This window comes from Papaver somniferum, chromosome 5, assembly GCF_003573695.1.
Source record: "Papaver somniferum cultivar HN1 chromosome 5, ASM357369v1, whole genome shotgun sequence".
Classification (NCBI taxonomy): domain Eukaryota; kingdom Viridiplantae; phylum Streptophyta; class Magnoliopsida; order Ranunculales; family Papaveraceae; genus Papaver; species Papaver somniferum.
In genome coordinates, this window is record NC_039362.1 from 200,380,638 (window position 1) to 200,452,726 (window position 72,089).

Genomic DNA, 72,089 nt, shown 5'->3' on the forward strand with positions numbered 1-72,089 from the left:
AAGAACTATACCTCTGTCTCATAACATGTTTAATTCATGAGTTTCAGAACATCATGTTCAACTGAACGACTACATGGACTCATCGTCCCATCAAACCACGAAGTCATCAATTGACTAACAAACCACGAGACGTCAATCGTGTCACTTGGGGATATCACTTAGGGTTTTGGTCTGGCGGTCTACGGCACGTGTGTTTAAACACACGATGAAATGTGAGCAAGTCGTGCAATCAGTTGAAGGAATCCACGAGGTAGTGGGTGGAAAATCGACCAAGTCTCCACACGTTGAGCAACTCGTTTCAAACACGATCTCCACTTCCCCACTCCTTGATTCCATCAACTGTCACACTTCATGGAGTCATGGCGTCTAAAATTCCAGCAATATAAATAAGTCTCTGAGTCATGATTGAATCATCGACATCATCAATATCATCAATCTCACGTCTCATCGACAACACGAGATCATCAACTCATCAATTGAGCAACTACTCTCAATTGAGCAATTTCAATCACTCAGAGCTTATCGTATTCGGAATTCACACACCCAAAATCTTTGATTACCATTGATTCCACACATTTATTAGCTTCCCTCCTACAGATCAACCCATCCTCTCTTGTGACCGAATTTACTCTGGAGCGGTCATTGTCTTGATTTAGGCCAGAGTACTACAGATTGATCTCTCGAATCTAAAGCACCCCCTTTGCAGTGGTGCATCTGTGTGAGGTTTAACATTTCGCTCGGTTCGAGGAGTCTCCTCCGTACGGTCGTCTTCTCAATTCCTTAAAAACTAGCAAATCGTTTTTCCCCATCTACAGATTGGCGACCAAAGTGGGTGATCATTCTCTCGGTTGCAATCTCACAATTTCACAAGATGGTTGATCTCAGGTCGGGTTCAGTTACGAATCCTAACACAAACCATGCTAGCACTAGCAACAATAATATTCAGAATATCCCGGAGACAATTCCGACCTCCAACACTGATGGTGGTGACATCACTCCTCCTCACGCCGAAGGTCATCCACTGTCCGGACGAAACCCTGAAGAAGTCAGAGGAGATCCACCACCTACCATTGCCGATCTTATCAAAGCGCAGGAGACTCATGCAAAGAATCAGACTGACATGGCTGCTACATAGAAGGAGCTGTATGATTATCTCAAAACTCATACTGACAAGATGTCAGAGAAAACTCAAGAGAAGGGAAAGGAGAAGGAGAAATCCTCAGACGGCGATACTGAAGTAATTCCAATCCATACAGTGGAAGACGACGAAGTCCGCAAAACTACTGCAGACAACTCATCAGCGAAGGGATCATCGAACTTCATCACTCGCGAGGATCTGGAGCACCTCTTAGAGAACCGTGGAAAAGACAAGACATCGCATGACCATCGAATCCCTAGGAGAACATGAACATAATCATGTGATTCGTCTCAAGGAATTCTCAAAATCTCTGAAAGACAGAGCATACACCTGGTATAACAACATCGCACCAGGGACTATCAACAATTGGGGAGAAATGGTTAACGCATTCTACATGAAATACTTCTTCGTTTCAGAGCAAGTCACCCTCTCCGACCTTGGAAGGATGTTTCAGAGGGTTAGTGAAAGTCCCAATGATTATGTGAAAAGGTTCAGAGTCCAAGCCATGGATTTTCATGACCCAAACGTCACGGGACAACAACTGGTGGACTTGTGCATAAATGGCATGCTCCTGGTCTACAGGGACTTGCTAGAAAACCTTCGATTCCAGACTTTCTCAGACCTTCACGAAACTGCGAAGAGGTCGGCAACCACTGCACCCGCTCTTTTGGAAAGAACAAATTCTACAAAGACTGAGGATTCAAAAAACACTCGAGGAAGCAGGTGTTTGATCAACAAGCAGTACAACCTGCAACCTTCAACAAATGCTATCACAGAAGGGAGTAAGCGAAAAGCAGAACCACAATACAAGCAGACTTCCTCCACCCCTTCAAAGGCACACAAGAAGGAGAATTCGAAAATCCCTCCTCAGCATACGGAAGATCCAGAAGCACCTGATTTTCCCTGTTCAATGGAAGAAGTTAATGAACTACTCGATGCCTGGATCCAATATGGTGCAATCAAATTACCTTATGTCAAGAAGGAGCCAACCGAAGAGGCCATGGAAAATCCTCGGTATTGCCTCTTTCATAGATACGTCAGCCATCCCACAAGTGATTGCAAAATCTTGAAGCGCATATTCAAAGAAATGGTCGAATCAGGAGAGCTCAACCTGGGAACTGAGATATTGCACAAAAACCCCCTCCCAGTCAGAACTTTTACCATCTCTGAACCTCCTGTCAAGGAAGCGGTCCAATCTCTGATCGAACATGCCTGCGAGTTGTTGTATCTTTCGAAAGCTCAAAGGAAAGACATGTTTGTTGCGTTGAACCACATCGTGTATGGAAAATGTATGCTGATCCAAGAAACCACCACCGAACCGTCAGCCACCGACAAAGAAATGTATGACTGGGGACTGCTCACCACAGTGCACATTAAAGGAAATGAGTTCAAGAGCGTTCGTCGATGTTGATACCGCTGTCAACATCATCCCTTTGAAAACTCTCAGAGCTGCCGGTATTAGTCGATAGGAAGCCACCCATGCTCCCATAGCAATTAGGGACCACGAAGGAATCTCTAGAGACGCGTACGACTTCATCACTCTCAAAGTTACAGAAATATTGATCTGCACTGAGGCCAAGTTTTTTATAATCCGGTAAGACCCTGGGTACGACATGGTCCTTGGAAGAACTTGGATTCATGTCGGAAGGATAACGATGCCTTCAACACATCCTGTCATCGACGAGGATTCCGAGTCGGAAGACGAAGCAGAGGACGCACCACCGTTTGAGCATCTGGAAGAAGTAACAGCTCTGATGGGACTTACGCAGGAACTTGGAGAAAATCCGCACACCTTTGTCAGAAGGTTTCGAGCTCAGGAAAGTCTTATTCCTCCTCATGCTCCAATATTACCAATGTTCAAATACGCTACTATGATCCAGGGACTTCTCCCCATGAACAATTTAGCAGTCATCAAAAGCTATGAGTGGGTAACTTCACCTCAGCAATATTACACTCAATGGTTGGGTTCAGAACTTACTCAAATCGGTCACTCCATCGAGAGGTTTATTGCTGAAGACATGGCTAAGCATGATCAACACTATGCTGGATACTTTCTTCCGCGCGAGTGTCCATATGTTCCACAATCGTGGAATTCCGTCGAACGGGGAATTCCGAATCAGCGGAAGATATTCAAGGCACGATCGACCAAACCTAACAAGTTTCATGAAGGTGACCAGGTTCTTAAAGCAGTTCAGCACGGTCTTCATTCTACAAGGAACTCCAATTGGGAAGGACCATTCATGGTCGCTAAGTCTGTGGCCGGAGGATACTACAAATTGACCAACACAGATGGCAGAACCCTACCAGTAATTCACGAAAATTGGCTCAAGACGTTTATCTGAAATTATTGGACATTTAAGCTATTGGGAGTTCGAAGCATTCATGGCGTTTGGATTTAACATTTAGGATTTTCTTTCATTTGTATTTCAATTCCTCCAAAACATTTGCAATACTTGTAATCAGTATTTGAATTCAGCAATTTATCAAACTTCAGTTCATATTTCATAAAAGAAAATCTTTATCAAATCTACAAGAAAATCCTTAACCATCAGTCAATCCAAGATCATATAAATATCAAAACCCAAGTATAAACCTCACATCTCTCAGAAGTTCATAAGTTCAAGAGATCAACAAGAAAAGGCTTTCGCTCATCAGCATCCTTCAAGATTTGCAAAGCCGCCCTCTCCTTGTTCAACTCCTCGGTCAGCTTGGAAATCTTGTCCTCCTTCTCCTTCACAGCATCATTGGGAAAGGGTATGTTCTTCTCACATGAATCCTTGATAACGTTTATTTGCTTACGAAGACATTTCACGTTGAGGCCAAGTCTTTCTGAATTCTCCAAGTTAAACTCCAAATCAAAGAATATATCTGGAGTCACGGTATTCCTGGGTCTCGTATGCATATCACTCATGACACTCAAGATAACGCCTACTTGCATGGTTAAAGCATAAGCACGCCCAGGGTTCCTGTCAACGATCATGTGGTCAAACTTCTTCCATATCGTCTCCTACAAGCATGCATATCTAATGGGAACGCTGAATCCGCCGACCAGTTCATGATACAGGAGTGAAGTGTTAAAGGGAGGATCGAAAGCGACCCCTTCAGTTGGATATTTATACACTATTATACGGTTCTGGGTCACTGGAGCGGCTCCCACGACCAAAGCAACAGTTCCTTCGGTATTCTCCGCTGCTGTCTCGGTTTTTTCTATCACTGAGGCAACAATCATCTGGGTTTCCATAACAGCATTAGCGACCTTCTCATGGACTTGAAATGCAGGAATGGTTGTCTCTTCATCAATAACTCCGGAATGGTTAGAGTTATCATCGTTGGCTCCAGTATCCTCAACTTCGGTATTTAGCACCTAATACGAAGATTACATGAGGTTAGAGTCACGAGTCCAAAGGAGATTATGAAACACAGTATACCATCAAGTAAATATCATCAAATTTCATCATACTATGTTCAAGACACGAGCAAATAACATGAAAGTCATGAAAACACGTTTTACGATGAGTCCGTCTGAAGAAACTGAACTCTGCCCTGTATTAATAGACGGACTGGGAGAAATGTAAAAGGAATCTGAGTATGGGTCATATTCCATTCTCTTCGTATGGATGTCCTCTATGATATGCCAAAATTTCATGACAATCCGATGAATGAGCGAGTAGATGTGGCCAAAATATCAAGTGATGCGCAATCTGAAAAAGTTCTGGAAGTCTCCTGAAAGTTTACTATTTCGCCTTTTTCAGGATCTGAACGTGCTCAAAACCTAAAATGCTTCAATGTTAAAGCTTGGAAATTTTCCGGGATTGAATTTGCACATGCATATCATCAAAATCCGACTCCGGACGAAGATTCTACAGCGTTTTTACTAAAAAGCTGGGTTCTGAATTTTCTGACAACGAAGTTCGACTAAATTTTCATATATTCACATGGGTTCTCATTAATTCATTCACAAGTCAGCACCTTTATACCTCTATGGAGAAGGTACAGGGTATATGCTTACTTGAGAGGTATCCAAAGCGTTCAAGGAGTTGGGATTGTCCGTGTCAACGATGGGAGGATCATTACTTTCATTCGGCTCCAAATCCTTGGCACTGCCTGTGTCTCTATTCTCAAGCGACGTTCGAGTAGCAACACTCTCCATTTCTATAACTACATCCTCCTGGACATATTCTCAAACAATTAGCTTTTCATCAATAAAGCATCATAATCGAACATGCAAAGAGATACTTACAACTTCTTCTTCATCACTCAAGTCAGGAATTGCTTGCTCAAAGGCGGAGAACCGAAGACCATCAATACTTGATGGAGCAAAACTCTGCAACGAAATAACAATATCTTTTTCAGGATCCTAATAATATGGGCGAGAAAGAGTCACAACAAAGAAAACACTGGAAACTCACCAAAGAACCAACTGGGGACTTTACGGTATTGGGTAATAGCTTATAACCTTTATGCCTGCCTTCTCTGCCATGAATAACCGCCTCAGTCTCTGAGAAATCTACACCGATTCGAGGTCGTATATTACGACCGTCCTGTGGTGAAATCCAGTAATATAATCAGAATACAGTTCTTATAATTTCGTGAAGATTATATGAAGAAACATACCTGAGAGCATCCTGGAGACGACTTTCGTTTATCACCAGAAAGATACTTCAATCTTGGTCGACTGGAAATCATCTCAGCTGAAGGAAGATCCTTGAATGGAGGTTTGGGAAATCTTACAAAGCCACGCAAACGCCCAAGTTGCTGATCCCAGAATTCTACATAACCTGGGGTTACATAGGCGAATCTATCAGAGCCAGGAAACCAATAACTACTCCCTTCCACGTGAGTATGATCCAAATGAGTCCTGAGTTGCTCAACTGATGGCTTCCTTCTCCGTATTGTTGGAACACACTGATCCATACCCATTTGTTGAGCTGCTCTATCAATATTATACTCCTCCACTGAAAGCTCTCCAAACGTGGATGATAGCAAATGACCAGGGGTGCAACTCAACATGAAAGATCTTTCGCCATCACTCAGATGCGCACCAGACGTCAAACTCGTGCTTTCTCCAGTATTGAAAGTCATCGACTGAGAAACATAATCAGGGACTGACACCCACGGGCAAAAATTGAACTCAAATTATTCATCTAACACATCAATAAAGCGTATTTTAGAACGAGGATGCATTGTGGACCAACGCATGATCCTAGCATTATCTTTCTCATGGAAAGTATGGCGCGCATCAGTATTCGGTCCTTGCAGAACATTATGTGGAGTAGGTGCATAATTATTAAAGTGCTCCCACATCAAAGCTTGAAGAAACATCGTGTTGGCATAACACTCAATCTTCATAGAGCCGTTCGACACACTGGAGTCTATAATCAAGGAGTCCAGGTTGTAATACAAGGAGCCTAAGAATAAACTACCTATCGGAAGTTGCTCACCTTGAGCCATCTTAATAGCAAAGGGAATCACAAAAGGCTTCAACAAGTTTCCACTGTCTTCAAAAACGTCTCTGGACAACCATAAACATAAGAAAGCAGCAATGGGTAACATACCATTGATGGGTTTATCAGAGACCTCGTCTTTGGGCCACCAGGAATCATATCATCCTTTACTACCATCCTTATTCGCTTTCTCCGTTGCAGCTGTCAAGACATGAGAAACGGCGGTCTCCCCATCTGAAAGATCCCCAGGAAGATTGCTCGTGATTGGGAGATGCATCAGAGCCGCCACGTCTTCCAAGGTAATGGTAAACTCTCCCCATCTACATATGAAAGTGTGAGTGGGAATGCACCAGCGAGCAAACAGAGCCTCAATACCACTTGCGTCATGATAAATGAACAACTCTCCAGAAGCTTGAATAGCTCTTGTCACCTGCGCCTGGTCAAGCATAGTCCTCACATGAGGAAAACCCAACATATGCCTCGCCCAGTCGGAAAATTTCTCCAAAGGTCGTCGAGAAAGCTTAAACTCTATGATTGATGAGGTGAAGATCCCTCGTTCAAGACAAAATCGAATCACTTTCTTAGGAGTCACCAATTTCTTCTGAGTAACAGTTCTGGGATTTATCAAAAGACGATACACTGGGGATTTCAAATGTTGCTCAGCTCCTGGAATATCTTTTTCAAAGAATGCATCATCTATGTTCGGGACATTCTTAATCCCAGGGATTTCGTCTTCGTCTCCCCCAACGTAAGTTTCATCCATGCATGTCTCATCTATGGAGATACCATCATTAACGCACATCTCTTCCCTCGAGGCGTCGTCAGCTTGGGAATTGATCATCTTTGCTGAGTAGCTGAAAAGGTTCACACTACATTCTACTTCAGTATGCCGTCCAGATATAAATCAAGGAAATACAAGAAAAAATGGTAACTCTTAACTCTTACCTTTTATACTTCCACTAACAATAGTGATATTAATGCTAGAGTTAACACCTCAAAATCGTTCGTCTCTTCGAAAACTGCAAAAACGAACGAAACTTTATTTAAATTCCGAAACTGATTTTTCATGAAATCACGGACACAATTTTCATAATGTGAACATTCACACAACTGATCTATGAAGTTTATAATAATAAAATATTTCATCATAAATATATTGTCTATCTTCGAAGGTTTCTCAAAACACACGTTTTGATTTTTCGAAAAAAGCAGCAATTATTGCAACATTGCTTACATAAATTCTCAAGAATTTTATCTAATTCATGCAAATAAAATATACCATCATATTTTACACAATATATGTCACGGCTGCATATATATAAAAAAAAAATCCTTTGTATCGTCGTTATTTGTCTTTAAAACGAAGGTTTATTTCAAAAATATTGTGAAAGCTCACATCTCATACATATGATAAAGTTTTGTATTTACATGAAAGCTCATAAGAAAATTTTTATCACTGGACACAAGTTCAGCATACATATTTTCTTTCGTGTCATCATTATTTGTCTTTAAAACGAAGGATTATTCCAATTTCATGAAAATTCACTTCTTTTATGATGAAACCTTGGTATACATGAAAGCTCATACACTAAGTTTTATCACTGGAACTAGGTTCATATTTAAAAAAAATCTCTCCTAAATCAGGGATTATAGTTAGTAGTTAGTTTTCAAAACTAACGATCGAACGAACGTACGTTTTAAAAAACGAGGGTTTTTTCATAAAACTCACATTAATATACACACATGTATATAACTTCATCATGATCAAAACATGAACAACTCATGAGGATCATAAACATCAACATCAAACAAAAAAAAAATACACGCACTTGGTCGGCCGGAATTTGGTCGGCGGCAACGGAGGCGACTGGCGGCGGCGACGCTGGATCCCGGCGGTCTTATCCTGCTGCTGGCGTGAAGGTGCTGAGATGGTGGAGAGCTGGTCGTGGAAAAAAAAAAGGATTAATCCCTTTTATATCAATTTTATTTCCAAAACCTAATTTTCTAAGGATTTCCTTATTGGGCCCGACCCGCGAATCCTAACCGACCACGGACTCGTCGTCCAAACCAGCAGTTCAACACCAATTTATGCTCATCAAACGATGCTCCAATCATGACATTGAAGCCTTCATCAAGTCGTGGTTTTCTCATGCTCTCTAAATCCGGTAACGTCTCAACTTACGACTAAGTTCAATTACTGGTATTATTATTTATGGCCGGAAAATCACCATTTAATGCTGACTGAGGAACACAACTTTTCTCAGTAAGCAGGGGACTTAATGTAGATGGTGGATTTTAGACAAAGGCTAAATTCGTAAACTCATAATTATACGAAGCTTTGATTCAGCAATCAGGCGTGAGTATCGAGACACGGGTCTCTCATCGAATTCTCAACTGAGAGTACCTTCTCTCAGAGTACATGTAGATATGTAGTCTCACGACTGGACAACGGCATATCTCATGAATACTGAATACTTTCAGTGATTATTTCTATATAGTATCACGAGATGGACGGCTCCTAGACAGCTTGCTCTGCTAGTATAGAGCGATAACGTCTTCAGGAACAAACAACGAATTTACCCTGACTATATAAAGGATATGACTTACCGACAAGATCATATCGGGATAATTAATGCTCCTAGACAGCTTGCTCTGCTAGTATAGATCCACAAAGTTAATTATTCCTAATTATAATTGCTCCTATTCCATGGTCGAATCCACGACTGGTCCAATGTAATGGCAATAAACAATTGTTCTGATTCTATGATCGAATCCACAACTTAATCTCATAGAATAGCAATAACTATATTATCTCATTACTCCGATTTCATGATCGAATCCACAACTGGTCTCATAAATGGTAATGGATAAATATTAATTACTCTGATTTTATGGTCGAATCTACGATCCCATGGAATGGTAATGCTCACTTTATTATTCTGAATTCGTAGTAGAATCCTCAGCTGATCTTACGAATTAATAATAAACATCTTATTGCTCAGTTTTGTGAATTATTCTCCACCGAATTCCACGATTAGTAATAAATAATCAACAACCGGGCGTCTGAGTTACCTCCAAGTAAGCCCCGATTCAAATGGTGAAGGTGTATTCAACGACGATACACTAACAGTCACCCCACGAACGAGTATTTCAAAAATACAATGAAACGATGAACCTATGCAAAATAGGGAAGAAAATAATAAATAATTAAAAATATTGACCAGGATGCCGGGAGCACGGACCGACCGTGTCGTGGTCAATCCCACGCCAATTTTATATTTTTAATGCATTTTTATTATTTTCCATGATTTGATGAAAATTCTCTCATTTTATCAAATCTCCTTCGTCTCGAGGAAACTCCTCGGTTTCATAGTACTTCCATAAATCCATAAAAAATAATATAAAATTAAGAAAAGGAGAGTGGGGCATGACCATTGGACAACCGGCCATGCCTTGGTCCCAACAGACCCCACACCCCACGGTTCCTTATTATTTTATTATTTCTCTAATTTCATGAAAAAACTCCTTGATTTCATGATATTTTGCACAAATCATCAAATAATAATAAAATAAAATAAATTATGAAAACTTGTGGGACCGGCCCTTGGCCGGCCTGCCATGCCCTATCCGTCCCACACGCCCCTTTGTTTTATTATTTTATTATTATTTTTCCTTGAATTCATAAAATTCCTTGATTTCATGGTATTTCTCTCAAATTAGGAAAAATTCCCTCAATTCATCAAAAATACATAAAAATTAGGGAAACTCGTAGGACCGGGCCCAAGCCGGCCGGCCATGCCTTCCACGTTCCCACACGCCCTTGTTTTTATTATTTTTTAATGTTTTTTGCTTCCTTGAACTCATGAAAACTCCTTCAATTCATGGAAACTCCCTAAATTCATCAAATTTCTCAAAATTCATGAATTTTTCATAAAATCATCAAAATATTATAAAATTAAGGAAAAAGGCACCACGGAACCGTGGTCACGACCAGCCGACCATGCCTTGACCACGGCGGTCCCACGCCTCCTCATCCCTTATTTTATAATTATTTTCATCATCTCATGGTGTTTTCCTTAGTTTCGTCGAAACCCTAATTTTGACATATTTTCTCGAATGGATGCTCAATTGCACGCCAGAAAATATCAAAATTCTCAAGACTGAGACGCGGACGCCTTGGGGACACAAGCATGCTATATTGACCGACCAAGATTGTCTCTCTAGCTCACGGAAGAGGGTCCCATCAATTTTCACAGTTTTGACCTAATTTGCACAATTGCTCGTATTAGGTCCAAAACTCTTCCAAACACTTTGGATTTTCATGAACTGATCGTCAGGTGGTCACGTGACAACCCAGGGACGGTTTCATGACTCCATGGTCGGTCCCTCGCCTCGTCATAATTAATTAGGTTTTCCCACCTAAGGCTCAGACAAGCATTTTCGAATAAATGATTAAACCAACATTTAATCATTCTTTCACCAACAAATCGTCAACTCTACAAGGAGTTCTTCGTATTTTCTCACGTGAGCATATGGACACTGCATGGTTGATCCGCGGTCCCAAGTAGTCGCTCCCTCCTTCGTCCCATGGATAAAATTCTGACGAACCATGAATTGATCATCAATTGATCAAATTAGGGTTTCTGAATCCAAGGATCATCATTCCAGATTCCAACCTTAATAATTTTACGACGACCTCATGGTCATTAATTTTATTAATTATGCTCGGTTCAACGACCAGTATTCTAATTAATATTTTTGGTACGCTGCCAATAATCCATCCGATGACCAACACATGCTCAGACGATCAAATATTCAACAATTCATCACATGAGCAGCACTTGCTCAGAGGAGGAATATTTGCTCAAACCAACGAATATTGGTTCAACAATCAATATTCAACGATCCATCGAATGAGCAATACTTGCTCACTTCATCGTAAGAACTATACCTCTGTCTCATGACATGTTCAATTCATGAGTTTCAGAACATCATGTTCAACTCAACGACTACATGGACTCATCGTCCCATAAAACCACGAAGTCATCAATTGACTAACAAACCACGAGACGTCAATCGTGTCACTTGGGGGATATCACTTAGGGTTTTGGTCTGGCGTTCTACGACACGTGTGTTCAAACACACGATGAAATGTGATCAAGTCGTGCAATCAGTTGAAGGAATCCACGAGGTAGTGGGTGGAAAATCGACCAAGTCTCCACACGTTGAGCAACTGGTTTCAAACACGATCTCCACTTCCCCACTCCTTGATTCCATCAACTGTCACACTTCATGGAATCATGGCGTCTAAAATTCCAGCAATATAAATAAGTCTCTGAGTCATGATTGAATCATCGACATCATCAGTATCATCAATCTCACGTCTCATCGACAACACGAGATCATCACCTCATAAATTGAGCAACTATTCTCAATTGAGCAATTTCAATCACTCAGAGCTTATCGTATTCGGAATTCACACACCCAAAATCTTTGATTACCATTGATTCCACACATTTATCAGCTTCCCTCCTACAGATCAACCCATCATCTCTTGTGACCGAATTTACTCTGGAACGGTCATTGTCTTGATTTAGGCCAGAGTACTACAGATTGATCTCTCGAATCTAAAGCACCCCCTTTGAAGCGGTGCATCTGTTTGAGGTTTAGCATTTCGTTCGGTTCGAGGAGTCTCCTGCGTACGGTCGTCTCCTCAATTCCTTAAAAACCAGCAAATCGTTTTTCCCCATCTACATAACCTATGATTGAGAATCTCGCGCTTGAATAAAAGCACGCATAACAATTTTCCACCATAAATAGTTCGTGCCATCGAAGACTGGAGGTACGTTTATAGTGATAGTACTTCTGTCCATAGAATCAGATTGCTACAAAAACAGACTTATGAGGTCTAGCGTGTTTGCCTACTCTGATACCAATCGAAAAAGCGGGGGTCTAACAACCACATCCAATAATTCGTTTGGAAATCTGTATGGATTAACTCCAATATACTTTCAAGAGAATCAACTAGACAGTCAGACTCAATCTTAAGAAAAGTATATCAAATAGTTATATCTCAATTTCTCAATTTAATCCGCAATCAAACAAATAGGAATTTGCGAGCCCGATTGAATATAAGAAATAACTTGGACGGTATCAAAAACCAATATCCAAGTGTCAATCAATTTAATCAACAACCCAAAGGTCGGATTCACAACTGATTGAACTTACGTACAACCTGGACGATATTTCAATTATATAAACAAATATAATGCAGAAAATAAATAACACAGACACCAAAAATTTTGTTAACGAGGAAACCGAAAATGCAGAAAAACCCCGAAACCTAATCCGGAATAAACAAACACTGATTAAAAGTTGTTACACCAATTTCCTACTACCTATTCGGACTATATGTAATACCTGCTTCAGATGTATTCAAGCACTTATAAAACTCCTAGCAGAACACCGATTCTCATTAGGAATTCTTCTCGTAAATCTTCTAGCAGAACCCAAGGCTCTCTTTAGAAGATACAACAACACGATTGATATTTTTCGATCTTTTTTTTTCACAAAATACCGAATCGATTTCCCCTTAGATGTAAATCAAGGTTTTGGAAATCTTGTGTTTGTTTTGAGAAAAACAATTACTAGGTAAAAGTAATATCAAAACAAACATGTAGATTAGGGTTTTAACTTACAATCAGTATGCGTACACACAAGGAGTCCATGAGCCTGATTTTCGTAAGTGAACTTGGGCGATTCCAAATATCAATTTTCAAGTTAAGAAAACCCTAATAATTCGACAACAAGAACAACTAGAATAAATCTAGAGATATCTTGTTTAAAACTTCATAAGAATTTTTATGAGATACCTTAATCAAAGTTTTCTTTCTAGCTTCCGATTTCGACTAACAAAAGTTGGTATACGATCGAAACTGAAATCTATCAAAACCTAGGGTTTATGGATCAACAACTCTTGAATGGTTTTATATCAGAAGAGAAAACCTTAGAATAGACAAGAGGTGAAAAACCTAGATTACAAGTTGTATAATCAATCACGAAGATTAATTCAACTCGAATTTGTGATCCCAATACAAAGACTTTTATCTCACTCTTGTTCACAAAGAACATAAGACATGGAAAACAATCTTATGAAGCTTATACCAATTTTCCAAATGGGATAAAAACGTGTAGCACTCATGAACCCTTTATTTATAGCGAACAATAACTTGGAAGCTACACAAAGCTATTTTTTTTTTCAAGACTCTCATAATTTTGGGAGTCTTTCCTAAGTTACAACTCTTGCCAAATAATTAAATAAATAATTAATTATCAAATATTGTATTTATGCGAATATATCACATTTTAACTTAGGCAGGAATTAAAAGTTATCACAAACACTTTAATATGGTAATCAAATATGTTTGGATTAATAGCCATCTTGCCTAGATAAGGAAAGATCACCAATTTGACTAAAAAAGACGTCTAGTCACGTAATTGGGCCCAAGTCCGTGAACCGTCACAAACAGTCCATGGATTATTTCCTACTAACGAACTGTAACAGTTACAACAACACTTATAACTGTTACTTTAATAAATCACTCATAACTTCATCGTTATAACTCGGAATTGAGTGATTCTTGGCTCGTTGAATTCGTAAGTTCATTCACTATAACATGAGAACCTTTACAGGGATAAAGGTTATTGTCACCAAGGCCATGAATCAAATAATCCTCAAGTATATGCACATAAATGTACATTTACCGTCATAGGAATTGTTCCATAGAGTGAGCATTTGTTTCGATAGATTTAGAAAGGTAGAATTGAACAAGAATCCAAATGAAATCAACTACAACATACCTTTGTTGATAAAGTCCTTGTTGATGTCTTCTTGTAGTCTTCAAACTTCATCCATCAAGGATAGCTTCGATTATACTTCTTAGGCTTAATCTAGTCCGAAACTATCTTTAGTATACCAAATAAAGAATGCATTTTGGCAACTAAAATTGACAACTAACTTGACATACCAACACTAGTGGGTTCAACCGAGCAATGCTCTTACAATAGCCATGGTTTGCAAAGATTGCATTCCTTATGATTTAAATGTTTAAGTCCATGAACTGACCGATTTGACAAAGTAACCATCTTAAGTATGCGTACCTAAGCAACATGTTTTTTGAGTTTGTAAAGTTTCCAAACTCAGCAGAAATTTTCGGTTCGAAAACTTCCGCCAGTATGTGTACGGGTACGCATACTTAAGGTGACTAGTTAAGAGTTTGTCAAAAACCAAACTCAGCAGAAATTCTTGGTTCGAGAACTTCCGCCAGTATGCGTACAGGTACGCATACTTAACCTATCTCCTTCACCAATTTCGCATACACACATATACATACTCTTGGCTTTCGGTTTATGGATTTATACATTAATGTGCGAACACACTATATATGCTTATATCCAAAGATGGTTACATCATCAACTCTTTATTTCAATCATTGAAACATTCTTCTATAATGACAATAGCCATTTTCACACAATCAAAGTAATTTTCAAGATATTGAAATAATAAATATCGAAACACCAAGCCTACATCAAATGATTGTATCACACAAACCATGTAAGATGTTACTCGGGAATTTTCTCATGATATAAGATGAACTTGGTCGAAGAAAAAGATTACCAACACATATTTCGAGAAATATGTAAGCGAGATATACTCAGCTCGAAATCTCAAATGTGTATAGAGAAAACTATATCGTAACACGATTTATGTCTCAATATAGGAGATAGTAGAAATAGACTTTCCAAGTGATAGATGAGTTCAAGTCTCCACATACCTTTTGTCGAAGAAGTTCCACAAACTCCCTTAGTAGTTCTTCGTCTTCAAGAGATGAACGTCGAGAGATCTAAGCTCAACTACACTATCTATGTCATAGTCCGAGACATCTATAAATAGGCTAGAAATCAAGACTTATAGTTTTGATCACTAACATTGACAAACATGCTTGAGATAGCAACGCATGCGAGTTCGACCGAGCAATGCTCCAACAATATTAGTTCATGAATAAATCGATTTTAAAACTTATCTTACTCAGGTATGCATACGGGTATGCATACCTAAGTATCCGGACTAAGTTTGGGTTCGCCAGTATGTGAACGGGTACGCATACCTCCAAACTCAGCAGAAATTCCCGGACCTGAACCTCACGCCAGTACGTGTACCGGTATGCGTACAAGGTTCCCAGACTTTCACTAAACCAACCAGTACGCATATAGGTGTGCATACTATGGTTCCCGGACTTGGATTATGATAGGTGTCTAAAACACCTTGATTTACTATCTATTATTTATGCTTTCTTTGCTACTTTTCTTGTAAATTTTGTATCTTATGTTTACTTTTGAGTGTTTAGGTACTTTGGAGTCATTTGGAGTAAAAGAAGGAGAAACCATCCATTTGGAGCGTAAATGGCAAAAAGTCAATTCACAGGTGGTTAGGTTATGCAAGAAGGAGGTGAAGAAGGAACTGTCAGTCCTATGTAAGTGATAGTTTAGATGAACAAATAAATTATGTTGTCCGTTTTGCGAAACTGGCAGACCAAATAGTTTAAGTTAGCCCTTATTTATTTTGCTGGTGCTGCTGTATCAAGTCCACTTCCTACACAACCCTGGAATTCAGAGAAGATTTATTTCTCTTATCATTCGTTCCTCCTGCTGTCTGATAAATGAGAGAAGTTGCAGCTGTTGCCATGAAATTGAGAGAAGGAAACCATGGGAATCAGAGGGAAGGAAAGATTCAGAGATGTTAATGGTGTAATCAAGAGATTCGAGGAGATGATGAGGAGAAATTCACAGTGAATAATTAGGGCTCGATGTTAATCAACAGAAGTATGGATTTGTGCTGTGAGTTTTCTGTTACAGATCGATTTCAGAATCTGGTGATGTTGATGATTGATTCAAGGATTGTTAAAGCTTGAGTTATCCTCAGATTTAGATATGCTTTTGGTTCCGTTGCTGGTGATAGAGAAATTGATGAATGAATGAACTTAGGGTTTGAAGTTGATTCTGCAATGAAGAAGAGGACCCTGGTGGGCTGTTGATGTCGGTCTGTGGACGAAGAATTGAGGTCTGAGCTTGGTGATGATGGGTTTTGACTGAAGTGATGGCTGGAAGAATGTACCAAGGAATGGAGTTAGTGTTGTGAAGATCAAGAACAATATGGTTAGGATTCTGATATGAAGAATTGTTGTTGCTGGTGTGTGAGCTGGTTGTGCTGGTTGATAAGGCAACATGCCATGGTGCAGAGATTGGATGAAGTCAGGGAAGTAAACACTTGTAGCTGAAAGATGAAGAAAAGGGATTGTGGCATGAGCTAATGCAGTGAAGATGTTTGAACTGAGCTAAAGGTGATCGTGGCAATGCAACTAGCGCAAGTGAAGTTGCAGGTGCTTAGCATTATGAAATGTATGAATTGCAGCTGCAAAATGGTTTGCAGTTTAGGTGGGATGCATTGCAGGTGATGGTATTGCAAGTTCAGTGTTGGTGAAGCTGCGAATAGTTTGCAAACGAGAACTGAGATGATGCTGTTAAGGAGAACATGGAAGTCAGGTGAAATGATTGGTGCATATGGAGCTAGCAAGAATGAATTGCAGTGGTTGCAGCTGAGATTAGGTGGTTATAGAGCTGAAATGGGTTGTGCCTGGTGTTGAATTAAAGCAATGGTGAATTAGAATTGCGGGGAAATGTCTTAAGCGGAGATAGATGATGGTGTTGCTGACATTGAAGTTACATGGAAGAACTGATGCTGGGATGTGGACTAACGGTTAGTGCAGGAAAAGAACACGAGGCAGATTGAATTGATCTGTGGAGTTGGTACTAACAAGAAAATAAGGTTGTTGTGGTGTTTAGATGAATGTTAGGTTTCACAGGTCAAGAAGCTGGGTTGGATGGCCTAAGCCGTAAAATATAAACTGTATGAGAATTCAAGAACTGCAGAAACAGTGCGAAAAGTGAGTTTCAGAGGATGGCGAGCCGATGGTACTAGTTCCGGTTGCCTGATTTTGGAACCGAAAGTGGGAATCGTAAAGTTTCATTGAATCATGAAGGGGGTACGAGTCAGATGCAAGAGTCGATGGCGGCATATATGAGTTTGGAGCCACGCTTTTGGGCATGTTTTCGCAGGAACAAGGAATTGGCTGAGTTAGCTAGTGGTAGCTGCAGGAAATGGAACCCGTGGAATGAAAATGCAACAATAACAGAGTTGGTGGTGGTGTTATGCTACTGCAATGGACTGGCAAGTATATGCAGTTACAGATGGTGTATGAGATTCGAATGCAGTTGAAGCAATGGGTTATGTGTTCAATGGCTGATAGAGAAGCTGCTCTGAGCCGAGCTTCAGATTAACGGTGGTGGTACAAGTTTTATGAGTAGTTGTTGCATCGAGTGTGAATGATGTTGCAGGCGAGGGTTTGTTGGTGCTAGAATAGCTTGTCAGTTTCACAAAACTGACATGCATTTCAAGTAATATGTTTTAAAGGGTAAGGCTGATGGGCTCTGAATTGTGGGATTTTTCTAGCCGAAAGCAAAACAAGCTCGTATAGCTTGGATACAGATCAGGAAGTGAAGAAAAGAGAGAAAAGCTATAGAAAGCTATCTCTTTTATTATTATATATCAGATTTTATCTTTACTTCTACTTTTATTCTAGGGTTTGAACATGATAGATTTCCTTTTTGTTCTTGTTATGACTCCTATGCTATGAATACTTAATTTTATTTTGGTTAAGGAATAAGTTGGAGTTCCAAGTATGATTTTTATGCAATGAATTAGTTTTGTCTCCATATTATCGATTATGATTTACTATTGATATTGTCTTATGATTTGAATGATTGTTAGATCGGGTCTAGAATCGTTTGAGTTTCATTTCATCTCTATTGCTAGATTAGGATTTATTATACGCAAAAGTGATAAATTCTTAATTACAAGTAGCATAATTGTGGATATTGCTTGTACTGATGCATCCTAATAGTCACAAGTAGATCCTAACCTTTGTTAAATCGGATTAGTGCTTTTACACGTTCGATTGCTTTAATTGGCCTGATTTCATAGAACTTAATGCATCTAGGGAATTAAACTTGATTAGTGCTTTTACACGTTAGGTTGTTCTCTTAGATAGAATTCATATTCGCATCTTTTAATGTGTTTGTTGATGACAAGAGGAGATTTGCGGGATATACTTGCGATCAAGGTATCCTAGGGCATTTGATAAAAGTTGAGATTAAAATATCAATTCTAGTTATTGTGTTGAAAAGCATGTTTGTTAATGAAAACGAATCCTTGACCAATATCTTTACATCTTGATTTGTGTGTTTGCTTTGCTTTATTTGTCTTTAGTATAACTTAGTTTATTGAAAATCAGAAATATCCCCCCATTGTTTTATATAGGAAACTGAAACATATTGACAACCTAAGTCCTCTCTGTGGGAATGATCCTTTGTTTCCCTTGCTTCATTATATATTTTGAGTAGTAAGAAAGTGTAATTATTTTTGACGCCTACGTATATGCAAGTACGCATACAATGCTTATATCCAATTATTCTAAACTCCATTTCAATCATTGAAACATTCTCGGAAGACGACAATAGCTATCTCACACAAACTATTAACTTCAAAGCAATTTTCAAGTGATCGAATGATCAATACAAAACATTCCGAGTCTACATCAAATGACTGTCTCACACAAATCATGTAAGATGTTACAAGGCGACTTTCACATGATCATCTTTTGACTTTCGTCAATAATATAAGATGAACTTGGTTAAAGCCAAAGCTTACCAACACATATTTCGAAAATATGTAAGCGAGTTAAACTCAGCTCGAAATATCAAATGTGCATAATTGAAGTCTATATAGCTATACGATTTTTGACTCAAATAGGAGATAGAGTAGATAGACTTTTGAGTGATAGATAAGTTCAAGTCTCCACATACCTTTTGTTGATGAAGTTCCACAAGCACCCCTTAGGAGTTATTCGTCTTCAATCGATGAACGCCGTGAAGTCTAATGCTCAACTACACTTTCTATCCTAATCCGAGACTTAGCTATAAGTATACTAGAAATCAAGACTTATAGTTTTGGCAACTAAACTTGACAAACAAGCTTGAGATAGAAAAGCTTGCGAGTTCGACCGAGCAGTGCTCTAACAAAAGTGACAAGAAAGAATATTTAATTACAAAGTATAGCGTTTATCTTTTGAACTTCGTAAATGCGACATCGACATAATCTATGTCGCTTGTTACTTGATTGTGTATTGGATATAAGTGTAATTTCATTATAGGAAACTATGTTTGATTATACACGTCTAAAGGAAGTACACATACGAAACTTGTTTCGTAATCGAAAAAAAATTAATAAGTGTTTTGGTCCGGTTTTTCTATGAGTATCTATTGGATGACCAATTCGAACCTAAGGTGATAATTTAGGTAGAACCTATTAACTTATGTTGACTGTCAAGGTAAAACGGAACCTTACCTACTTTGGGATACATGGTAGAACCGATCCTAACTTTTGTTGGGAATCTTGGTAGAATCGATCCTTACCTATATTGGGAGTCTTGATAGAACCGATCATAGATTTTGTTGCGAGTCATGGTAGAACCGACCCCTACCTATATTTGGAGACTTGGTAGAACCGATCTTAATCTATGCTAGGAGTCATGGTAGAACCGGTCGCAAGAGCAAAACCATTTTTTAACATTCACATATTACTTACAGTTTTGTGTGAGTTTGGAATTAGGTTTTTCTAAATAGGAAAGTTCTGGATGTCGATATAATTTGAACATGTGCATAATTCTTATTTCTAATTGTTCAAAGGTATTCTTTGATACCCAAGGTGATCGCAAACCGAAATATTGAGAATCTTTTAATTAAGATTTTCGAATAATATGTTTTTGATTTTGCATCAATCAAACATATCTCTTCAAAATCTATATTAGTTAAGTGCTAAATTAATATTAGATATTTCCTCAATAGAGATTTCGGAATTCCAGGTTGGATATTAGTTGGAAATATGAAAACCGAAATTAGGTACATATTGCATATCTTGAAAATTTTGTGGTTTTGGAGTTTCCTTGTTGTCTAAACAACCTTGGTCTATAAATAGTTAAGTTTCCATTTCATGCAAACTATCCAAAGATCCAGACAAACTTCATTCGTGTTATTTCTGGTGGAGCCGACTATCTGAAGAGGAAAGTACCCTAATTAGGCGAAATCTTTTACGTCCGCTCGTTTATAGACTCCGGTGGGATCAAGAAGCTCTACGAGTACCGTTGGTGGGAAACTAGATAATTGCGTTGTTATTTTAGTTTTCGATTATTGAATTGATTGACTAACGATTGTTGGAACTTTGATTATACCTAGTTTGATTATTCTTGAGAGCCATCTCTTCTGATATAAGGTCACTCAAACTATAATAGGATATTCAGAACTGTTTTTAGATCGGAAGACAACTTGTGATCATCCATTGTTAACAGAAATCCGCTCCGTGTGTGATCGATCATATAGCGGAATAAGTTTGTGGTGTGTAGGCACAATAAAAGGCAATTGAAGATTTAAAGAAAAAAAGACTTATCTGATTATTTTTCGTATCTCGTGATATTTTTGCATACATGTTGATCGTCTGGGATCCGACTCAGATCCGATTTCTTTTTGATATATTTGATCATATAGCCGTTTAGATCGGCAACTATCATTTGGTGATATTCTTTAATATCTGAATCTAGATCTGATTACTTCGGATTTGGATTGATCTTACCCACAAAGGAGTTTACTAGTTTAAACAGAAGATCCTTTGTCACAAACTCAACAAATCTTTTGTTAAAATATTATTTTAGTAGTTACCAAACAACTTTGTTCCTTTACTGTTTAAAAGACGATCAAAAAGAGTTGGGTGCTTAAGCCTTTACTGTCTTGGGATTCACGTGCGTTGACCAGACAGTTGTAGGCGCAAGGATACTGAGGGAACTAAGTAACTAGGGGCAGATTACTTGGTCTCAACTATTCTAAGTTGACTTTGTTCTTTACATAGATGCTTAATTCTGAGAGTATTTAATTAAAACCGGACTAGGTCCCGGGTTTTTTCTGCATTTGCGGTTTCCTAGTTAGTAAAATCTTGCCGTGTCATTTACTTTTACTTTTCTCAATTATAATTTTCTTTATTATAATTAAAATTTAATACACTTGTACGTTAATCCTAATCATTTGATATTTATCCTATAGTAAATCGGTTTGTACCATAATCAAGTGAATATCTTAAAGTTGTATTGTCTTGACTTTATCTATAGACGAAGACTCAAGGTATCAGACTTATAAGTTGAAACAAAAAGATTGTGGTGTACTTCGGTACCCTCGTCATTTCATTTGGGCTTTTCAGAACTTCATAATTGGAGCTTTGTCATGAAAGACTGTCCTTTTTGTAAGTTACAGAGTGGAGTTCCTCCTTACATTTAATACTATTCCGGTTAGTTTGCATTTTATTTAACGCATCTGGCATGTATTGCATAATGTAAGGGTCCTAATGAAAGCTTTACTAGTCTGACTTGAATAATTTAACCTCCCACTATAAAGATCATTTATAAATCGTTTTTGTACTACACACATAGTTATGCGCATCTTGATTCTTAATGTACATGTTGATAGTTAATGTATATGATTGTTGCTGTGTACATAGTTGCACACATGCTGATTGAAAATGTGTACAATACTGTATGACCTTATGCACCCTTGACATCATTTTATGTTTTGGTTTTATGTATTTAATTTAGAGACTCATAAGCTCAAAATGGTAGAGCGCCTGAGCCTATCACAAGGTTTTTGAAGGTTGATGGTTCAGATCCATTTGAAGTTACATTTATTAAATATGGATGTCATTGTTGGTTCTTAGGTAGACGATTCAAGTTGTATGTGTGTACAAACTGATTCCCCTTGTCTTGTCTTATGAATATATGGCATTTTTGTTGGTATCGGTACTGGATATTTCTGGATTTTGTAGATGTGTTCGTAGTTATACACAATTGTCATATCTTATTGATATATGACCTCTTTTATAGGTATGGTGTTGGATTTTCTAAATTTTTGTAGATGTGTACATAGGCGTACACCATTGTACCGTCTAGCTGATATATGACATGTTTTATGGATATGGATGTTGGATTTTCTAGGTCTTTGTAGATGTGTATATAGTTGTACACCATCATCTTGTTTCATTGATATATGACATGTTTTATGAGTATGGATGTTGGATTTTCTAGGTTTTTGTGGATGTGTACATAGTTGCACATGTCCCACTGATATATTGTCTGTTTTATTGAGTGTGGATGTTTGATTTTATGGTTTTTTTTGTACATGTGTACATGGTTGTACGCCATTGTCCCGTCTCATGGATATGTTGCCCGTTCAGTGAATATGGATGATGGATTTTCTAGACTTTTGCAGATGTGTACATAGTTGTACACCATCGTAAATTTAAAAAATTAAAAAATTAAAATTATATAGTTTACATTATTTTTTTGCAGATCTCGAAAATTACTTTCCAATATATAAAGTTTGGGAATTCTCGACGAGCAGTTCGAAAGATAAGTCGTTTTTTTTAATTATTTCCGTGTTAGTTAAGATAGGTGATATCATCATGAGTCATTTTGGACTAAACTATAAATATTTGGAGTACATGCACTAGTACGAGCTAACTTGAGCAAAAGAAATCTCACAGCCAAGATGTGCAGGATGACATGTTTTAGAGAATAATTACATGTTGCAATCTTCTTTTTTATAGGATTTGAATTTTTTTTCTGTTGATTCTCGTTTTTATTTATTTCGATTTATACAAAGGAAAGGGGAAGTGTTCTACTGAAGAGATATTTTGAAATGTAATCTAAGAGATATTTTGAAGTGTTATATATGGTGTTGTATCATTTTCATGTCATTTTTTTCTTTTGTTTTCCTTTCTTCGACAAAGCGAATAACCTTTGGATGTTCTATTTTCTAACTTTGTTACTTGTTTAATACCATGAATAACAAAACAATGATTTTGCTTGTTTATTAGCAAGCAACAGTCTACAACATTCATATTGCCCCTAGATACCATAGTCTTAAGCTTGATGCAGTTGTTACTAAACAAGGTATCAACTAGAAGGTTATTATTGGGGAGTCACACTCTAATAGAGGGGTTTCACTTGGATTCTTAATGTCCAAAAAAGTGGTTATGGGATATCCTAACACATATACAAAATGTCTAGATTACCCTTTAATTAGAAGTGATTTTACGTCCAGATTTGGATTAATTCCAACTGTAGAATTTTATTTGCATGTAATTTTACGTCCAGGTTTGGATTAGTTCCAACGGTAGAAGCTCATTTTACGTCCAGGTTTCTTTTAATTCCAGCCGTAGAATCCGATTTTACGTCCAGTTTTCTTTTAATTCCAATCGTAGAAATGATTTTACGTCCAGGTTTGGATTATTTCCAACCGTAGAAGTGATTTTACGTCCAGGTTTGGATTAATTCCAACTGTAGAATTTTATTTGCATGTAGTTTTACGTCCAGGTTTGAATTAATTCAAACCGAAGAAGCTCATTTTACGTCCAGGTCCCTTTTAATTCCAACCGTAGAAGTGATTTTACGTCCAGGTTTGGAATATTTCCAACCGTAGAAGTGATTTTATGTCTAGATTTGGATTATTTCCAACCGTAGAAGTTTATTTTACGCCCAGTTTTTCTTCCCACAAAAACTTTGTCCCAAATTCACCAAGTATACAACAAAATTCATTAATTTAATTTTTATCTAATTAAATTAAATTAAAATTAACTAAATAAGGGTTGTTTAGTCATTACAAAATTATTTGAGATAAGGGGTTTTTGATATTACTTATAGGTGACCCGTTTTTATCCTATTAGGTGACGCCCTTTAATGAAATGTGACGCCCCAATAATAGCCTTCATCTACTATGTTAAACAAATATGCAAATAAAATGAAATTTAAGTACATTTCCAAGTCTATAAAGTGGCTTCATTCCTTGGTGTTCTGACAAACCCAGCGCATAAGATAAAAAACCTAAAGCTCGAGCTCTTGTACATCTTGAGACAAGTAAATTCAGTAGAAGTGAAGCAAATTGAGAGAGAAGGGAAAAACATAAAGCTGCATCTTCGAAGTTGAGATGGAATACGGGATTAGACCCACTAGTTGTTTGGAGAATCTAGAGAAAGTTCTGGCTGTAAAAAAGGAAATGCATCTGACAAACACCCACAGTTATAACCACGTATCATTATTGTCAATAGCCGTCCAAGTTCCTCAGCTGTAAATCACGTATCACCACTGTCAATAGCCATCCGAATTCCTCAATTGTACAACATGTAATTCAGTGTCGGACTGAATTTTTGGCAACCCTTGATGACCTTGTTGACAGCATCAAGGAAGTCCTCTGTCACGGTTTTCCTACATGCACGAATTGCGTACACTCCAGCATCCGTACACACTACAGATATCAGCTCCTAAAATTGTACATACATAACTAACTTGATCCACATTAAGCAAAGTTCTATTGAACTAGGAGACACAGTCTATTTTGCTACCAATAAGGTGCACTGACAACTTATGTACTCTACTAGATTCGGAACCTAAATGGATGACTCACTTCAACTCAAAATACCAAAATATTAGGTAAAGAAATTAACAACTGCAGACAAGGTAATAGTGCTGCAATTGGAAGCAAAATTAAGAGACAACGGTGTGATGAATCAAGAAAAGAAGCTGAATTAAGAGTTATGGCTTATTGACAATTGAGAGCACAAGGTTTAGAAATGATGGTGGATACACTGCAAGGCCGATTACATAACTTTAGGAGATAAAAAAAGATACAAGTCAGTACATTGATGAGGGCCATGAGGAATGTCTACAACTTCATATGGTTGAAAAGGCGACTTTTGCTACCCTTACCCTTCCCTTGAGGGCGGATCTCTTGTTGTATGATCTGTGGATTAACCCCATTTGGGCACGTCCTCTTCTGTATATAGGCACTTGGATTGTGTAGATAGTAGAGTATCATCATGGAGGAATGCTTTGCTCTTTGAAGATTATCGAACTGATAATGGTTTTGCATGCAGAAATCTAGGAAATTATACCTACCATCAAAAATATGCCCCTCAATAACTTTATCTTCATCCTGATCAGTATCCCCCTCAGCCATATGCTGTGTTTCCAAGTCCACAACGATAAAATTTTCCTTCTTTTTTCGTATTTCTTTACCAAGATCTTGCATCAGTTGATATCCCATGGGAGAATCTCCAGAAGTATCAGTACATTCAACAGCTTCAAAGGAAGGTTTTTGCTTCCTTGCCTTCCTTATTGGTGTTGGTTTATCTTTTACGCGTTTCTTGAGCAAATCCTCGGCGATAAGTGGCCAATAGTCACCATCAAAGTATGGCAAACGAGCTGCGGTTACCTTTTGTTCCCCATGAGGTGCAAAGAAATAATCATATAAGTTAGTAACACTCGCCACAATGTTTTCTTTCGCTGCTTTCCTAAGCATTTCTCCGTACCAGTCTCGCAGAGTTCCAAGCTTGGGGCTCTTCTGTATTTCTGGATGACAACTGAATATGTAATTATCTGCTTTTGCTGGGGGGCAAGACCATATATAGCACCTAGAGAACCCCCTTTTCCTGCAATAATCTAGATATCCCACCAATATTTGTTGATACACTAATGTACGAAGAGATTCTCCAGTGGCAGTTTTGATACCATCAGGTCTGAAGTATTTGACAGAATCCAAATATGAGATATATATACTGCGCTGATTAGGATGAGCACATTTGGAACCATACTCCTGGACATACATTCCAAACAGGCAGACATCCACTCCGTCAATCTTCTGAAACAACAAAATGAACTTTGATCTGTATGGGAGTTCTTTCGGATAATTCTCTTCTTTAAAGACATCGAGAAACTCTTGCTTCACTAGTAATTTCTTCTCAACAGACAAAACAACTCTTACGACGAGATCTTCTGCTCCCAGGACCTCATCAGAATTTTTTCCCACGCTCTCCGCTCTAGCATCTCGTTCTTTCTTCAAACATGAAAATAGCCTGTCTTCTATGAAATCACTAAGCTCTGTTGTTGGTAAATCTGTTGCACCAGGAATGACACTCTGATCCAAGGGTACACGAAGCCCATTTTTAATCTCTTTAATAGAACATTTTGGGCAAATGTATTCAGCTTTCTCACCAATGTTCATTTCATTATTGAACAAAGCACATGTTTGGTGTTGCCAACCGTTGCATCTATCACACTGTACAAATGTTTCTTGATACCAGCGATCAGTATCCAGACTTAGTTTTCCCTGATTAATATGAAGACCAGGAACACTGAGTTTTTCACCTTCATTTTTCTTAAAACATCTATTACAGACTCGGCACTCCATACCAAATTTTAGTGCACTGTGATATGTGTCCATCTTCTTGAAAACTTTGCCACACAAGAAGCAGCCCACCGCAAAAAATAGTTTCTCTATTGCACACAACTGACATGCATTGTCATTCTTATACTCTCCCATTGCTAATTTCTCATCTATCTTTGTCTTAGTCTCACCAATCCACTCCCTGAGTCTTGCAAGGTGCACTTCCAATTGATCTGGAGTAAAGGTTTCAGTCAAGGAAGCCCCCCTTATCTTCGATTGATCTGATCCTAAACTTTTATCAACCTCAGTTATCTCAGCCTGGACAATGTGGGTCTCGATGTGTCTATCAGGCTCCTTAATTACATATTTAGGACATAGATCTTTGGACCAGAAATCCTCTCCTGCAAAATGATCTTTTTGAGAATGCAATGATTTTTCTTCTTCTGCCTGGCCTTCGTAGAGTATGTTGCACAGCATAGGCTCTTGTTTATTGCTATGTACATGCTCCCTTGATAATGCAGAATCAAAAAGTTTATTCATATCCACTTTTGTAATGGAAGGTTCATAAGACATCCATTGCTGGTGCTTCTGTAAACTTCCCTGGGGTGAATCATGTATAGGAAATGCTTTCCATTCTGGTGTGACTACATACCCAGAAAACATATCTATACGACGTGGATGCATCTCCCCCAATGCGTGATCAGTTCTATTTATCGACAAAGGAAGGTTATCAATCTTCCGTCTTTTAAAAGAAAACTCCGGTGCTGGTGAGATACCTCCATCAGTAGTTTGGCAAGTGGCTTCCCTTGGCATTGCATAAGTACCAGCGTCGAATGTAAAAGGAGCATTAGCCTTCCAAGCATTATGCTGCGCTGTAACTTGGTGCGCCTCGAAATTACTCTGCACAATCCTATTATGCTCAAGCTCTTGGTGCTGACACCAAAATAATCCAACGCCATTCATGGAAGATTTTGCCAACCCATCAACATAGTTCCTGCAGCTTACAGCATCACCACCATTACAATTAAACTTTGACATCGCCGGACTTTGAATGTTGTGTTGATAGTTCTGAAACTGAGGATTAACAAATTCATCACAATTCTGAGAGCTGTTAGTAGACGTTCTCACTGAGCCTTCAAGCCTATCATCAACTAGGAGACCAGACATATTATTATTAGGAGACACAACAACTTCTTGAACTGGGAAGTGCTGCTTATCAAGAAGATAATTTTGCTGCTGGCACCAGTAATTTTGGAGCGTCGTCGTCTTTGTCTGATTACTAATAATCTCCATGCTTCTTCTTCTTTTCTCCCCCTGAATCACTTGATTACTAGACACTCCAGGGTTTCTGCTGCTAGTTTGAGATTTTATACCGCTGACAGCAACTATAATCCGATTCTTTAACGTTGCACCATTTACATACTCCGCCTTAATTGAAGCTTCCTCGAACAGCTTAGCTTCCACCTGGTTGCACAAATTTCGAAACACTACCTGGGTTTGATTAAATTTATTTCTCATACGGCTTAATAAAAATTGTACAATCTGGCTTCGAACATACATGCGCATATTACAGATTCCAGGATCCTCCTCACGCCATCTGCTTTGATTAGTATTGGGAGAATTGAATCCAATCAGCCGTGGCATCCCACCCCAATTCCTCATTCCCTGGTGAGGAGGAGGAGGATCATTCCCAAACACCGGCCTGCTGCTGTTATCCCAATCTTTTTTCTCTTCGGAATTCGCTGAATTAGGTTTTCCAATACCTAGCATATATACCTCCATTAATGGAGAATCCATTATCAAGACGATCCCGATCGAGAAGAAGACAATAACGGTTTAACGAGAAGAATCAATTGAACACGATCAAGAAGATGATGATGATCAATTGAAAAAACCTAGTTATTTTGTTTAGGTCATGAAACCCTAGAAAAAAGAACTCAATTTGTAGGATATTCAATTTGAGGGTATTCTATTTGGTCTCTGTTTTTGTGATTTTTTGAATTTGAGGGTTTCTAAATACGACTGGGTTCAGGACTTTCCCGCAATCCGTTCTAGTAACTTCTTCGTTTCAATTACAGTATTTTTTTACCTAGGACGACAGATCCTTTTATTTACTCCTGAATCGGTTATGACTCGCTGGATAGCCTGAACCAGAACCGTTTTGGGCTGAACCCAAAAGGGTCAAATAAAATAAGGGCCGTGCCTTTTTTGTGTGTGTGTTAGTGTGTGTGAATCCCGGGTCGTGCTATTTGTGTAGTTTTTAATTTTTGGGAATCGTGAAATAATAATAAAGAAATTTAATATCTGGAGAGAGTCCCAAATGGAGAGAGAATTATCAGAGTGTGTCTTCTTCTTCTCATTCTTCTTCTTCCTGAAACTAGGGTTCAGATTGATTCCCAAATCTCTGATACTCATCACACGAATTTCTCTTAATTTTTAGATTCTCAGAAACCGTTCAGATAGATGCATAGTGGAAATTTGGATTTTATTTGAGTTTTGGTAACCTAATGGTCTAGGGTTTTTAATTTGTTCGATGGGGAGCACTGGTGAAGCTGATAGGAAGCGACGCCACTTCAGCTCTTTATCCCCAACCGCTGTGGCTAAGAGTAATTCATCATCTGTTTCATCTGTGGTTCCTTGTTCTCTAGAGAAAAAGGTAAATAATCTGTTACTAGTACTGTTTGTTGTTTCAGAAAGAATATTAGGTTATTTTTATGTGATTTTAATTAAAATACCTGAAATATGTAGGTAAATTTGTATTGAAATTTATCATAATTTCACTAATTTCATAAGATTTTTTAGTTAAATTTGTAGTTAAGAGTGCCTGTGGGTAAATGTTTTCCTGGATTATGATTTTCTTTTAGTATGTAATTATTGGTATAGGTGTTACGTGTAGTGATGAAAAAATCACTCTGTTGTTGATTTATGTGTCCTGGATTCGAGGTTATTATGCTATCTTATTTTTAATCTTGTTTTGTTTTGCGATGTAGATTGACACTGGAGTACTAGAATACAGGAATAAGAAGCTTTTTAGGGAGTTGGAAACACAGAAAGTTGAATATCATGTTCGTCTGAATAAATACTCTCAGCGGAAAGATAGACAACAAGCTTATGATGATACGTTAGTTGTTGTTGATGGTTCGTGGAAACAGGTGCTTATTTCTTTTAAAGCATTTTTGTTAAGTTCTACTTCATTAAGTTTTCAGAAATAGAAAGTGATACCCTCTGAGCATTTAATGGTATAAACATTTTGATTGATTTCTGATAACCGTCTCTTCCGTTTTATGCAACAGTTGGTTAATGACTTGGAATCACATTCCATTCACACAAGAGGATATTTGAGCAATGGACAGGTCTCAAAACAATCCTCCACAGGTGAGGAATCTTATAACTTTCATTTGCATGCATTCATTTTGTCAAATTTGGGTACCTACCATCATTGTCCATTATATTACTGCTTCTAAAAATTATAGATCTGTCAACGTTTGTCATGCTGAAAGAAAGATCCTACTTTCTGAATTTGGAAGTCACTTGTTCTCCTCAATGATCAGGCAATGGTGCATGTGAATTATGTGTTACTGCTCACATCTCGAATCTTCCTGCATAGTATCTAATCTAATCCCCTTATAATAAAAACTCATGTATGCATCGTGCATATAATCAAATGCACAGTTTCAAGCATTGAAACCAAGAAATGTTAAAACTGTCTATAATCATGGAATTTTTCTGTGAAATGCTAATTAAAATTTCAAGCTGTCAACTTCTTTGGACTTTGCCTTCAGTTCACATAATCCTTCAACCTAAGAAGCAAATTTTCTTCGCCCATATCCTTATAAACCTCTACATGTTCTGCATAAGTGCTTTGGTTACTTGATCAAAAACTGAATCCAAAAATAAAAATTACTACTACCATAATTATACGTGTGACACTCTATATAATTATATGTGGAATAATCACATTATAATTGCATGGGTAGTCAGTGTTGATTATTACAATAAGGCGATAGCGACAGCTACATGTACAGTTAAATTTGTAATTACCAGTTCTTTATCATAGCTCGCAACTGTCAGATCCTGATTTGTGGTAATGTTGCTTTCGCTTCGTTTTGCAGGTGGGGCAACTTCTTCCCCAGATAATACATTTCTATGCAGGCTCCTAGAGACCGGTGCAACTGACAGCTGCTCTGCAAACAGCTCCCCTGCTGAAAATGTAGTCGATAATTGTGCTTCCAGTTTAGCAACAAGATGCATCATAGAAAATATAGTTGCTACCATTGACGACTTACGGAAAGTGAAGGACAGAGTTTCCTCTGCACTTTTGGAGAAACTCCCGAAAGATGGTAATACTTAATGTCAATACTGTAGTAGCTATTATACCTCATATCTGTCTAGTGCACATGTCTAATTTCTTACTTACCCATTCCCCTGTTATGGTTTCTTTAGATCCTGATACTCGAAAGACTTCAACTGACTTGGTAATGGAGGTTAGTAACATAAGAGCAGCTTTTGAAAACCATCATTTAAAGCATAAATCAGTCTCACATGAAGTTCAAAACCACCGAGACACTGACGCAAGGAATAAAGCGGAATTGATACGCTTGTCTGGTAATGATTTTGCCATCCTGCCTTCTTCACTACCTTATACTTACGATTCCCTTGTACTTCTATTTCTAAAATTTACCATCTCATAGTCTATGTATGTCTTTTACTTGATACCAAATAGATGTCCACATGTGAAAATCATGATTTACTGTTGTGATAGCAAGAGTCTGGATGGGTTTAATTATATTTATGCACATGTATAGAAGAAAAGACGATATTTTGTCACATATGCACATGTATAGAATAAAAGACGATATTTTGTTCACACACTTATATTTGCCACTGCTGCTGCCTAGAAGTAATCCATGACAGTCTGATTAAGGTTTACTAGTATGTTATGCCTAATCCTGTCCCTTGAGCTCTTCTTAGAGCTGATAGCCAACCAAGTTGCCCGAGTATCCTTGTATGAGTGTACTCATCTTTTATGTGCTTTTGAAGAAATTATTGTGTAAGTTGATTTCAATTCTTCCACTGCACATTTAACGATCTCTGTTGCCAGCTTCTTTGTGTAAAATTTTCTTATTTACTCCCATCAAATTGTTTATTTTGTTTGCTCTTTGTAATAGTAATATGGTTGGAAAACTCGAATATCTAAGCCACTGTGTTTGCTTTCTCCAAGTCACACCTTTTAATGACTGTGTTGTGGTTAAAGAGCAGTTTGAAATGGTTATAGTGATGTCGTTTCTTTGGTTATATTATTTTGAAGGGGATCTGGAGAGTACTATCAGCGAGCTGGAAGAAAGCAACTCCCAGTTGGCAACTCTGAAAGCACAAAAAGATGCTTCCCGAGGCTTACCTATTCCTGTCTTAAATTTCGGTAATAAACATGTTTCTGTGGAGAAGACAAGGGACAAGCAAAAAGATATACAGGACATGGAGTGTACGCTAAAGGAGTTAATGGTATTTTTCAATCTCCCTCTTCATAGCTTATGATATGCTATAATTTTGAATGTAAGCTGACTATTAGATGTTTTGATTTGAGGTACTGCACAGGAGTTGGCTTCATCTCGGCTACTAGAAGTCCAGAATCTTCATGAGGGAAGGATAAAAATTCTGAAGAAATTATCTGGATTGCAGGTTAAAATTCTCTATAAATTTTGTTGTTTGTACTTTTTCTGTTTACATGTAATAAAAGTATAAAAGTTGATTATATATACTGTTCTACTTGCGCGTCGGTTTAAGTTTCTAGTGCCGATTGACAGAGCACTATGAAGGATTTGAAGTACATCAGCGCATCCAAACCCTACCTCCTGCTATGTGATCAGCTTGAGAAATCAAGAGACGAAGTGATCCGATGTCGTGCCATGTGGGAGAAACTGCAGGTGTGTCATTTGATTTGATTTTGCTGATTATTTTGTTTCTTTTCCTTTCTTTGCTTCCTTCATTTTTTTTGTTACTTTAAACTCTCAATTTTTGTAGGTGGAGAAGGACAATTTTGTTTGGGGCGAAGCAGATTTAACTGTGAAAGCAGATGTCGCCGATGTTTCTCGAAGAGCTGCTTCAGTTGCCGACTCTTGGATACATGATCTTGAAAAGGAGTTGCATAAACAGTTTGATCAAAGAAATCTGTTCGAGATTAAATTAGAAGAGGCTTCAGGAGAACGAGGTGAGATTTGCAGGTGTTATGTCTGACGCTGATCAGTAGATGTGTACTAATATGTTTATCTTGGGTGTTAGTGCTTAGATTGACAATTGTGGACTTCTCTTCCAGGTAGGAAAGAAATAATATCAGAGTTTAAAGCATTAGTATCTTCATTTCCAAAGAAAATGGGCATTATGCAAGGTCAACTGAGTGAATATAAAGAGGCTGCTTTAGAGGTTCATTCATTGAGAGCTGAAGCTCAGTCACTGTCTAGCATTCTTGATAGGAAAGTAAGTACTATTGGTATGCACACAATATTGACTTGTTGATGTGCATGTGAAGGTGCTAATACATGTGTACCTTGCACAGGTAAATGAGATAAATACGCTGTCTGCAAGATCTGCTGATCAGAAAGCTGAAATACTTGCACTGAAATCCGCGGTAATAGTTCTTTCTGTGATCTGTTTATTCTAGTGTCTACCGTAACTGATAGTTGATTTACTGGTCCTCAAAATTCATTTTGTTTTAATCTATGAATCAGCATTGGCTAAACTGTATCTAGTTGTATGGTTGGCTTACTGAGTTACTGTCTTTCCGTTCAGTCATGGAGAACAGTTGTTCTAGGATGACATGTGAACTAAGGACTGGAATAAACAATCCGCTTCCTAGTGAGTATCTTGTATATAGCAAGATGACGAACACTGATTTAAGCATCTAGACCAACTCTTGCATGGACGCCTCTAACCTAAATAATTTTGACTTAAGGATAGTGAAAACACAATACAGACATGAATATCTGAGCCAAGTTCAACAAGACACTAGGTCACATTTAGTTCAATCCTTTCTTGGCATTGTAAGGTTGTGCTTGTAATGGCTAGCTTTGTACGGGTTGCTCCACGGGAAAGAAATAGCGCTTATGTCAGCCAGTTTCTAGTGATCCTGGTAACTAATACTCTATCCTGTTTGCTGCAGGTTCATGATCTGAAGGATACTGTTCAAGAGTTGAAGCTATTTCTGGAAATGTATAGACGTGAATCAACTGATTCAAGGTAAGATTTGGTACATGATTTTCTGGTGAACTCATTTTGATTTTTTTTTTCCTTCATTCCTTGTCGTTTTCTGTGTGTACTTTTCTTCTCTTTTCTTTCTTTCCTTCCTTCAGCTGATTGAGAAATATTCCTTCTAGAACTTTTTATCAATAACTGTATTTATTTTATGATGGGTCAGTGCCAAGGCTGGTTTAATTTGTCTGTTTCGCAAGAAGAGTTAAGATGATTTTAGAATTAGTGTTAGACCTGTCTTCACTTTACTTTTCGAAATTGTCTCTCCTTATATCCAGACTTAGATTTCTTGGGGTTCTGCTCATCTCAGCGGCATGGGTTGTTGCACTTTATACTTGTAAAAGCTTTCATAGTAGCTTAAGATTACATTCATTAACCTTGCAGTACTTGCATATAATTGTTAGTACAGTTTAAGCTTGAGTTTCAACTCTCTTATGCTATGGTGAGATAATGACTGGAAAATTTGATTGGCAGAATTTCCTTATTTGCCTTTATATTCAGTATAAAAATTCAGTTGTTTTCATGTTTCGTTTTGGTGGAACGTTTCTTCTTCTTTTATACCTTAAGTTTTGCAGATGTTTTATGTCTTATAGAAAAGAGCATGGAATGGGTTCAGAATGGTGATATGTTTGTTTGAGCATGATCCTTTCTGGTTGTGCAGGGATGTCGTTGAGGCTAGAGATTTAGAATACCAGGCATGGGCACTAGTTCAAAGTCTGAAATCTTCTCTTGATGAATATGGCTTGGAGTTGCGTGTTAAGGAAGCAAACAAAGCTGAAGCTGTATCACAACAACGGCTAGCTACAGCAGAAGCTAAGATAGCTGACCTCAGACAAAAGTTCGAAGTTTCTAGAAGGTTGGTTTTTTCTTCTTCTTTTTTCCTCATAATATCGATGTGATACTTGCCAAAAAAAATCCTACTGTACCTTGTGAAATAGCTGCAGATGTGGAACCAATGGGGTCAGAGAGATTATTGTTCCATAAAGTAGAGAAACACATACTAGCCTCTATATTTGCTGGAGGATTAACAATGGAATTGATAAAATTAAAAAACAATTGAGTATCGTGAATAGGGTAGGATATCAATGGACCAAATAACCTCTTGAAGAGCCGGTTGTACAAGCTAAATTTTAATTGATAAGTTAATAACTTTGCTCATATAATAAATTTCTTTGGCCCCGATGCTATTAATTTATCGAAGTTTTACTGTATGCATTCTTGATAAGTTCTGAACGTGATGAGTTGAGAAAATTTTGTGTCGTTAAATGTGATATCATATGTAGATGATTTCTTCTCATTTTGTTAACTGTTAGGTAGTCACGTTCCATATCTCTGAAATAGCGATCTTGCGAAAATCTTGGGTTTTTTCAAAAATCAGGGACATTTAAAGACACAAATTGTCTATCGAGGAGTTTATTCTTTTAATTCAAAGTTCAGAGCATATGATTAATCATGCTATATTCTTCCCAAAGATTCAAGTTCTATTAAGTTTTGCCACTTATATATAACTATAAGTGGGATAATTTTGTTTTGATAAAATTTCTCTTGTATGGACAATTACATGGTTTGTTAGTTTGGTACGGAACAGAGCTTTCTCTGTGATGTGTTTCCTTATGTTTAAGGACGTTCACATATGATTTATCATAATTAAAGAAGAGATATAGTACAATAAATACAACATTGCTAATTTTCCCCTTGAATCAGGGATGCATCCAACCTTTCTGAAGTTCTGAAATCCAAGCATGAAGAAGGAGAGGCTTACTTATCGGAAATTGAGGTCTGTTTGCTGTGTATAAGATATATTTAAGTTAAAAAACAAGACTATTTACTGAGTCCGACTTACTGTACTTGCAGACGATTGGGCAGGCATACGAGGATATGCAGACTCAAAACCAGCAGCTATTGCACGAAATTACTGAGAGAGATGATTATAACATTAAGGTGCTTACTTTTACCTTGCACTTGATCATGCAGAGAATTTTGTACATATTTTCATTGTTTGTTTTTATATTTTCACGTATCTTTCGCCTTTATTTTTATTTCGTGTTTATAATTTATGATTTTGAGTTTTAGGGCATGTCAAGTGCCACCTTGGTTGTCCTTAATACTTAGGCTAGCTAGTTTAACGTAATATTTATGCCCAGCCTATGGATCAGTGTATTGAAGGTGGTTCTTGATATTGGAAGTTGAACCTGAAATTAATAATTTACTAGAGCAGAATTTAATTGGCTTTTGGGTTGGTGCTTTTTCTTCAAATTTTGCCGTCAGCCCAGGTCTGGTTCACATAAATAATTTAAGTATCTAACTGCTGTAGACATATTTTGCAAAACAGTTCGATGTACAATTTTTTCTTCGTAAAACTAATATAATACACGTACACTGACAACAAGAAAGGCTTTAGTTACTGAAAGAAAAAACCTTGAATACTTCAATGCGTATTTTCTTGGCCATTAATTGGTTTGCACAAGTCACTTCCCTTTTTATCATCCAAGTTCTATCTAAGTCACCATAGCGTCACTGAACCAAGTTCTATCTAGTATCAGCATGTTCAGAATCCCTAAGTCTAGTTCCTGTAGAGATGAGAAAATAAGACTGGTGAAGGCCGATTAAAAACAAGGAAAATTAGTGAAGTCTATAAAACCTGAACAGCATATGCCATCACAAAATTTAATGTGCGTGCAAAAGTGGCCATTCCCGGTGTTGCAGGCTTGCAGTAACTTGCATATGTGTTGTTACTTTTTTTTCTTTTTTTCTGTGCTTTTATTTCTGAAAGGATGATCTAGTTAGTTGATTACACATTTCTGGTGTTCAGCTTGTTTTGGAAGGTGTCAAGGGAAGACAATTGCAGGATACCTTGTGCTTGGAAAAACAAAACAAGGAAAAAGAGTTGCAGCAAGCCAATGCATCTCTGAGCTATTATGAACTGAAAGGAGCACGTCTAAGTGATCAGGTACATTGACATCACTGGTGCACAGCATTTCCCGTATGAAATATGTTCTCTCCTTGTGATTTTATGACTAATACATTGATGCTTACTTGCTCCGCAGTTGAAATTGTGCTCAGAGCAGGTTCAGAAAATTGGAGAAGATAGGTGCCAGACCTCCTCCACTTTGGAAAAAATGCAAAAAAGACTGTTAGATGTCAGAAGAGAGTCACAACGTCTGAGGGAGTCGCTCTCAAAATCACACTCCAAGGTCGAAAAAGTTCGAATGACTGTTGCGGAGCTGCAAATCGAGCTAGCCAATGAAAGGTTTGCCAACTTAAGTTAATAAATAGTTCTACAAAAGTTAATCTTCCCGCATACTAATAAACTAGCAGCTGATCTGACTTCAAGTCCTTTGATATTTTCAGATTCTCCAAGAAAAGGGTCGAGGAAGAGTTTGATTCCCTTACAAGGAAGGCTGATCGTCTTGATGCACATGCTCAGGGGTCTTCTATTTTAGAAAAGCTTCAAAAAGAAGCGAAAGAGTACCGGGACATTCTCAAGTGTGGTATCTGCCATGAAAGGCCAAAAGAGGTAAAAATATTTATGCACATCTTTATAAAATATGTGTATCATGTTGTTTGGAAGGTCAATAAATGTTGCTCTAATCCATAGTAGTTTAGTGGCTTCAGCCTATAATCAGTGGTTGAGAAGAGTCATGACTTGGCGCGTTCATTTCCTCACACTCTTTGCCGATAGTCTGTAGACAATCCGTGGTTAATTCCAATTATCCTTTCTAAATTGGTTTGTTATGATCATCTTATTATTTGAATCAGCACTTTCTCGACAACGAATATGAACTGAACTGTGATATTCATATGGTGGGGTCAAGCATCTTCCTCGAGTTGCACCCCTTTGAGTCTAGAAATTGCCATAGTAGAATAAAGAATCATTTGTAGGAAATGGACCAGGGTCTTTGCATTTGTGTCATCTTTGTTTTTATTTTCCATTTTGCTACTTTCAACTTATCAATGAATGCTGTTACTCATGTTCTTCTTTGGCCTATTTCAGGTTGTCATCACAAAATGCTACCATCTCTTCTGCGGCACTTGTGTCCAGAAAATTCTTGAAACTCGGCACCGCAGGTGTACGACCTGTGCCGCTAGTTTTGGGCCTAATGATGTGAAGCCTGTTTACATATAAATCTGTTGTAGAAAAGAAAAAGTGATTCGTCTGTCTGGCTCAAACTGCGGTTAGGTTCCGTGTAGTTAGTTGTGGTTGATATATTTCAGAAATTTTGTAAAATGAAATAAAACAATAGTTAATCATAGTGTGATGCCGGCATGCTTCTTTTGGTGCTATATCTTGGCTTTGTGTTCTGATACGGTCATTTTTGTTCTTGTTTATTTGGGAACCAAGAGTGCACATGACGTGGCCGCCTTGCCTTTGATTTGGCTCCTGTCTGATTCCAAGCTATCTTAACACATCTTTTTAGATAGGGATTACGATGAATCCAATGACCGGTCTAGTCTAGATGCATAATATTATTAATCTAATTGGACAAGAAGTCCAGACTCCAGAGACATACACTTTCTATGAATGTAGACGGGTATTTGTACTGGATGCATCTTCCCTAGGCAAGGTGTACCTTACACTTTATAGTTCAGAAAACTCCAAAAATGGTTCTGTTCATAGTAATTTCTCCTTGCGGATATTTGGACCAAAAAAAAAGAAAAAGAAAAAGAAATGAAATCGCACAGTGAGTAGCCAGTCTTCCCAACTCCATTCTCAAGATAGGACGGGGAGGTGAAGAATTCAATGATCAAAACAATGAGCTCTGTAGGAGTTGTGAAGTATGGAATTGTAGGAGTAGGAATGATGGGAAGAGAGCATCTCATAAATCTTGGTCATCTCCAACAACAAGAAGAAGCCATATCTGTTGTCTGTATTGCTGATCCTCACACCCCTAGTCAACAACTTGCCTTGCAAATAGCAAATTCTCAATTCAACTGGTTTCCACAGGTATATGCATAATCAATCCATTAGAATCCATTTCTTAAGTTCAGAAAATTGGTTATGTAATCATCTTAGCTATATCATTTTGATTTTGGTAGGTTTTTTCGGGACACGAAGAATTACTAGACAGTGGACTTTGTGATGTTGTGATTGTGTCTACACCAAACATGACTCATTTTCAAATTCTTATGGATATTATTAAACATCCTAAACCACATCACATACTTGTTGAGAAGCCATTATGTACTAATGTTGCTGATTGCAAAATGGTTAGTTACTTCATTTATCTTTCTGGTGAGATTTCAGAATTTTGTTGAAATTCATATGTATGTGTATATGAAACAAAGGCGTAATTCGTGAATAAAGGTGATCGAGGCGGCTAGAAAGAGGCCAGATTTGTTGGTACAAGTTGGATTAGAGTACAGGTATATGCCTCCTGTAGCTAAGTTGATAGATGTAGTGCAAAGTGGAGCAATTGGACAAGTCAAAATGGTGTCTATTCGGGAACATCGGTTTCCTTTTCTGGTTAAGGTATAAAAACTTTGCTACTTGCTCTTGTTTATGTTTATTTATTTTCAATGGATTTGCCTAGTGTTGAAATAATCTTATTCTTGTAACAGGTGAACGACTGGAATCGATTCAATGAAAATACTGGGGGGACTCTAGTTGAGAAGTGCTGTCACTTTTTTGATCTGATGACGTTGTTTGTTGGTGCAACGCCAGTACGTGTCATGGCTTCTGGAGCTATAGATGTCAATCACAAAGATGAAATTTATGACGGAAAGGTACATATAGTATCTGGTTTAGAATATGCTTACAGGGATCCAGTAAGGAACACTGACACTTACAGTTACTGTAGAGTAGAGGTCACATGTGACTCCTGACCTAAAAACGGATAGCGATTCGTGAATGTAGTACTTTTAAAATCTCTTTTTGTTATAATACGAATTTTCATTGTTCTGTCAGATATTTTGAGACTCTTATGTATGGAATTTCTCACTTTTTTTGCTTGACAACTCTACTCTTGAAACAGGTCCCCGACATTATCGATAATGCATATGTCATTGTTGAATTTGACAATGGTTCTCGAGGCATGCTAGACCTTTGTATGTTTGCTGAAGGGAGTAAGAATGAGCAAGAGATATCTGTTGTTGGTGACATTGGTAAGGTAAGTCACTTGGTTCTCTTTCTATTTTCTTGGTCAATCTTTTCCTAGAAATGTTCCTGAATTCTGTTGCAATAGTCCAGTTTGCACCTCCCTTTTCGTGTTTGAGTTTTAGCTGTGACTACTGCGAGACGCCACCTTGTGTTACAGTGTTGGTTCTTCATTTTCTTCTTATGAGATTTCGTACCATGTGTATATTGGAGGCATTGACTAATAAAGCCAATGAATAAAATCTTCTCATTCAGTGGTTTACTGCTTGTTTACTGCTTTTTAGGATACTCTTCGTAGCTAAGAATTTGAAGGGTCAAAATGCTCAAAGCTATTAAGATGCTGCAGAACTACAACCCAATATCAATGAACTTGCATTTGGATTACTAAGCGTGCAAATGTTTTGAAAATAGAACAACATTTATATCTCAGCAAAAGGCAACCTTGTAGTCCAAAATAAAACAATGGATACAACAAATCGGAAATCGGAAGTCTATCTTTGGTGAGGCCAACACTTTGTAATCCGATATAGGTTTTTGCACGGTTTGATTTTGAGACCTCTGGAAATCTGAAAGCTCTTTAGTGATCAAATTGAAAACAAATGTATTCAGTAGGAAAGACATGCTTGGTTCTAGATTTCTTTTATAAGCAAAACTTTCTGTGGGACCAGTTTTTCTTTTAACAATATTCAGCTTAAGAACCATGCATCATGGTATTTTAAGTTGAAGTGGTTGATGTTATCAAATTTACCCAACTGTCATGAAAACTCTCTTTTGTGCCAATTGCTGTTGAACTTACTTGCCCACTTGCCCTATGTTACTATTTCACCTCTGCTGGCATCTTTCGACTTTCACCTAGCTCGATAGTAGCGTGTTCAAATGTTTTATGTTTCATGAGTACTTTCACAAGCAAGGGCAAGTATGTTCCCAATCCTTGTTATACTGGACTTACAGATGGCAAATTATCTTTTCCGTGCTTCTTCAATAATCTGAATCCTCCTATTTGCTACTCGGTTGACATGGAAATTAGATGCTGTATTATTCTCGTTACATGTATGATAGTCTTAATATAACTGTATATATATTTGTGAAATCGGTTAACTCATTAGAAAAGGTAACAACAGGGTGAAGCCTTCGTTCCAGAGAGTATCGTTCGTGTGGGTACACGAACAAAGGGGAGAGAGGGAGTGGAAACTATGAAAGCCGGGGATAAGCGGATACAGTAAGTTCATGTCCTTATCTATTGAATTTCTTTGAAATGCCAGCCAAAATAACTAGGCATTGTCCTCTAATGAGTCTTCGCCAATGCAAACGTGCTATCTGATTTTTAAGACATTAAGTGTGAAATGTTTTTTGTTAGATAGCTTCAAATTGTAAGACTTCTATATAGGAGATTCTCTTATGTTGCTTTTTCCCATCAGGTATGACGGACTCCATCACGGATCAAGCTATTTGGAACACCTTAACTTGTTATCTGCTGTTAGATCATCTATCATTCATCAGGATCGGCAAGAAGGTGGCGACACTGTCGAACGTGACTGTGCTGCGGTAGTGGGGTTGCAAGATGGGTTACTCTCTGTTGCCATTGGTGTTGCAGCACAGCTCTCAATACAGAAAGGACGTTTTATTACCCTTAAAGAAGTATTGGATGTCTGAGTTTAAAACCAAGGGATTTGTATCCCTCAGTAATTATGTTCCGCAATTGAACACCTGTATTGTAAAATAGAGATGAAAATAATTTGTTGGTAACATCATATTTTGGTATGGCCTCTCTAATGTAACATTCCCAGCATACAATCTAGTCCTTCTCATGCTGCAAATGGTTGCAGCAATGTAAGGTTCACTTCAAACCATCCAAGGCGCTTTGTAATCCTCATTTTGATGGCAAAATCTGAACATTTCCTTGCTGTGAAATGCCGAGCACGGTTTTGCTAACCATTCACAATTTCACTTTTCTCTCAGAATCATGTGGTTCGCTTATAGCTGACTGAAGCATGGGAGAAGAGAGGAGCCATTGTATTATGTGCATCTATCTGTCAATTGAGATTCCAGCCAAGAAAAACAATATCTCATATGCCTCTAGAGTCTAGAAAGGACCATGGTAAATGCCACAACCCCAGAGACCATGTTGTACTTTTGCTCTCCAGAAAAAGAACTTTTGATAAGGAAAGTGCAAAGCAAGGGGTAACACTGTCATATAAGAAAACTATCTTTTAAGATTTTTTTTTCTAAGATAAGATGAGAGAGTTGAGAGAAAAATATAACCACCTGCTCCTCCTAGTGCTGGTAGAGAGTGAGTGAGAAAAAACTCTCTGAGCTGCTCAAAGAGAGTCATGAAAGCCTCTATATTCAGGCCTCAATTCTCATTACCCATACAAACTAATCTTAAAACTCCAACTACTACTACTAAATTTCTTCATCTACTTCCATTTAGAACCAAATCACGTCTTTCAAACTCATGTCCACCACAGAAAACAAATCTTCTTGCAACAAGAAAAGCAACAATAATCAAGAAGCTTCAAAATCCAGCACCTTCAAATTCCACCACCTCAAATGATGAGAATGGGTTATCAAGGGTTGTTATATTGGGTGCAGTAACACTGGGGGTGGCAATGCTAGTTGTTGGGATGGATGATCAGAAAGCTTTGGCTTTGGGTCCAGAGGGACCTCTAATGGAAGAATTTTGGGATAACATGAGAAGGTATAGTTTGTATATTGTAACAGTGAGTACTGGTGTTATTTACACCATATTTACACCAATATTGGAGCTTTTAAAGAATCCTATCACTGCAATACTTATAATAACTATCTTAGGAGGTAGTCTTTTCATTGTATCTCAAGTTATTTCAGCCATGGTTGGTACTTCAGAATTTGTATATGATTATGGGTATTAACTTATAAAAACTATATGCAAAATTTTGATTATTCATGCATATACTTTTTTTTTTTTTTTTAATATCGTATTATTTTGTGCCCGTAACCGAACCGTGTATAAAGACTATGTTCAACATGATTAGCCGAAACTAGACGATTTGAACTTTAAAAGTTTAAGACTCATTTCATGTGCACTAAGACATTAATCTTGAGCCACAATCATGTGATCAAATGAGTCTACTGTTAATTAGAGAATTGAGCAAATGCAAATTATAGCATAGAAATAATTCAATCACAATTGGATCAAAATCGGCATAGTTGGTAAATGTATAAGGTACAATTACTTGGATCGTTCGTGAGTCGGCTGAGTCACAATACAAAAACCGGTTTGTAAACTTAAAGGCATAACTGAGTTTCGGAGTTGACAGAACTTTTTCAATTCACGTACCGGTTTGCAAACTTAAAACTTCTACCGGTTCCCGAGTTCAGAGAAATTTTTCATACCCAAACCTGTTCTAGAAGATATAACTGTATCTCGCATACCGTTCGATCTTTAGCCCGGTTCCCTTACCACAGTTCCAGAATGGTTTGCATGTAAATATGCATACTTATCCGGATCACGACACAAACAGATTTTCCCATGATGTACATATGAATATGCATATCACACCAATCTGAAAGTCGATATATAGCTACTCCGCTATGTGTACAGGTATATGTAATACGGCTTCAGACATATAACAGTTTTCCCAGTTTGTAAGACTGATAACACTGTCTTGTATTCCGAATATAGTAGTTCTACATTTCTCTAAATCAATTCTAAATATTTCTGAATAACATCAGTGACACATATCACTGTTCCAGAATATTTTTTAATGATCGACTTGAATCATGATTTGGTTCCGAACAATAAATTTTTCTCCATCGAAATTTGATCAAGTATGAACAAATGTTCATTAAGCTTAGTCATTATATTTCGAGAAATTCGTAAACTAAATAATTAGTTCTCGACTCGAAATTCTTGTCTATGCAAGCTAGTCTAATTAGTTATGCGACAATCGTCACAAGGATAGAAAAGTGAATATAACGTGAGAAATAGGTGGTTCAGTCTTCACTTACCATTTGTTGATGAAGTTCCAAAATCTTCGGTTGATATTCGCCTTCAAACAGTAGAACGCAAATGATGACTGGTTCTTTTCTCAACTACCTCTATGCTAGACCGAGACTTAACTAATTGTAGACTAGAAATCAAGATATAGTTTTGACAACTAAATTTGACAACAAGTATTATGTTTCTCAATTGTTGTCATACAAAAATATAGTACTATTATCTTCTCTCAAAAGTTCAATTGTATCTCAACTCTGAAGTATTACTATGGTGATATGTTTCCCCTAGTTAATCAATACTTACATCTTTTGTATTATAGGTAGAATTCATTGCTTAAATGACTCACTCCTCTTACATAATGATCCGTAAACCATATGTATGTAGTATGAAACTACTGAATAATTCTGACCCTTTTTGTCAATAAAATTAACAGAGGTACGAAAATCGTGGGATAATGAATACAACAAAAAAATATATCTCAAGTTTTAAGGAAGACGAAGATACTACATAATAACATAGTTAAAATGTAACTCCTCATATCAACTTATTTAGATGATATCGTATAGTAATAAATACTTAGCGCTCATCCTAGAAGATTAAAAAGATACATGCATCTCTTTTAATTCCACAACCATACTCCCCACAAAGATATAACAATTAAGCACAAGCGTTAATGGTTCAAAAATTACGGACTTATAGATAAGTGATGGAACAAAGATATGTATTCTTGATTTTGGAGCTGGCTCAACAAGATCACATACACTGATATCTTTATGAGATTATTATGAGATGTTTCACGCATAATTAACAAAGTTATCATAAATGGTCAAGTCGACTTAAGTAACCTTGTCATCACAAGGGATGAGTTTTTGTGCAAGCCTCATTTTCTCAAGCTAAAATATTGAGGTTGCGCTCATTACTACTATTAAGTAGCGATGGGGTGAGTAGAAAACTCACCTCTTGTATCACTAGGTGACTTAACAAGGTTATTTGTGTATATATGAGACTTACGTTTCCTGGTTTTTCTTATTCTTCTTTGTTTGTATTTCTTGGCATTGAGGTTACAGAACTTTTCTTCAATAACTGACTCATTCTCTGCATGTCCTTCTGAAGTTTAACAATTTTCTTGTTATTCTTCTTGAATTTCCAACATTTTTCTTAAGCATGGTTCTTACTTTCTCAAAAGAAGCAATGCAGAGAGGCTCATCCTTAGAAGATTTAGCTACCTGTTTATCACAACGAATTGTTTCCACCTTACATGAACCGGCAAGGATAAAACAATTGTTAGTGATTGAGTGAACCCAATACCATTAGTGTTACCAAAGAAAATTTTCCCAAACAATATAACTGATATTTTTCCTGAGCTTTCCGAGAGCCTTTGTAGATCACACTTGAGGGTATCAAGCTCATTTTCTTTTACATACATTTTTCTAGTGAAATTTTCCTAAAGTTTTTCCAACTCTAGATTTTTCACATGAAGAGATGATTCGAGTTTTCCAAGGTTTTCTTCAAGCTAAGGTTTTCTCGGTGACTTTCTTCACTTTTATTCAAGAAATATAACATATCATTTTCTGGCTCGGAATCAGAGGTCGAATCAAAATCAACATATATTTCTGCAAAGGGGGCTAAATTTTCTATCTGATTTCCAGAAGTAAGCTCATCAGGGTTTATCAAGTGAAACTATGAGAGCATTATTTCTTTGAAGAAATATTCCGTCTTGAATAATTAAATCATCTTGGGTCTCAGTTCGGGAGAGCCATTTCCCAGATTGTTTGTTCCTCCTTAGGATTTTTTGACTTGTTGTGTGATCATGGATATATTTTCTTCATCGTGGTCAACACAACACTCCTCAGTCCAAGATAAGCTTTCCTTCGAAGAAGTTACGTCTGCTTTGGTTGTGGCTTCAAGTGCAAAAACAGTATCTTTATCCATGATGTGCTCGTGATATAATATCTTCAACTTCCCAATGAGACTATTTATGGAAAGAGTTGTAATGTTATTTCCTTCCATGATGGCATGTTTCTTAGACTCGTATATTTTTGGTAAATATCGGAGAATTTTCATCACAATGTTCTTTTCAGGAATGGTCTTCCGTAACGCATAACATGCATTTACAATTTCAGACACCTTTTGATTAAATTCATCAAATGAATCTTTATCATACATACGAAGATTTTCCCTGTCAGAAGTTAGGTTTTGAATCCTAGCATCTTTTTCTGAGTTATCTCTTTCGAATACAGTTTCTAAGATATCACAAGCATCTTTAGATTTAATGCACAAAGTCACATGGTGCTGAAGATCTTGGCTTATGACGCGAATAATAGCATTTAATCCTTCAGAATTATGCTTTACAACACTTGTCTCGGCTTCACCATATTTTACTAAATCTTTCTCAATAGTGTTTCCGTCTCTAACAATTGTCGGAGGATTGTATCATATAATCACATGTTTCCATGTATGAAAGCCACAGGCTTGTAGAAAGGAACGCATAGCAGTTTTCCACCATATGTAGTTTGTGTCATCAAAGGCTGGAGGTACGTTTATCGAGATTACACTCCTATCCATATAGTCAAATTGCTTCAAATACAGAGGTCTTTCACGTGTTTACATGCTCTGATACCAATTGAAAATGCGGGGGTACCAAAGTACACCGCCAACTTTTTCTTAGGCAACATGTATGGACTAAACTCAAATACAATTCCGAGTGTTATAACTTAATGAGTCTCAATCGGGAATTATATTAAGAGATTATATATCTTTCTCTTACCGTCAATATGTAAACAGAGACAAGTCCATGAACCTGGTTATTCTGTGAGAGTACTTGGACGATTCCAAATATCAATATCCACGATCAATCAAGTCGTATCCAATAATTACGAATGAATTATCTACTTGAATTGATTTACGTACAACCTGAGATATTTCAATTATAAAGATAAAAAATATAATACGGAAAAGAAATAACGCAGACACCAGAAAATAACACATACACCAGAAATTTTGTTAACGAGGAAACCACAAATGCAAAAAACCTCGGGATCTAGTACGTATTTGAACACCAGACTTTATTAAGACGCTATATACACTATCCTACTATCAATACTTCGGACTGGGATGTAATTGAGACCGAATCTAGCGTCACAACGATTCAGTTAAAGTCGCGCTCCTCACGCCTCCTGAATCCCGCAAGACTCCACGCAATCGATTCCCTTACACTCTAAGAGTTGGTCCAACTTAATTGAAGACTTTAAACTAATATGCATCCCACAGAGAAGCCTATATGTGATTTCCGTTCTCATCAAAGATCAAGGTGAGGTAGGAAATCGATTGCGATAGACAAAGTCTAACAAACCTCAAAATCCGGTCTTATGACTCCTGAAAACCAGCCTAGATTATTACCACCCTCACAAATAGATACTTGTGGAATCACAAAGTCTAATACGAAGAAACTTTGTGCTTTCTATCTATCTTGTTTGTTGGATCTAAAGTTTCAACAATCAAAGAAAGATCAAGATACACGAACTATCAAGATAAAGATAGTTGGACCTGACTTCACGAATACCTAGGTAAAGTATTTTTAGATGCTAAACCTAAAAACGTTTAAAGGAGAGGACGACTTTAGTATACAACTAGACACACAAGAATAGTTTCAGATATTCAAGGATCCCAGTTGTTTGAGGTTCTCCTTATATATACTTTCAAGGTCAAGGTCGCTTTAGATTTAAGCTAAGATAGCTTTGAAATCAAGCAATCAATAATTACCGTTAGATGAAAATCTTGACTTGAGATTAATATAACAGAATATACACTCTGGTCAGGATGAACCGTAACCGAACCTTGTACAATGACTTGTTCATGAAAGGTTAGCCGAAACTAGACGATCGAACGACAAGTTTAACCATTTTCATATAACACTTTAAAACTTTAATCTTGAGTCACAAATGTGATCAAATATATCTAGATGATTATGGTCTTAGTGGATTAAAGACGCAAATTCCTTGGGAAGAATATATTTTCCTCAACAAGTCGGTTTTGAGACTCTCATGTTTGAATATGATATCTAGGTACGAAGTAATTAATAAAAGGTGATTCCAATCAATAGATCTTTTTTGAAATCAACATTCATTGGTTTTCCACAAGACACTTGTTAAGTTTTTCTTTATCAGTTAGGTAACTTATTCTGATTTGATCAAGCGATGATTTTATTCCTTTGATTTCAGATTCAAGAGACTGAATTCTTTTTTCTTGACAAAGAAATTCTTGTTGAAGAACATTAAAGGTGAACTCTTCTTGTATATCTAAAGTTGGATTTATTTCAGAATCGTTTTTAGAGAGTTGTTCAAATGCCGATTATCTCATAGAAATAATTTTGATGTATCTGAAAATATTATATAGTGTAAGTACGTCTAATGTATACATGTTTGTGAGTATTTTTGTCATGGTACGTGTACCGGTATGTATACTCTTAAGACTAAAAAGGGTTCAGGAATCCACATATCTTTTCCGGTTTGCATACTAGGTATGCATACCTTTTCAGTTTGGAAACCAATAGATCTTTTCCGCTTTGCATACTAGGTATGCATACCTTCATGGTTCATGAGTCAACACACTTTTTATGGTATGGATACCGGGTATGTGTTCAAAAAGTTGTTACCGAACTGTAGTTACTCTAGTACGTTTACTGAGGCATATACTGCGGCTCTGAACTTATAACAACTCTCTTAGTATGTAAACTAATATGCATACTTCCGCGTATCCATATTTACAGTAGTTTTATATCTCTCTCTAATAATCGACTTGAAACATTCCCGAATAACATCAATGACACATATCATTGTTCCAGGTCTTTCAAATGATTAAATGTTGAATCATAATTTAGGTTATAAATAATAAATTTTTCTTAAGAAAATTCATCAAGTATGAACAAATGTTAGCATATATCGAGAACGATTAACAAGATAAACTTGACTCAAAATTTATATTATGCATGTAGTGTCTAATTTAGTCATGTGATATTGTCTCATATATAAAAAGGTGAAAACTTTTGCTGATGAAGTTCTCCAAAAGCTTCGGTTGGTCTTCGCCTTCAAACGGTAGAACCCAGTGATGTCTGGTACTCAACTACACACTTCTATCTTGATCCGAGACTTGACTAAATGTAGACTAGAAATCAAGATATAGTTTTGATCAACTAAATTAGACAATAATCTTGAGATAGAAGCACTTGTGAGTTCTACCGAGCAATGCTCTAACAGGGGTAAGTCATAATCTAACCATAATCTATTTTCTACATTCCCAAGATGTAAATTACTGTTGGATTAATAGTTCAGTTCAGTTTTAGGTTAAATGGTTTGTTTTCTCAGTTTTATCCATACCATGTGCAACCCTATTAAAAACACTGGTACTTTGTTACTTTTACCAAACGACACCAGAAATCGAAGCTCTAATAACCTATAACTTAGGAGTCTGACCCTGCCCAACTAGCTAATACCCATTAGTTAATACGATTTTTTTTGGAAAGTGGACGGTTATCTATATTGTTCCTTACCATGCTCTCCTTTTGAGAAGCTCAATTAGCGTTGTTAGAGAAAATGCTTAGTAGTATGAGAAATAGGATTGTAATAATACCCCATCTCTCATATCTATCTTTGAAGTCCTATCTCTGTCAGTGATGTTGGAGGAACCAGTAGTTGAGTGGATTATTTCGGTGGTGTAGGTAAAGGCAGAAGATAAGTGCATTTGTAGAGGATTTGGTGCTATTGCAATAATTGGGAAAATGCCCTATACTACAATGCCCCATTGGGAAAATTCCCTGTCAAATAAAAGTTATGGGAAAATTCCCCACCGTTACACTTTCCATCCATCCTAGTTAACAGGTCAAACTTTGCACACATGCAGGATTGCATGTGCGAAAAGAAAAACGTGTTCTACTAATCGAACGGCTACTGGTATGCCATGTGATCTGTTTAGTGTTGATGAATAATATGAAAAAGAAATCATCTTCTTCTTCGTTCTTTTAAACCCTTGAGTAGAAAACTAAACCCTAATGTTCCAAATTTTATGACCCTAAAAACCATTTAAAAACTTGATTATATGGTTTTACAGAAAACCCCCAAATCTTGTGAACCCTAAAAATCAAATTTCATCAATTGAACCAAAATCATTACTAAACATTCAAGATTATTAATTCAATTTACCACAAATTATAACCTGTATTACATGTTTCAAATTACTGTTAAAACCCAAAATTGCGTGTTCCTGATAAATAAACTTAACTACATCTATGCAAAGAACCATGGAAAATGGAATTCTGATTGATTTCTCTTCTTCTTAACCTATACCTATGTAGAATTTCAATAATAATAAACTAGGGATTTTAAATGTTGATTCAATGGAAGGTTTAGAATCTGGAGATGATGAACAAGTCTGATGATGTTGATCAGCTAAGTGTTTAAACGATCAAGAAGAAGGTAAGGATCGGAACCACAAATTGGAGATGTGATTTCAAATGAATCGAAATCATTAATATCATCATCACTGTCATCAGTAGTAGGTGTATCTAAGGTTTAAGGAGGAGGTCAAGGGATAGGAAATAGATGCAATATGATGATCAGGCGATGGATTACCAGGAGTTGACGAATTGGTGTTGCATTCCCCATCTTCTGTTTTAAGGTTTAATGAAGGAGGATACACAGGACAGAAGAAGCTCGTCAGAGGATATATTGACTAGTTTGACCATTTAACTGATGGAAAGTGTAACGGTGGGGCATTTTCCCATAAGGTTTATTTGGCGGGGTATTTTTCCAACGCGGTATGGTAGTATTGGGCATTTCCCCAAATTTTCCAAAAATTATTTGTACAACGAGATTCATGTAACAAAATCTCTTTTTGCCAGTTAATCTTTCACTTGTGACTATAACCATCTGCAATCAAATAATTTTGGTCTTAATATGTTATTTAAGATCAATTCTTCTAATATGTTATTTAGCTCTTGAAAAGATTGTTAATTTCGGTTTGCATGACTTAGTTAGGATAAAAGAAAACTTACTCGTGTAATGTTTGTGTTACCTGCAGAATCAGCAAGGTGTTACCGGGGCTGGCTTTACTAATCACATGATTAATGTCAACAACTGTATAAGGTAATATCTGCTTTTCGTGAACTATCAGTTTCCTAAATGATTCCTGTCATGAACCGTACAGTTTCAAAATGATAGATATTTTCACTTTCCAATATATATATATATAAGCTACTTGAATTTCATTAGTTATATGTTTAGTTTATTCGATCTTACTGTTGCAGCAAACTGGTAACTAAATCAGTTCAAAGGCCTAATATGGTAACTTTTGTGGGTAACATCGGAATTCCTTTTACTGGCTCGATGTGTTCCATATTCGTTATTTACTTAATGCTAAAGTGGAGGAATAGGGACGAGGAGATCATGCTGACGCAACAACATATTAAGAGAGAAATACAGTATATTAAAGATGAACGATATATCAAATCTGTAAGCTTTAGGGAGTGGCTCTTGCAAGAAATACAGAGGCCTTGGTGGGACTGGTACTGGTCGGGGAAGGAGGAGAAGAAAGTGGCAAGTAACCAAGTTGTCTTCAAGACTCAACCGCTGGAGTATTTCTACCATTAGTGATGGAAGTATGTAGAATCCAAAAAAAAAATTCGGGTCTGCAATAGGTGGTTATTTGAGTGAGTGAAGGAGGGAATCATGGTAACTAACTTGACTGTAAAAAGAACTCTATGAAATTTTTATTGTTCGAGTATTCAGTTGCTTTGCGACTTATCTGTGCTAGCTCTTACATTCATTTGTTCATTTTAAACATTTAGAAATGCACAAGTCGAGCTGTTATTTGTATTCTCTGTAAAGTAAAAAAAGAGTTTCTCTATCTGGTGGTATGAAAGGTTGTATCTAGAGTTCCTATTCTTAATAATGCATGGTTATCTAGAATTCCTATTCCCTGTCACCTCTAATTTTTGTTTTACATCTTTATGAAAAGGAAAAGACAGGATAACCACAAAGCAGTGGATATCCTGAAGAAAAAAATACAAAAAGCTACAGTTTAGACAATACAGTAAAACTTTTTTAATATACTACTCGATGATATAATAATTTTGGTAAAATAATAAAATTTTCCAGTCCCGACTCGAGCTCTTAGTGCTAAAATAATAAATACGATAATATTATAACATAATATATTTCAAAATCTCCCTTTGAACATTAATAGGTCCCAAATATTATATAAAATAATAATTTTATTAAAAAAATAAAAAATATTTTTTTCATACACATTAAATTTTCTTAGGGTTTGTAATGCGTTGTATCTACTATAATATTAATGTTTTTATGATTTCCAATGGTTAATCATCTAGTAACTTCTATCAATTTAGTCAATAGTTGCACATCATAGGTACTTTGTATCAAACCACAATTCTTCAAATTCAAATTCAAAAAAATTATTATAAAAGAAACGGATTTGTCTTTAAATAAATATATTATTATTATGTTTATAAAATAATAAATTATTATATTGTCGATTAAGTAATATCTCTTAAAAATAATAGGATTAGGATGGTCCCAAGCCCATTATTTTATAGACGTTTTACTGTAAGTGACTGTCTACCACAGAGAAAGACGATAAAATCAAAAGACAGACCAATAAGCTAATTAACTCCCACAACACCTTTCGAATTGTGAAAAAACATGTCTAAGGAAATATTTTGAAATACGGAAGTACCCAGAGACCAGTTGTAAAGAAGACATTTAACCTCATCCACCAACAGATTCCAAGTTTTGCATTCCACCAAATTGCAAATAGGATCATACCCCAAAGCTTGTGCTGCATAGAAACCCCTTTCTTCTTATTCCATTCCCACATTGTGGCTCTTACATCTTCTCTGAATACCCAAACCAACATGAAACTAGAAAGGAAAAAATTCCTAAGTTTCCTAGTCTCAACGCAATGCAACAATATATGAGAATTGGACTCAACAACACTTTTACATAAAATGCATCCATTTATTACAATAGAGTTTCTCAAAGTTTCTAAAGTAGGTGATGCTCGGTAACATAGAGTCCAAGCAAAAAAAAAAAAAATCTGAGGAACTCTTGAATTCCATACATTCTTATGTGGAAATCTGATCAAGCCTTCAAAATCAATTGCATTATAACATGATTTTACAGAAAATAGCTATCTGGATTCCAAGAGATAATGTCTTCCTCGTCATTGGATAACCGAGGGTTGTTAATGAGTTGTAGAAGCTCAACCACCATTATTACTTCAGCATCATTAAGATTTCTAGTGAAATTGAGGTCCCAAGCAGGTACATCATTTGTGAATACAACCAATTCTCTCAAAGAAGCATGTTTGTTTCTGGATAACCTAAACAGCATAGTAAATAAAATTGAGAAAGATTTATTACCAACCCATCTATCCAATCAGAACGATAATCTACTACCATTGTGAGCAAAAACTCTTGCCAACAGGTTTTGAAGAATCATTTGGAAGAAAAACATTGGAAAACTTTTGGTGTAATGGATAGTGCTGGAGATAATTTCTTCAACACTATCCATCACATCAATGAGGTTTTCCAATCTCTCAACCTCAGCCCTGCAAAGAACCAAAATTCTCTCTACCCCATTTTTTAAAGAGTATTAATTTCTTCTCACCTTTTTTTAGCTGATGACATTATTTTCCTTTGCAAAGGAGATGGTACAAGACATCCAAAGGAACTTTATCGGAGCCTGTCAGAGATCTTCGGGTCAAATTTTGATAGGGGCCAGAGCAAGCTCTTTGCAGGCAGTGTTTTTCCATCCAGGAAAACTCGCATAGCTCGAAAAATTTGAATGAGGTTGTCCTACCTGGGAGTGATTCACAAGCCATGTTTGGCAATCCCTTGAGCAGAAACTTGCTGGTTGGAAAGAAACATATAGTTAATTCTTCAAGCCGGAATACTCTTTATTGAACATGTGCTCAGCAGCATGCCCATCTTCACCATGTCAGTGCACAAGTGTCCTGCAACAATGGCTAGAAGATTATAAGAAATTTTCTTTAGTCGGAGTACCCAGGAAAAAAGAAAGATGTATATACAGTGGTGTGGGATAAATTGCACACTCCGGGCAGTGAAAATAAGGGGTCTTGGGATAACAAGGTTGAGCAAAGTCAATAGAGCTCTCCTTGTGAAGCTGATGCAGAACACAGTCGACGAAGTTTCTAGCTGCAAAGTATACAAGCATGATCATGCTATACGATCATGTAAGAATATGTCATGTTACCATTTAATAGCACAAGTGTAGCAGGTTTATGACAGTAACATCAAAATCAAGGGGTATATGCACGATAGAAATGAGGATTTGCTTTGGTGAAACTGGTGAAGCCTTTCTACTAGAGATTACCTTCAAATGAATTTTGAGAATGAAATTCTTACAATGAATAGATTTAAGGTTCCTTACTCCTTGTACAAATCCAAGCACATCCAAGGCACTTAACTTTTTTCAATTTTTTTTTGGTGGAGCAGAAAAAGAATAGAGAAAACTAGTACATACTATCTCCGTCCCTAGTTAGATGACCTAGTTAAAATTTACTAGTAAATTTAGAAATGATTTATCTCTCAAACCATGCAACGGATTTTCGTAAACTTTGTATCATTGGAAAACATTTTAAAACACCTACCTAATGAATATAAATATGGCTATCAAATTTTATATATTTCTTATAATAATACTAATCTATTACTCCACTTATTTATGGTATAGGTCATCTAATTAGGGACGGAGGGAGTATTTGATTAACTTCATCTGATTAGATGCCATGGAAAAAAGGTTCTAATTATGTACAATACTCATGTACTTGTTCTACTTCAGTTGACCCAACATTCTTGAGTTGCAATCTTGCACCCGTATCACACCTTCTAAGTCTGCTGCTGCACTTTCTCCCGACTCTGGGATAGAATCCGCATCGCACGGTATTTCTCAAGCATCCCTGCTACTATTTCCTGCACCATCTCTCAAAGTTAGTACCGAACCAAGAGGCATTATAATATATCTGACCCTGATTTCTAAGGACACAAAAAATAGCGAACAACTGAACGGGATGTATTTTATTACCTTAGATTGCTCAAGTTTCGAACATGACTCGCCATTAACTATTGAGAGACCTCCACCGAATAATGCAAGCAATGTAGCCTTCTTAAGAGCCTTCCAATGTATGTTATGTACTTCTAGAATAGGAACCTCCTTAAACAACAGATTCTTCGCAGAAGTACACATGCTTGATAAAATCCTATACCTAGCTGCCATTTCTGTAGAAGAAAACTGAAAGAGAAAAAAACTAACGCCAAGATTGATGTAATATCTATAAGTCAACAAATTCTGTAGAACTGACACCAACCACGTTCCCTTATATACAGAAGTAAAATTCTTAAACTTGGAAACCCAAAACTCCCCGATCTCAGATTATGTATTTCCAAATTTGAGGTTGCAGGTCCCATCTGTGTCCTGTTTCTGTGACACAGCCTGTGCTCAACCTGTCTCTCTCTATTGTTTTGTTTTTGTGTGTTGATTTTTGAACGATATTTTGGGGACCAACCCGATAATGAGGGGACCATTAAGCGATTAGTCTATCCATTGTGTGGTGATAAGGGGTGTCTTAGTGATTGAAATGACTAGGTTACCCTTCATATATTTAAATTATTATTATTATTTTACTGAAATCTTCGTACATTAACTAAAATATTATTATTATGAATAACGGGCACCTAGCTCAGCTGGTCCTGTTTCCTAGAGTTGCATGCTTTTCAAGAGGTCCAGGTTCGAGCCCTAACAAGCTAAGCTCTTAGGGCTAGTTAATGTAATGCTCTTTATCTTGTAACAAAACTAGTGACAAAACCCCCAGGTGAACAAACTAGTGATAAGAAAAAACCGGTCATATTATTTCTACCAATTAAAAACCGTTTCAAATAAAACTGGGACAAAAACCCCAAGCCAAATAATAATGTGTAAATTTAGTTTTTGTTACTTTAAAAAAAGACAAACATGCCCTTGACCTTTTCTTCTTCTTCTTCTCTGATTTCTTTTTTCTTCTTTCTTCCGTCTCCTTCTCCCACCACCATCATTACCAGCAGCAACAAATCTCCACGAACACCAGCAGCAACACCTCCGTCACCACAAGCAGCAACACCTACGTTACCGCCAGCATCAATTTCGTCTTCAAAATTTGGTTTTCTTCTCCGTAATAGTTGAGAAAGAGGGTTAAATCTAGATCGTGGTTCTTAAAAATGGGTTAGTGCATCAAACCTCTTTAATTCTTCATTGTAATTCATATTTCTGTAGTTTAATTTTGTTTTGATTGAGAGTGATGTTGTTGAATCGATTATTGAAATCAGAATTCACAGAAAAGATAAATCGGAGGTCAAATTTAGGGTTTCTGTTTTGATTGATTCTTTTTTATTAAATCTCAATGGTTTGTTAGAATTAAAGTGGGTTTGTTCTGATTTGAAGTAGAGATGGTAGTATGAAGTTTAATTTTGATTTCGTAGAAAATTATGGTTTATAATCTTCCCTAAATTAAGAAACTAGGGTTCTTCTTTGATATTGATCTATCTGCAAAATTTAGGGAGAGGGGTTTGATTAAGAAGGAGATGATTGAGAAAAGGATGTTGATGAATTTGAATCTCTGATGAGTTAAGAAGAGGGATCTGATTTTAAGTTGAAATAGTGGAAGAGATTGTTATGTTTCTTAACAAATTAGAAGATTTAGTTGCTGTTGCTGTTTGGTAAATGGGTTTTGGACCTAGAAAGATATTTACTGAGATGTAGTATATCAATTGATAGAGTTATAGATATCCTTGAAACTGCAGTTGATAGTTGTGATAATTAGTTTAGGTTATGATGAGTTGCAAGGATTATGAAGCTACAAATATGATGAAGGTGATGGGTTGAGATGTTACGGAGTGAACTGATGATGAATTCTTTTAATGGAGATGAAATAGACATTTCAGTTGTTGATAGAAATGAAATAGACATTTCAGTTGTTGAGAATTTGATGTGTTTAGGTTAATTAACTTACAAAAGTTACGGACACAGACTTGGAAGTTTGTGTTGGTGAAATGAAAATATGTGGAAAATGATGAAAACAATTTCGGTTTCATCTAGTTTTGGTAAAACCAATTTTGGTTTCCATCATCTTTAATTTGTGTTGTTCTTTTGAAGTAATTGGATTCATTATACTATGACGTTGTTCAATTTTGAAATAGAAATTGGTGACTGGTGTTTTCATCATTTGTTTTGAAGTTCTAAGGGAATCTGATTTACTGAGTTTGGGGTTTGTGTTTTCAATTGTATTGGATTTTTGAGGGAATTTGATTTCTGAGTTGGGGTTTTATGTTTGTTTATGTTTTCATTCTCAATTTGTGTGTTTTACTTTTTTAGGTTGATGACGTTTTGGAGTTAAAATGTTTATAAGAAAACCACCACTTCCTAGAATGCTGCTAAATAATGTCTCATGCATGAGAAATGCCCAACTAATTCTCGAAACATTAATGCATCAGTCCATGAAGAAGGTGCACTCGTGTTAACAGGAGAAAATGGTGCAGGAAAATCCACTTTCTTAAGATTGTTAGGTTGTTTCTCAAATCCTTCAGCTTGAGAGATCCTACGGAACGGTCACGACATTACAAAGGCAGGAGTTTCTATCCGGGTATAGGAAACTCATTTACCTATCCGGATTGAGGATGCGATGATATTGAGGTTTCCATAGAGGTTTCCGAGAAGGAAAACCATGGTAGATTTGCTTGATCGATCGTGGAGATGTATGGAGAGGGTTATCTGGTGGTTTAGTTTTTGTTGCAGAGGAAGTGGGATTTTATCCCTTCAGGTAATACATGTAACCTGATCATAATTTAACCACTTTCTAATAAGAAATTTGTTGTTTAAGTCTGTACATATTATTGTGGGTTGAATTGCTAGATACTAATCTATGAATTTCAGAAAATAATAGTAGTTAGGCATAAATTTTGAACTTCTCCTTGCCAAAGATGCTTTATACTTAATAAATAATTCCTGTATATGCAATGAGGTCCGTCGCTGCTCCATCATGTATAAAATTGTTGATGTTGTTTTCTGCATCATTTCTTTTGGAAAATGTCGTAGTTCTTAGTCACGTCTTTGCAGGATTCATGCCTTATTGGGTACTATAGCAAGAGATTCTATCCGGGTATAGGGTTGCCTTCTGCTTACAGTATCATTTGAAGTTTTACGACATTAGCAATTTACCATAGACTAACTATACCATCAATATTTAAGTACTGAGGAATCCATATATCTGAAGCATAAGCTCCAGAGCTCCACTAAACAAGCAGAAATTCGGTAGAGAGAGAGACTGACTTCCTTGAATATATACTTCAATGTCATTATCGTGCTAAGATTATTGTCTGTTTTGTGAATTAGTAGTTTCTCCAATTTGTGTTCAGTTTATTATGCTTTAGACATTAAATTGTATTATGCAAGCCAACTATCTATATTTAATCAGATCTTTTGGTTTATGTGGGCTTCTTATCCTGGGCACGTTATAGTATCAAATATATTCGTCCTGTATTAACCAGTTTTTTCTTCATCTATTGGCAGGTTCAGTTCATCATTGAAGTTTGTGTTGGTGAAATGAAAATATGTGGAAAAATGATGAAACCAATTTCGGTTTCATCTAGTTTTGGTGAAACCAACTTTGGTTTCATCATTTTTGCCTAGTTTATTTTGGTTTGGTTTCATCATTGAAGCTGTGTTGGATAAATGACATATGTGGAAAAATGATGAAACCTAATTAGGTTTTATCTAGTTTGATCATTTTGCCTAGTTTATTTTGGTTTGGTTTCATCATTGAAGTTGTGTTGGCGAAATGACAATATGTGAAAAAATGATGAAACCTAATTAGGTTTCATCTAGTTTTGGTGAAACCAATTTTGGTTTCATCATTTTTTCTGTTTGGTTTCATCATTTTTTTCTTATTTTGTTGAATATTGATCAATGAAATTCATTTTTGTGGCGGTGGCGACTGGTTGGTGGCGGTGATCGGCGATAATGGTGGTGTTGCTGGTGGTGGTTTGGCGACAGTGGTGGTCTGTGGTGGTGGTCGGCGGTGGCGCGGTGGTGGTTTTCGGGGATGGAGGTGGTGGGCTGTGTTGGGTGGCGTGGTGGTGGTGGCGAGGTGGTAGTTTTCGGCGGCGGTGGTTGGCGGCGGCGGTCGGTGGCACGGTGGTGGTTGGCGGCGGTGGAGGTGGTGGCACGGTGGGGTTGACGGTGGTGGTGGTTGCGGCGGTGGAGGTTATGGCGTGGTGGAGGTTTGCGGCGGTGGAGGTGGTGGCGCGGTGGTGGTTGGCGGCGGTGGAGGTGGTGGCGCGGTGATGGTGGAGGCGGTGGAGGTGGCGATGGTGGTGGTCGGTAACGGCGGTGGCGGTGGAGGCGGCGGCGGGGTGGGGGGGGGGGGGGTGGCGGTGGTGAGGCGGTGGCGCTGGTGGTTGGCGGCGGCGGCACGGTGGTGGTGGAGGTGGTGGCGCGGTGGTGGTTGACGGCGGTGCAGGTGGTGGCGCGGTGGTTGTTGGCGGCGGTGGAGGTGGTGATGGTGGTGGTCGGTAACGGCGGTGGCGGCGGTTGACAGTGGTTGTTTTTGGCGACGGCGGTGGTCAGTGGTGGCGGCACATTGGTGGTTCTGCTGGTGGTGTTATTTTGTGGTGGTGATAATATAATAGAAATTAATGGTGGGGTTGATTTTTATTTTTGTTGGGGTGATTTAAAATTAAAGGTGGGGTTGTTTTTTATTTTTGTTGGGGTGATTTAAACTAGAAGGCTAATATAGACAATTTATGTTAAATGGGGTTTTTGTGAACAATTTGTTTTGTTGGAGTTTTTGCATATGGATAGTGACACCTTTGGGGTTATAACTCGCGGACCGGTCTTATAATAATAAAAATTCTAATAATATTGTTATTTTATTCTATTATTATTATTAGATAAAGAGTATTATATTAACTAGTTGGCATCCTACATTAATTGAAACAGGATGTCGTGCTAGCCTACCAGCGACCCTCATGAGTAACCTAGCCAAGGAAGCCGAAGCGGATGGGGGTTGAGATTGTGTCACAAGGGGGCAAGCTAACTCTACCTTCCATGTTAATTCCTGCAATATTACGCCATTGGGGGCTCGAACCTGGGACCTATTGGAGCGCATGAAACTTTGGGAAACGAGGATGACCAGGTGAGCTAGGTGCCCATTTTTTTTAATTATTATTATTACAAAATATTATTATATTATTGGATAACGCTTATTACATGAAACTAGTTGGAAGCCTAACAAGCTAAGCTCCAACGACATACTACTACATTAATTAAACAGGTTGTTGTGCTAGCCTACCAGCGAGCCTCATGAGTAACCTAGCCAAAGGAGCCGAAACGGATGGAGGGCTGACATTGTGTCACAAGGGGGGGAAACTAACTCTACCTTCCATGTTAAAATTATTATATGAGATAAATACTTACACGGGTTTGGTTATTATTCCATGTAATCTGTGTAATAATAATTCCATGTTTATTATTATTAAAAAAAACGATACCACCATGAGCATTTATTATTATTATTATTATTATTGTCTAATAAATGGTACCTCAGAGGGCATTTTATTAATAAAATGAAAAATAGAGTCAGTAAACATCACTTGAATTATCGGTGGGGTAGACAAGCAACAAGTTGTGTCCCTACACCTTTCTAAATAATAATGCCTAGCCAGTGGAAGAGAGAACTACCTACATTAGAATTAGCGTCCTGACTGCCTAGGCAGTTACGTAGTCTCTTGAGGAAGAAATCGTGTCTTCTCCCAATTCTCCCAAGGTAGAAAAGGCTAACACACTAAAACCATACCCATATGTCTTGCAAAGGTCCAAATATTTGGTGCGCTTGCGCATAGTTACAGCAGTGATGGCTTGATCTGGAGTGGGGTTACATGTTCTTGTGGTTGTGAATGGCGAAATCCCTATAACATCAAAGCATACATTCCTCCCGTTCTCCCAATTATATACTAGAATGTCTGATGGATTTTTACCACCTGTGTCGATGCATAGGAATCCTAAAGCTATCTCTTTACGTGTTGCAACACCTCCTTTGTAACATACGTCCGCGAAGAAGTCTCCTATCATGTCGTGCCTGAACTTCGGACCCACTTCATTTGCACAGTGTACGGCATGATCCGCATAAATGTACATGGTCCTGCTGCAAATATTACACTTACCAACCTCAGCGAAGAATGGGATGGCTAATCTGTACTTTGAGCACGGAACTGAATTGGCGTGGTCCAACAACTTGATTTAATCCGCAATTGGGGATGGCTTTGAGAAAGTCCATCGCATGAAATTATTATTATTAATAACTTCAAATAAATTATATTATTGGATAACGATTATTACATGAAATTAGTTGGAAGCCTAACAAGCTAAGCTCCAACGACATACTACTACATTAATTGAACAGGTTGTTGTGCTAGCCTACCAACGAGCCTCATGGGTAACCTATCCAAAGGAGCCGAAGCGGATGGGGGATGAGATTGTGTCACAAGGGGGGTGAACTAACTCTACCTTCCATGTTAATTTCTGCAATATTACGCCATTGGGGGCTCGAACCTGGGACCTCCTGGAACGCATGAAACTTTGGGGAACGGGGATGACCAGCTGGGCTAGGTGCCCGTTCTTCTTATTATTATTATAAAAAAGGAAGCCACTGGAGGATTTTATTGAAAAGAAAAGAATAATATTTACATCGTAATGGTTGGTAGTCGGAAAACAGTCTGTGCACCGACACCTTTTGGGATAGCCAAGCCTACCCTATGAAAAAATAAACTTCCTACTTTGTTATTAATATCATAGTTGTTTAATCAATTCTTCAAGATCTTCAACAGAACGATAAAGTCATCTCCAAGCTCTCCTTAAGTGGAAAAGGCTAAGGCATGGAAGCTGTATCCATGAGTTGTGCACTTGTCTAAATATTTGTTGCACTTACGACTAAGTGCCACAGAGATAGCACGCCCTGGTGCAAATTTGTGAATTCCTCCACCAGAAAAAGGTGAAACCCCAGTGACGTCGAAACATGGGGTCACAAGTTTGAGTCCCCGATGGCTCAGCAATATTGCAGAATTTGACATGGAAGGTAGAGTTGGCTTTCCCCTCGCGGCGTAATCTCAGCCCCCCTATCCGCTTAGGCTCCTTTGGCTAGGCTCCTCATGGGGCTCGCTAGTAGGCTAGCACGGCAACCTGTTAAATTAATGTAGTAATACGTTGTTGGAGCTTAGATTGTTAGGCTTCTAACCAGTTTCATGTAATAATCGTTATCCAAATTTAAATTATTTATTATTATTATTTGTACAATCCAAACAAAATGAGAAAGAGTTTAGATATCTATCTTGAGGAATCACAAAGTCTAAGACAAAGAGAACTTTGTGATTTCTATCCATCTCATTCCAGATCCAAGATTACGAAAACCTCAAAGATCAATAAGAACAAGATATGAATACAAGAACGATCAGGTAAAATATAGTCTGGCCGGGCTTCACGAATCCCTAAGTGAAGTCTTCAAAGTCGTAAACTAATTATGTTTCTCAGAAACAACCTAGGTATTCAGAATAATACATATGGAGTAAAAAATAAACCTTTTAGCTCAGTATCCGGTATGCTTAATTTATTTAATTTTTTACATCTGCTTGAATTCTTCGTACTCCAAGTTCTTGTACGATTCTGAAAAACCGGGGGTCTAACAACCATACACAATATTTCGTTTAAGCAATCTATATGGACTAACTCCAATATATTTCCAATAGAATCAACTAGACAGTCATATTCAATCAAGGGAAATACATCCAAGAGTTATATCTCAATTTCTCAAATCAATATGCAATCGAACAAATAGAAATCTGTGAGCCGGATTAATGTGAGAAATAACTTGGATGATACCAAAAACCAATATCCAATAATCAATCAATTTCAATCAACAACCAAAGATTGGATTCACCAATTGATTAAACTACGCACAACCTGTGATATTTAAATTATATAAAAATATAATACGAAAAAGAAATGGATTATCAAGGGTTGTTATATTAGGTGCAGTAACATTAGGGGTGGCAATGCTAGCTGTTGGGATGGATGATCAAAAAGGTTTGGCTTTGGGTCCATAGGGACGTTTAATGGAAGAATTTATGGATAATATGAGAAGATATAGTTTGTACGTTATAACAGTGAGTACTGGTGTTATTTACACCAATATTTGAGTTATTAAAGAATCCTACCACTGCAATTCCTATAATAACAATCTTAGGTGGTAGCTTTTTCATTGCATCCCAAGTTATTTCAGCGATGGTTTGTACTTTCGAATTTGATATGACTATGGGTATTAACTATATGAAAACTATATGCGTAATTTTGATTGTTCATGCATGTACATTTTTTATTTTTTAATATTGTAATGTTTTCCTTCATATTTGCTTTTGCTTTTCTATTGAATATTTCGAATCGACTATTCACAAAAGCGTTCTGGAAATAGTTCGGAAGTACATAGAGAATCAAATATAAAGAACAGGTTTCCGGCATGTAAATAGAGCCGAACTTTAGCATAATGGGAATTAAGTGTTTGGGCCGTTTGTCCCTCTCCTCATTCTCGTTTGCTCTCATGAGGGTCATTGTAAGGATATAATGATATTGTATCAAACATTTTCTATTAAAAATGAGTGCTTTCCGAGATGTATAAGGTCACCATCTGCCACTTCTAACTTTTAACTATAAACACAAATTTTTTAACTATAATATTTGGACATATCAACGACTAAAAAGCTGATAATAAAAATAAGAATAAAGAACGAGGTTCATCTAGTAACATAATGACAAAAGGACTAATAAACAATGACGTTGATCTGGTAATCAGGTTGCTTAATTTGACAATTTTCACTTGATCTTTTCCAAGTTTTGAGATTTCTTAGGTTGTTTCTTCCTGGAAAATTGGGAGTATGTCCCGTTTTCACTAATCTGTTTGGAGATCTATCCCATGACTGAAAATATTAAGGGATCTATCCTAAAGAGAGAAAAGAACCGTTAAATCCTTGATATCCCACATGGGTGGACTCACACGTGTGCTTAAGTTACAATTTTGTCCCCGATATCTAAATGAGTTTTCTTTGTAACATGTCTTCATCTCCAACGGCCATGGATATACACTAAATATCCATGTATTCATCTTTAATTGACGACATAATCATTTCATCTTATTAGGAAAAATCGGTCTTTATGTAGAACTTTATTAAGAAGAAATCTTCTTTGTTTAGAACTTTTTTGCGAAGAAATCTTAACTGGTGACTGAAAACCCAAAAGTTCAAATCGACGATCATACCCTTGAAAATACAATCCTACCCTTGAAAATACATGATTAATACATCGATTTCATAAGACACAATCCATTCAAATATGTGCAATCTTCTTGGATCAGTAATGAACGAGATTCATATAAAACAAACATGATAAATTGAAGATATTCAATTGGACTTTAGGGCATTATACAATCAATATAACAACATCTAGATTCTAAGGGTCTGTTTGGCACCTTTGACAACATAAAACTTGACTAGGCTAGAGTTTTCACTTTCTTAATTAGGATTAACATAAAATAATTTAGCAGAGATGTTGTTTGTTTTTTCGCCAAATCATCTATGGGTGTATGTTATATTTTGTTTGTCTAGTAGTTAACTTTATTATTAATTTATGTTATAAAATAAGTTTGTAAATAGAAAGTATAGGAAAATTAAACAATAAACGTGAAAAATGGGTCAAGTGAAAAAAATAATAGGACAATTACCTATTTTAAAAGCAAATAACTGACTATTCTGAGTTAGGATTTCAGTATCCTAGATATTTTGGAGAGTAGTGAAACCTTGCTTTTTTAGCCTACTAAAATTAAGGAAAGTTATGCTATCCCTATCCAAACTTAGAATAAAAAGAAGATAATATGTTTTGACGGTTATTTTGGTGATAACCCAACCTATGATGGGATATCAAAGGTGCCAAACGCGACCTAAAAAAATACCGAAAACTAGCATTTAAAATAATACCGACAATTAGTATTTAGGGCATTATACAATCAGTCATGAAGCAAAACTATTATTGGTCAAAAATAGTTTAGTTTCTTCCATGGCTTCTCTCTCTCTCCTATCTCTCTCTGATAATGTAACTGATACCGAGAAGAGACTTGTATGTAAACCTAACCATGTGAGATATTTAGGAATTAACGTTTCTTTTCTATTTCTAGGATAGATCCCTTAACATTTTTTGTTATGGGATATATCCCCAAACACATTAGTGAATACGGGATATATTCCCGAATTTCCCTTATTCCTTTACTTACTCATTTTCAAGATCTGAAAGTGCGTGATTTTGATGATTTATAATCCCCTTATCAGCATCCTTCTTTCAAGTGGAAACCCGAAAGGTACACAACGATAGGATACGAATACCTAACTTTAAGCTCTAATCACCTTCGACAAAGCTCTCTATCACCCACCAACTTTCTATATACATTGTCGTCCCCCCAAAAATACAATTTTTTTTTGTGAAAAACGAACGACCTTTAATGTTTCAAACTGTGTCCATCTCACCAACACAAATCTATGTACTCATTGCAAGAATGCTCTAGAAATTAATATATACATCCTTCTGATGCTATGTAGATGCTACGACTTCGGAAACTCTTCTTGATGCCCTTCCAAATCAACCAAATACCACCCTCATTTCTCCAGGTATCCTTAACCCACAAACAACAATCACACAACTATTACAAACAATACGCTCTGCCTCTATTATCACCTATTTTTATTTTATTTTTTGGTCCTTGAGTTTAGAAGGATTTGGCAGAAATATGTAAAATTGTCCCTCCTCAAAATATTATTCCGGAATAAATGGCCAATAGTGCAGGATTTACTGGTCCCGTAACTGGGTTTAGTCGTCTTGATAAGGAAGTTTATGAATATGAAATATAAAAGAAAAATTTAGAGGTATCAAATTTATGGAGTATAAACTTTGTGTGGAATTTAAATTTTGGATATAAATACTCCCTCTGTTTCTGAAAGACCGTCCTCTATTCCTTTTTCGTCAGTTTCAAAATTGTGTCTAGCTTCTGTTTATAGTCATACTTTTTCAATGAACTCTCTAATATACCTTTGAATTTTTTTATATTCATAAATTCATTTTTAACATGACCCAATCTAAAATATTAAAGAAATTAGTATAATTGAGGAAAAAAATATATTCTTCATTCCTTTTAAGAAAATTTACATTTAACTCTAAAAATTAAATTCCTTATAAAGTTTAAACTTCATAAATTAGATATCTTTTAAATTTTCCTTTTATATTTCGTATTTATAATTCTCACAACAATTTAGGATAGTCTTTATTGCTAGCATTTTTATTAAAATAAAATAGGTAAGTAACTAAGGGTAGTCAAGTAAAATAGTATGGTCTCCTTAATATTTTGAGAAAGTCAGAGCGGATTGTCTTTGTGAAACGGAGGGAGTATATATTTTCCTAAAAGGAATGAAAGATGTATTTGTTTCTTTAATCATACAAATTTCTTTAGTATTTTAGATCGGTTTCTATTAAAAATGAATTTATGAATATAAAAGATTTAAGGTTATATCATATACTTCATTGGAAATATATGACTATAAACAGAAGTTGGATACAATTTTGAAACAGACAAAAATGGAATAGAGGACAAGTTTTTGTGAAACAGAGGGAGTAAATTGTACTAAATGACTCAATTGGTATGATTATGGGCCATGGTGTCATGACAACTTTATTATAACTATCTTAGGCAGTAGTCTTTTCGTTATATTTTAATTCTTTCGCCATGGTGTTTCTCAAATTTGTATATGATTATGGGTATTAACTATAAGATACGCACTAGATTTCTGCTTTTTTCTTTTAACATGGTGTCTGTCGATACATTTTTTATTTGGTGTGTACCCAGTGGCGATGTATTGATTTGGTGCACGTGGAGCTTCACCCCTCTCCATGACAATGTATTTTTTGATTTGGTGTGGTGGGAAAATACATTAAATAGGTTGAGAATACATGCATATTTATTTTTTTATTTCTTTTATTTTCGAAAAAAATATGTGTAAAATATGTGGATTTTTTTCGCATTTATAAAAAAGAGTCATAATATGGTAGATACACGATTTCCAAATTGAATTTGGACTTCCATAAAATTCCAAACGCTGTAACTTAGATTTCCCTTTTGAGTTTGTAATTATTAATCCAATTATACGTTGCCAAGTGTTCTCACCTAAATATTGTCATGTCATGAATTCCAAATTGAATTTGGTTTCCTATTCTTTTTAAACCAATCATACGTTTTCAAGTGTCTTCACCAAAACGCTCGTTTCACGAAACTCAAAAAAGGCATATTTTGACCAATAGGAAGCGAGGGTTTCCTCACCGTTCAACGTGGGAGCTTTATTTGTATATGCCTTTAAGTCTTTAGATTATAGATAGATTAACTAAATATTGTCACGCCATGAATTCCAAATTGAATTTGCTTTCCTATTTTTTTTCCTATTTTTTTTAAACCAATCATACGTTGCTAAGTGTCTTCACCAAAATGCTCGTTTCACGAAACTCAAAAAAGGCCTATTTCGACCAATAGGAAGTGAGGGTTTCCTTACCGTTCAACGTGGGAGCTTTATTCGTATAGGCCTTTAAGTCTTTAGATAGATTAACTAAATATTGTCACGCCATGAATTCCAAATTGAATTTAGTTTCTTATTTTTTCTTTTTCCTATTTTTTTAAACCAATCATACGTTGCCAAGTGTCCTCACCAAAAAGCTCGTTTCATAACACTCAAAAAAAACCTATTTCGACCTATAGGAAGCGAGGATTTCTTCACCGTTGTTCAACGTGGAAGCTTTATTTGTCTAGGTTTTTAAGTCTTTATATTAACATTTGTTTTGACTTTTTGTTTGGTAGTTTTTTTTTTTTCAAGTTATTCAAATTATACATGATGTTCTTTCTTGGTATACATATGTGATGTTGATTGTTCATGCATATACACTTTCTTCGTTTCACAATGTTTCTCTTTATATTTTCGTTTTCGGCTTTTCAATTTGAATACTTTGATGGACTAGCAAGGGGTAGTCAAACGAGATTTCGGAGGACTTGTGGGGAGTTCCCAAATTTACTGTTAGTCCATAAGGATTTTTAGAGAGTCTCCCAATGTCTCTTGTTATTCGTTAGAGACTTTTTTCAAGTCATTTAAATTCTCTAAACCTCCATGTTATTGGATTAGGAATTTGTAAGAGTCACTTTAACACCCTTGTTATTCGAATAAGAATTGAAAGTCATTGATTTGTTGTTTTTTAGAGATTTGGAGAGACTTTTTAATGAAAATAGGCATGGTTGAAATCTCTCCTCAAGAGGTGATATTTTGGGAGACTTGAAAATTTGAAAAAAAAACTTGGTAAAAAGATAACATTGCTTTCCTTTAACCGAATTATAGAAGATTACATTCGGTCCAATTATTAGATTTTTTTTTTTGTCATGGATATCCAACGAACAAGTGTCATTGTTGCATGCTTATCCAACATAGTTGTCATCGGATTATCCAACCTAGGAATCATCATTAATCTTATTCAACCTCTTTAGATATGAAGAAATTATCATGGATCCAAATGGAGCCTCCGTATACAAGACAATGCTGTGAATAGTAATTAAACGTGGAGAGATATATGGGACAACGGATACATATTTGATTAGATATTCATGATACTGTTATAAATATTGTAACATGGATAATAAAATATTGGTACACGTTTTAATTTTTCATGGGATATTATGCATTTTTTGTCTCTACAAATCATAGAGACTTTGCAAATCTCATTTTTCTTTGTCTCTATATAAGTCACAAAGACTCTCTAAATTACTCTCAGAGAACCACTAAAAATCTCTAAATTTTTAGAGAAGAGATTTTCAGTGATTCTCTGGAAATCACTCAAATTATAAATTTACGAAAGTCCATATAAATCTTGTTTGACTACCTCCCCGTGGACTAAGTTTTAGACCACGAAAAGCTTTCTGGAAATACAGTGAGAGATTTTTTTGTGGAGAACAAGTTATAGGGCATGGCACTTTTGCAATCAACGACCGAAACAATATTGAAAATTTAGGTGGGCTAAAACATTGTTCGCAAGAAAAGAGCTTAGAATCACTATGGAAGAAAAATAGTTGCATTTTTATTTTTCGAATTAAAATATGTTTATCACATTATTGTCGATAAATCCAATAAGAATAGTTGTTGGCTACCCAAGTTTAGGAGTCCAGGCTACCGTCTTCTGTGAATCATGATTAACAAAAACCCAAACACGATTACAGCAAAAATCCTCAGTGTGTGGCCTCTCCTTTGGAATGATAATCGCTCTCACTCCAGGTGCTTCTCTTTCTATGATCGCCTTGGCTTGTGCGCCTGGCTTCCCAACCAATTCTGGCCATAAACCTTTTGTAATTCCTGCCCGTGACACAAAACCAAGGAAATAAAAATAAGCATTTCATATGACTAGCCGTTTTAATCTGCAGGAACAACCATTTTATTAACTGATTTATCATGTAGATACATAAAAATGAAAAATCTGCAGTAATATATGATTTTTGATCATGGTTCATGACTTCATGTCACGGGTTTTTTTTCTCATCAAACTGTGGGCAATTTTAGCATCAAAAAATACGAAAAAATTTTTGTCAAAAGAAAGTTATTGGATGATTTACTACGAAAAGAAATTGTCAAACCGTGAGAAAGTTATTGGATAATTTGCTGATGATCTAATAGGAGTTCGAAACTTTTTACAGCAAAACTCACCGCAACCTATGGATTGACAAGGAGGATAACTCATCTTAGTTTTAGCTCAAGTTTTGTATATTTTTAAGTTTAGGATTTGTGTGTATTTATAAATTATAAATGTGATTTGGTTTCTATCCACGGCATGAATTTTGTATATTTTTAAGTTTAGGATTTGTATGTGTTTATAAGTGATTTGGTTTCTATCCATGGCATGAATTTAATTGTCACTTACCACATTAAGCAATACCATTAATTACACAATATAAATCTCTTACCATATTAAGCAATACCATTAATTAATATACCTCTTCCAATTATTGAAAATGGAATGCAAATTGAGGTTTTTATGGAAAATTGTGCGGGATTCTTTTGCTCGGGAATATACATGAGCTTTTATAGGTCGTTTGGATGGTGCAAATCCTTAAAAAAATGTTTGGATGCTAAGTTATTTTGCGAAAAGCCAAAAGCTAGTTTGGTTGTGACTTTTAAAAGTAAAAAACGAATTTTTTGTATATCTTATTTTTGAGGTTGATTTATATTTTCGGAGAAGCAAAAACACTTTTATTTCTGCTATTCAAAACATGCTCTTAGCAAATATTTTTTGGACTTTCATCTCAATTTCTGCAGCCTTCTATATACTTCCATTTTTTATCGTCGGGCCTTCCTACCCTCTTTGCCTTTGTATGTCGTCCGGATACACTGAAAGGAGACAATTTAATCGTAGTGTGTTAGTCTATGGTCTTGTAAGTGTGTAAGTCTAGTGTTGAGTTCTGTTTCTGTAAGCGTGTGGAATGTATGTTGTGTAGTAACTAACAGTAGCAGGTCTTTTGTACGTGGTTCACCAATTCATGTGGTCAACAAAATTCAAATGTTTATAAACACACCGAATGTGTGTTAGAGTCTGTAACGAAAATCAATGAAAAGAATTTGAGAGAGTGTCCAACAATCTAATCTCTTTCAACATGGTATCAGATACATGTTTCAAACCCTAATTTCTTCAAATCAATACCTTCATTCATCAACAACAATGGCAGAATCCAGTAAACACATCTCTCTAACCTTTAAACCACCTTAAAAATTATCAAACACAAACTACTCTGTCTGGAAATCTCATATTGTACCACTTCTTCGTAATTATAATCTCTTCAGGTTTTTCGATGGTTCTTTTCAGTGTCCAACAAAGTATTTCCGTCGTACATCTACTGAAGGAACAAAAATTGTTGGTGATCCTACTTTTGTAGATTCAGATCCAGATAACGATTTTGTTCGTAATCATGTGTATGCTTACTTGTAAAAATGTGGGGGTCTAACAACCACACCCAATAATTCGTTTGGCAATCTGAGAGGACTTGCTCTAATACACTTTCTAGAGAATCAACTAGACGGTCAGACTCAATATAGATAAAAGTATATAGAGGAGTATTATATCTCTAACTCTTAATTCAATCAGCAAATAGAAATTTGCGAGCCCGATTAAATATAAGAGGAGTAAACTTGAACGGTACCAAAGACCAATGTTCAAGGATCAATCAATCTCAATCAACAAGCAAAGGTTGGATTTCCTAATTGATCGATACAGCGCATAACCTGTGATATTTCAACTATATAACAAAATATAATGCGGAAAAGAAATAACACAGACACCAGAATTTTGTTAACGAGGAAACCGCAAATGCAGAAAAACCCCGGGACCTAGTCCAGTTTGAACACCACACTGTATTAAGCCGCTACAGACACTAGCCTACTACCAATGAACTTCGGACTGGACTGTAGTTGAACCCCAGTCAATCTCACACTGATTTAAGGTACAGTTGCGCTCCTTACGTCTCTGATCCCAGTAG

At 36.7% G+C, this 72,089-nt stretch overlaps 4 protein-coding genes across 4 annotated transcripts; 3 read left to right on the forward strand and 1 right to left on the reverse strand.

Moving 5' to 3' along the window:
• Positions 1-25,384: 25,384 nt before the first annotated feature.
• On the reverse strand, positions 25,385-29,074 carry LOC113284274 (probable histone acetyltransferase HAC-like 1). The gene has a single exon (XM_026533696.1). It carries the CDS (start codon positions 28,810-28,812, stop codon positions 25,516-25,518), a length of 3,297 nt encoding a protein of 1,098 aa, XP_026389481.1. The 5' UTR covers positions 28,813-29,074; the 3' UTR covers positions 25,385-25,515.
• A 250-nt stretch (positions 29,075-29,324) lies between these two features.
• On the forward strand, positions 29,325-38,567 carry LOC113284275 (E3 ubiquitin-protein ligase BRE1-like 1). Its single transcript, XM_026533697.1, has 19 exons — positions 29,325-29,671; positions 30,006-30,167; positions 30,309-30,390; positions 31,128-31,355; positions 31,459-31,620; positions 32,324-32,517; positions 32,611-32,694; positions 32,820-32,939; positions 33,037-33,223; positions 33,329-33,489; positions 33,569-33,640; positions 34,172-34,248; positions 34,922-35,116; positions 35,965-36,037; positions 36,115-36,201; positions 37,073-37,210; positions 37,308-37,510; positions 37,612-37,777; positions 38,255-38,567. The coding sequence occupies exons 1-19, from the start codon at positions 29,549-29,551 to the stop codon at positions 38,384-38,386; spliced, it is 2,646 nt and encodes an 881-aa protein (XP_026389482.1). The 5' UTR covers positions 29,325-29,548; the 3' UTR covers positions 38,387-38,567.
• Positions 38,568-38,877: 310 nt separating this feature from the next.
• On the forward strand, positions 38,878-42,115 carry LOC113284277 (inositol 2-dehydrogenase/D-chiro-inositol 3-dehydrogenase-like). The gene is made up of 7 exons (XM_026533698.1): positions 38,878-39,205; positions 39,298-39,468; positions 39,566-39,730; positions 39,820-39,984; positions 40,233-40,367; positions 41,476-41,573; positions 41,773-42,115. Exons 1-7 carry the CDS (start codon positions 39,002-39,004, stop codon positions 42,005-42,007), a joined length of 1,173 nt encoding a protein of 390 aa, XP_026389483.1. The 5' UTR covers positions 38,878-39,001; the 3' UTR covers positions 42,008-42,115.
• Positions 42,116-42,600: 485 nt separating this feature from the next.
• LOC113278456 lies at positions 42,601-43,284 on the forward strand. Its single transcript, XM_026527287.1, has one exon. The coding sequence runs from the start codon at positions 42,685-42,687 to the stop codon at positions 43,243-43,245; it is 561 nt and encodes a 186-aa protein (XP_026383072.1). The 5' UTR covers positions 42,601-42,684; the 3' UTR covers positions 43,246-43,284.
• The last annotated feature ends 28,805 nt before the right edge of the window (positions 43,285-72,089 follow it).

What these genes read in the sequence shown, in the direction of transcription:
- LOC113284274 (XM_026533696.1), bottom strand. Translation starts at nt 28,812, where the DNA reads ATGGATTCTCCATTAATGGAGGTATATATGCTAGGTATTGGAAAACCT.
- LOC113284275 (XM_026533697.1), top strand. Translation starts at nt 29,549, where the DNA reads ATGGGGAGCACTGGTGAAGCTGATAGGAAGCGACGCCACTTCAGCTCT. An exon ending in CTTGTTCTCTAGAGAAAAAG is followed by an intron (nt 29,672 to 30,005) that starts GTAAATAATCTG and finishes TTTGCGATGTAG; the next exon opens with ATTGACACTGGAGTACTAGA. An exon ending in GGAATTGATACGCTTGTCTG is followed by an intron (nt 31,621 to 32,323) that starts GTAATGATTTTG and finishes ATTATTTTGAAG; the next exon opens with GGGATCTGGAGAGTACTATC.
- LOC113284277 (XM_026533698.1), top strand. Translation starts at nt 39,002, where the DNA reads ATGATCAAAACAATGAGCTCTGTAGGAGTTGTGAAGTATGGAATTGTA. An exon ending in ATGTTGCTGATTGCAAAATG is followed by an intron (nt 39,469 to 39,565) that starts GTTAGTTACTTC and finishes TCGTGAATAAAG; the next exon opens with GTGATCGAGGCGGCTAGAAA. An exon ending in GGTTTCCTTTTCTGGTTAAG is followed by an intron (nt 39,731 to 39,819) that starts GTATAAAAACTT and finishes TTCTTGTAACAG; the next exon opens with GTGAACGACTGGAATCGATT.
- LOC113278456 (XM_026527287.1), top strand. Translation starts at nt 42,685, where the DNA reads ATGAAAGCCTCTATATTCAGGCCTCAATTCTCATTACCCATACAAACT.